The sequence below is a fragment of the Equus caballus genome, chromosome 24 (assembly GCF_041296265.1).
Source record: "Equus caballus isolate H_3958 breed thoroughbred chromosome 24, TB-T2T, whole genome shotgun sequence".
In the NCBI taxonomy this organism is placed as follows: domain Eukaryota; kingdom Metazoa; phylum Chordata; class Mammalia; order Perissodactyla; family Equidae; genus Equus; species Equus caballus.
Window position 1 is genome coordinate 42,482,260 of NC_091707.1, and position 72,089 is coordinate 42,554,348.

Sequence of the window (72,089 nt, forward strand, 5' to 3'; positions counted from 1 at the left end):
GCAGAATGGTGTCTAAGCAAAGCTTATACTGGGAGCAAGCTCACTTCTGGGGGGCTCGGAGGTCAGACTGACTGGTTTGAATCCTAGTTCGGTCTCTTACTCACTGTGTGACCTTTGGCAAACTACACCCTAACTTACGTGATTTCATCAGCAAAACTCAGTTTTGTCATCTGTAATATGAAGGGCTAACAGGACCTGCTTCAGCAACTTCTGCCAGGTAAAACACCTTGCAGAGAGACTGGACTAGAGTTAGCTCTCAATAAATATTAGTAAGCACTTAATAGATATTAGCTGCTGCTGTTATTGTAAATTTTATAATCTTTGTGATGAAAAGGGGTACATCTATGAAAATTCCTAAAAGCTTGTCATAATAAAAGGGAGTCACAGAATTGAATATTCTAAGTCCCAGAACTTATTGGATATGGCTCTTTAAATAGATATGGAAAATTATTCAGGGGCTATTAGAAGAAGAAGACAGCAAAAATATTAGTTTCAGTAAAATGAAGAGAATATTAAAAGAGAATAATTTCACATTGTAGTGGTAAAAGAAAAGCAAATGAAGTACTTAGTGATGATCAAGAGTCAAAGAAACAAAAAAAAAGGAAAAGCAGAGCTTCTGCAGAGGAGGAGAATGTGCACATTAGAGACATAAATTTGGGGGGAGTTTACAGAGGAAGGAAAGAAAAGAAATAAGAGAGAGAGCAAACTTATGCTAAATAAATAAGAGGAAGGCAGACCAAAAGAAAAGGTCCATAACAAATAAAACTCAAGTTCAAAATAAAAAATAAAACAAGGGAATTAAGGAGCAATATTGTGCTTCACGAATGTGAGGAAACTGTTGGTTATGAGGAATCATGGAAAAGGGAGCAGAAGTTTTGTGACAAATCTTGAAGGACAAGTAGGATAAATAGGAGCATATCAGAGCTAAAAAGATCATGAAAGCAGATAATTTAAACACAGAAGCCTGAGTCACAGCCTTTGGAGCTCAAAGTAAATAAACTTGTTTTATTGTGAGTCTTGGAATTGGGAAATAGATGTACCAAAAGCATCTATATCTGGAACCATCACACTAGCTGGACAGGGCATGTAGAAATTTGAGAGGTAAGAGAACTCTGAGTCAGATGATTATGGGAACAGAAAGATTCAACTTTATATCATATGATGTAGTCACTCCCTTGCCCCCTGCCCATGGCAGTGACAAATACAAATGAATAGATTATTCAAGGCATGTCTCCTTTCCTTAAAAACAAAAATGGTCACATTTGGAGGGGATATAAGATTCACTTAGGAAAAAAATTGATAGGACTAGAAATAACTAAAACTGAACAAAGGATGCAAATATATAGAATCAGTCTGAAATGGATACAGAATTTAAAATGTTTACATGTATACACATACATAAAGACTGGAAAATTACTTATGAAGGATAAGCTGCAGGATGATCAGGGTTTATGTGCAAGAGAAAATAAAACAGTTTACCTTTTCAAATCATTGCCCTAATGTTTCCCTAAAAGCTGGATAAATTAGAAAAGGTATTTGGAAGAGGAAGGCATTCCTACAGAACAGGCAGATGGTTCAAATGCCAGAGGAAATAGCAAAATGAGAGGAAATTTTCTCCTTTGTCAGGACATCAGAGTCGAGTGGAGTGTTAAAGAGAGTTCTGGAGGAAGCACTCTGAAAAGGAGTGGAGCTAGAGGAATTAATAACAGCCAAGGCCTTTCCAGTTTCAAATCCATTTAATGAGAGCAGCAGGGAGAAAACAAAGATGAGAGGCTGGAGCACAAATTGGAGAGCAAAACGAGGGTCGTTTGTGTTGATAAGTTCAAAGTGAAAGGAAGAGGAAAAGAAGGTCAAGTCAAAAATACAGAGACACTCTACAAATATCTTAGCGTTCATGAGGAGAGGAGAGTAAAGTGGGTGTAGAGCTGGAAGAGGATGGCAAAATCAGTGAAGGGGCTGGGAAATCAGTGAGTTGATAAAAAGAGTTGTGCCCAGGCTCAGTGGTCTGATCTTAAAAATGGACATCTTAGTTCAGTTAGAAGACCATTTGAGTAAAAATGAAATAGCTAACACAATAAAGGAAAGAGTCTTATGATGATATTTTTAAAGGATGTTTGAGAAGGTATCAAAAATCAGAAGTGGCGAGCATCACTCTGTGCTCATTAAAATGGTTTTGCTGGGGGGCTGGCCCCATGGCCGAGTGGTTAAGTTTGCGCGCTCCGCTGCAGGCGGCCCAGTGTTTCGTTGGTTCGAATCCTGGGCGCGGACATGGCACTGCTCATCAAACCACACTGAGGCAGCATCCCACATACCACAACTAGAAGGACCCACAAAGAAAGAAGATACAACTAACTATGTCCTGGGAGACTTTGGGGAGAAAAAGGAAAAAATAAAATCTTTAAAATGGTTTTGCTGGAATAGATGCTAGTGTAACGAAAGGTGTGATATGGCCCATGCAGTCCTGGGTCAGAAGGTATTTGGTGGATGGTATTCTGGTATCATGAAAATGAGAGCATTGCTAAGGATTTTTTTCACCGCTTAGGTCAACAAAACCTTGCAAGAAAGTGATTTGTCAGTTAAGTTGGGAATGCATAGGAAAATGTTATATGCGAGGTCTTTATCACCACAGGAAGGTGGAAAATAAGTTAAATGGATAAGAGGCTGAGATGGAACTTTTTTTTTATGTACTTCTATGTGAAATCTTAAGAATTTTTCCAAAGAAAAACCATGTTGTATTTGAAAGAAAGTAAATGTAAAGATGAAAAAGAGACAATGATAAGCTGGATAGGCCCCATCATATTTTATGCAGCTGAGATCACTCTGGAAAAAGTGAAAGCAAAAGGGACGTGACAAGTACACACACACACACAAATTGAGAAAAGTACACCACAATGAAAGGAAAGAAAAGAAAAGAATACTGAGGCTGCCTAGGGTGACAGATGATCTCTAGACCTCCTATTATTCAAATTTCACAACCAAATTATAGAAAATATCATCATCCTCATTCTACAAATTAGAAAATCAAAAATTTGGTAGGTTAAATAACTTGCCCAAGGTCACACAGCAAGCAAACGTAGAGCTGAAATTCAATTCACTGTCTATCTTACTCCTAAGCTTTTATCTACACACCATTGCCTTTCAAAACAAAGGCATAAAAGTGAGAAATAAAGGGAAATACAATTATATTGAGGCTGTATAGTTGAAGGATGGGTGTATTGTCTGTAGAGCATGAGGCTGCAACAAATAAAAAAAAGGAAAAGAAAGAAATGTTGGCATGATTTCTACTCACTTGTCAACTAAAAGAGAATGCTCTAGAATATTATGCAAAGGTGTTATCTAACCACCTGAGCGCTTGGGAGCTGAGCTGTGTGTTAAACACCATGCTAACAGCATGGAGCTGCAATTTTGAGCTACAGTTCTTGTTAGGGAAATAATTCTTTCTGAATAATACATAATTAAAGGAGATTAAGTGTTACTTGACTTCTCTTTTGCTGCTATTCAAATATATCATCGCCACTATGCATAATTAAAGGAGTGGTTATCTACCCTTAAAGTGTGCTATCAGGCAGCTCCAGGTAAGACTTACTCACTGTCCTCACTCGAAAACACTCTGGGAATGATATACCTGGAATGTTTTCATCCTTGAGAATCCCGGAATGTCACATTGGAAGATTTACTTTAGGGCACAATACTTTTTTTTCTCCTTGATGAAATGCTTCTCATACTTTCCTTGTAGAGGCATGCTTCCAGGAGGCACATAATTGAACTGATGAAATGAAAACTAAGATCAAATGAATTGTAAAATATATTTTATTAGGAAAAAACAAATAATACATAAGGTGTGATGCTGTTTTTGTACGGTTCCACTTTTGTAAAATTTTTATACATATGATCAAGTGAAATTTTGCATGGAACACATTAATGAATTACATGGTAATATTGTAGGCAATATTTTTTCTTTCTCCCTTTTCTGATTTTTCTACAGTTAAAATGCATGAAATATATATAAATATATTTATATATATGCATTTATGTATATGTATTAATTTAACAGCCTGAATTCAAAAGTAGATATCAATTTCCAGTCACTCAGAGATAGAAATGAGCCTAATTATCATACTGATTGATGTTGACTTTAAGAGATTTTTATAATATAGAATGTTTTTGTACCTAATTAACCCAGAATTTGTGAAAATGTAGACAGTAGTTTAATACCCCAAGCAAAACCTATTTTAAGCAATTAAGAAGGTGAATAGTCACATGAACAAAACTTTAAAAGTTATCTAAAGTATTATCTCTATTAATATTATATTAACTACAACCAAATTAATATTTAAAATTATATTAAAATTATATTAACAATAATAACTAATGTTTACTGAGGTTACAATATACCAGACACTTTTCTAGTGTTTTACACCATTTGTTTGAATAATCATGTGATGGAAATGCTGTAATTGTTCAGTTTTCACCAACAAAGAGGCTGAGGCAATGTTAAAAGTGTTTTAATAAAATCCATGTAAATTAACAATAAGTTCATAAAAACAATGCCTTGTGAACACATTGAAATAAATCAGGTAGAATTCATATTTCCTAAACCTTATTGTTCATTAATCACTAATCCTGACGATCTTGAAAATAATTTTTTATTGTGCATCTAGAGGAAATTAGTATTTCCCCTTTCCCTATTGAAATAAAATAGTTTAGAGAGCTCATTGCTCCCAGTCAACATTCTCCAAAATGCATTCACCTGAGTGGAGTGCTCTGTGGCTAAAGAATTATTCCAGAGGTGGAGTAAAGAACGTGCGTTGTTAAAATGCTGCCCAAGGATTTTTACAACCCCTACGATGTGATGACTGCGGTCTTAGTTCAGGTCACTATGACAAAACACCATAAACTAAGTGGCTTATCAGCACCAGAAATTTATTTCTCCCAGTTGTGGAGGCTCGAAGTCTGAGATCAGGGTGCCAGCATGGTACAGTTCTGATGAGGGCCCTCTTCCACGTTGCAGCAAGTTGACTTCAACTTGTATCTTCACATCTTGGAAAAGAGAGCTAGCTAGCTCTTCTGCCTCTTATAAGGGCACTAGTCCCATTCATGAGGGCTCTATCTTCATGACCTAATTATCTCCCAAAGGCTCCACCTCCTAATGCAGTCACATCGGGGGTTAGGATTTCAACATAAGGATGTCAGGAGGACACAAACATTCAGTCCATGGTAACTGCTGAGTTTGTATGGCAAATCATAAAGACAATGGATTCCTGCTCTTCACTTTCCAGTTTCATCCAATTACTTTTTATATGCCATTGGGAGTGGGATGCTCTTGCCTGATCTTTTGTTTTTTGACTCCATACATTAAAAGCATCTGACATTCCCCAGAATACCAATGTTTCAACATTGCTTTCCCTACTTTTTCCCTACTTCTCCCTTCCTGCATCCTTGCAATTCCCGAGGGAATTGTGACCAAGGCACTGGGTACATTCACCATGTTGAGCCTAGTATTGAGGTATTTAGATTTCATTTATGTTCTTTACTTGGTGTCCAGGGGCTAAATCCACAGTTGTGGAATCAAATATTCCCATGTGGGGGGATTAATTTGTTCTTTCAAAAAATCAAAAAGGGGCCACCTTGTGGCCAAGTGGTTAAGTTCGCATGTTCTGCTTTGGTGGCCCAGAGTTTCGCCGGTTCAGATCCTGGGCGCGGACATGGCACAGCTCATCAAGCCATGCTGAGGTGGCATCACACATGCCACAACTAGAAGGACACACAACTAAATTATGCAACTATGTACCAGGGGGCTTTGAGGAGAAAAAGGAAAAAGAAAATCTTAAAAAAAAAAATCTAAAATGATACAGTGAAGAAAAAGAGATTATTTCCCATCTTTTATGGAGCCAATGTTCTATTGGTAGGGGCGGAAAAAAAAAAAAAACCAATAAACAAACTAATGGAAAAATAAATATGATGAAAAATCAGATAGTGATAAGAACTATGTAGAAAAATTTTAGAAGGGCAAGATTATAGAATGACAGAATGGGGTAGTGGGGGGCTAGATTTGATAGAAAAGGCCTCCCAAGGGAATTGATATTTGAGCTGAAATTCAAAGTAGGAGAGTGAACCAACCAAAAGTCTTGGGAAGAGTGTTCCAGACAGGAGGAACAGAAACTTGTCTGCGGAGAATGGCTATGATGATTGAGACTGTTTGATAGGTGACATGAGCCAGACTCCTTACCTACCAACAGATCTGTGATGAAAGGCCTCTGCCACTCAGGGCACCCAGCTATTTCTCATCCCAGGACTCCCCTGCTAATCCAGTAGAAATCCCAAGATCCCTAGAGATCAAGCTTCCTCTGGGAAGAGTATTCCAGGCAGCAGTGTCTGGGGCCTGATGCCACCATCCTCTGAGCTGTTCCTGATGCTCAGTGCATCACAGTCCCATCTTCTCCCTGACCCTCCATCTGGATCCTCACTAACTTCCCCCCACCCACCTGAAGCCACAAAGCACACCCTGAGGCCTCCAACGGCACCCTGTTTGCCTTTCTGGGAAACCCCACCCTGCACTCCCCTGGTCCAAGGCAGGAATGGGCTTGGCTTACACCTGGAAAGCATGAAGGTCCGTGTGCAGAGGAACAAGTGAGGAGAATGGAAGGAGGTGAGCATGAGAAATAGACAGCTATTTGCTGGCATATAGCATTGTAGCACATAGTGCTTAGATTTCATTCTGAGTGTGATGGAGACCATTGACGAGTTTTGCATAAGGGTATGAAATTACCTAATTTACACTGTCAACCATCACTACAACTGGTGTTTGGAGAATTGACTGGAAGCAGGGAAGTCTTGTCAGTGGCATATTTCAGTCCAGGTGAGAGAAGATTGAGGCTTAGTCTGGGTGTTAGCACAGTAGATGTTGAGACATGGTCAGATTCTGTGTGTACATATTTATATTGTAAAGATAGAGCCAATTAGAGTTATTAATAAATTAGATGAGGAACATGAGAGATAAAAATGAGTCAAATATTTCTCCAAGGTTTTGGGTCTGAGTACTCACTGCTGGGGCTGTGAACTGAGATGCGGATGACAGGTTGTGGATGGACTCAGAGCTCCGCTTTGGACATGCTGGGTTTGAGGCATCAGTTCAAGGAGTGGAGGCAGCAGGCTACATGCGCCGGAACCCAGGGTAGAGATCCAAACGATGGAGTCATGGGTCTGTAGATGGAATGTAGGTTCATGACTCCAGATGAGGTCACCTAGGGTGGAGTATACGCACAAATAAGGGTAGGAAACTTGCTCAAGCCTGTTGTTCTAGGACAAAAGTGCGGTTCTTTAACTGCCTGAAAGTTACAGACAGGCGTGATCTGACAATGAGGCCATGATTTGCAGAATATAATAAATATGTTACTATAAAGAAATGAGAATGTTAATGTTACCTGTAGTTGTCACACAGCCTCCCTGAAAAGGCAATTATTTTCTTCTTTTTTTCCAATATAAATTTAAGTGTGAATATATGAATGCCCTACAGTATGTGATTCATTTTCAGCTGTGAGCTTCAGTTAATCCTGAGAGGCTGGCAGATTCACTTACAAAAACTGGTGGCACGATTGGGAAGAAAAACTGCCCTTTTGAGTAAGTGCTTTATAAAGGCAATTAAAGCAGAAAGATGTGTTTATGGGTTTTCACCCTTCAAAATAGCTATAGATCAAATTTATTAAAAATGTAATTTGGAAGAGAAGCTGGCAATACAGTAATAAAAATAAAAATGAAACTAATTTATCTTAGAAGTCTATGGTGCTTTTAGTCCTAACCAACCTAAAGATTTCGTTATCCAGATGCAAGTAGGAATTAAAACCTGCCTTTTAATTCCAAAGCATCTTGAACAAGAATGTGGCTGTTGTGTATATGGTCGTGTGATACGTTATTCTAATAGTTTAGGACAGAAAATATAGATATAATTTCTATACACCAGAAACTTAATAAGGGTAATGTTTAGGGGCTATTTTTTTAAAAAAATTCAACATAGGGGCTGGCCCTGTGGCCGAGTGGTTAAGTTTGTGTGCTCTGCTGCAGTCGGCCCAGTGTTTCGTTGGTTCGAATCCTGGGTGCTGACATGATATCAATCATCAGGCCATGCTGAGGTGGTGTCCCACATGCCACAACTAGAAGCACCCACAATTAAGAATATACAACTATGTACCAGGGGTTTTTGGGGAGAAAAAGGAAAAAAATAAAATCTTAAAAAAAATTCAACATGGATAGAATTTGATAAGAGAAACAAATACAGTATTAAAAGTTATATGCATCCAAATGGTTAAGAGAGACAGTATTTTTCATATACATTTAAGTCACCATTTTTCTCCTCTTTTGCACTCGCTCTTTTTCTAATCAATTGTTTTTAAAAGAAAATAAAGAAATACCCTTTAGGTTGAACAGGACATTAGAGATATCAAATGCTGTGAGAAATCAAATACTCCTCCTCTTAAAAACTTACTTTTTGTAAGAATGAATCCTACTTTTAAGAAAAAGATGATAACCTGTTTTCAGTTCAAGAATCGTGTCCAAGTGGATTGTTTCATATACCAGAAAGTATCATTTTCAATAGCATTCCAACTGATTCAATGGCTAAGGATGAAATAAATTGAGTGGGCCTATCTCACTTTGGACTATGTCCTTCACCAGTAAAGAAGTGGCAGCTTGCAGACAAGAGTCAGTTTCACTGTATTCAAATAAAGAATGTTCTGAAGTGCTTGTGGGTAGACAGGAAGAATATAGAGAGAGGAACTGGAAGGGTGATGAAAGACAGATAGCGCATTGGCCCCCAAATGGGATTAGTTGAACAGACTGTCTGGAAGGGAAAGACAATTCTACCTTCCGCCAGCAACTTGGTTCAAGGTGCCTTCCTTCCTCAGTCTTTGCTTTGGCATTTGTCTTGCCAGGATTGGGCAATGTTTTGAAATGTAAATTCCTCTATTTCCTTTCTTGCCTCCTCCCTACATTCCTAAAAGATTACCCTTAACTCGCATACCTAAAGAGTGGATTTTTATCTTCAATTTATTCAACACAGAAAAATTATTATTAATAGCACAGAGAGCAAATAATGATTTCAAAGAGTCCTTATGATCATATAAGCCTACCTACAAGGTGATCTCGGAATAAGAAATAGCAAGTAATTATTTTAGCACAATTTTAACATGTGCCTAATGTCATTGTATTTAAAATCATTAAATGATAGTTAAATGTCTTTGCTAACCAAATCATCTTGATATTAGCTTGAATTATCTGGTAAGACAATTATTTTTGAAAACTAACTAAGTTTGATTATTGATAATAGTTGGAAAGTACCATCCACTTACTTTAAGCATTTATAAGTACAGGTCTTTGGTGACATTGATTTAGGAAAAATAACAACCAAATTTTTTGTCTCTTCACAATTTAATATCAGTCCAAACTGCATATAAATTAAATTATGAAAGAATGTTTCTAATAGATTGTTCGCACAAAAGTACTTAGTAGGCACACAGAGCAAGAACCCAAAAGATCCATTCTCTGTGGTGTTCCTAGTTCAGGAAAGTGGTTACGGCCATGGAACAAACAATGGTGGTCCTCTATGTGTAAATATTTGCTATTCTGCCATTAGAATTAGCGGAAGGAGATTTTAAAAGAAATAAATACCAAGTTCACCAGACAGCTCCATATTTTCAGCTACAAAAATCAGAATGTTTTTATGTGATCGAATGATTTTCCATTTCTGGGCAAAGGGGAGGAATAACTGATTTGCTTTGTGAATATATGTCACTAATGTCTGTATAGAATGTGACAGTTACTGCACACACTGTGTTCTTTTAGAAATACAGCAAATTTAAAGCTTTTTGTGCGACCATGTGAGCTTGTATGATAACTGGAAAAATGCCATGTCAAAAGTTCATCTAAATTTCAGTCTCTGGCTGATGGTGCAAACCACATCTTTGCCTGGAGGCAGTGGATCTATCTAAATGAGGAGAGGCTGGTAATGGGTTCATGGGACAACAGGGAGAAGCCTCCTGTCTGCTAATTTGTATGTTACTTTTACATGAAGTGTAAATTAGGACAAGAATACCGATTGCTATAAATTTAGTTCTCCATATTAGTATAACACGTTCAAACATATTTGAGATTAAATGATAGTTACTAATTTTTTAATTAAATGGTCAACCTCTCTCTCTCTTCTCCTTCTCTCCTATAGATATATAGATACAGATATAAATAGATAAACATAGATATAGAGATATATATAAATAGATGGATCATGCATAGGTCATAGATGAATATACATAGATAGATCTATGATAGATCCTAGATATATAGATATAGATAGCTAGATCTGTGATAGCTGAACATAGATACATAGACATATAGATATATAGACATATAGACATAGATATATAGACAGATCATCAATAGATCAGAGATAGATATAGGTAAATCTAAGATAGATCATAGATATGTAGATATAGATAGATCTATGACAGATAGATCATAGATGGATATGTCATAGATAGATCTATGATAGATCATAGATAAGTATAGACAGATCTATGATCTATATATTTATATCTTTGTATGTACAGGAGAGTGAAAGAGAGAGATGAGGGTTGGCTACCTTTCTCTGTGAAGGGCCAGATAGTTGCTATTTTAGGCTTAATTGGTCATATGGTCTCTATTGAAACTACTCAACTTTTTTGTGTGGTACATACAAGTCATAAATGATTTGTAAATAAATGAACACAACTGTGTTTCAATAAAATATTATTTATGGACACTGAAAATTGAATTTCATGTAATTTGTATGTCATAAAATACTCTTCTTTTTTCAATCATTTAAAACTGTATGGTCTGGCCTGATGGTGCAGTGGTTAAGTTCACGCACTCTGTTTTGGTGGCCCAGGGTTCGCTGGTTTGGATCCTAGCAGCTGTCCTACACACCATTTATCAAGCCATGCTGTGGCAGGTGTCCCACATATAAAGTAGAGAAAGCTGGGTACAGATGTTAGCTCAGGGCTCTTTTTGTGAGGAAGATTGGCAGCAGATGTTACATCAGGGCTAATCTTCCTCAAAAAAAAAAAATTAAAAATGTAAAAACTATTCTTAGCTTGAGGTCCATACAGAAAGAGTCTTCAGGGCAGATTTGGCCTGTGGGGCCACGGTTTGTAACCCTCAACATATATATGTAATAACCAATTGTTATTTTTCATCTCGAAGAATCCCATAGCTCATTGTAGGACTGTCATCTTCTTAGTATCTCTGACCATCTCTCAAGTAAATACGAACTCTAGACAAGAAACTGAAAGGTAGGTTCAAAACAGAGGACTTTTTAAAAGAAAATGTAATGTTATTGCACAAATTGGAACACAGCCAAAATAGAAAAACTCACACCTCTACTTTAAAAGAAAGTGTAAAGCCAGAATATTTCTCAGCTAAATGTTTCACTATAGTATAAGTTAAGATGTATAATTAGTCACAATAAAATCCCGGTATTTTCACAGTATTGCAAACACAGTACAATATTAATTTTCACATTATAGTTTATATGCAAACAAATTTGGTTTGTCTAAAAAGAAAGCGTTGCTTTACTCACAAAAGCTGCCTTTGATAATAAATAAGAATTCCACTGAAAAATTGAAGTTTTCCGTATGTGACCAATTTCAGAAATACAAATAGACGAGAAATAAAATACCCTTTCTGAAATACATGATTTCACAGATGGGGCTTTTTAAATTAATGCTCAAAAATCTGAATGCCCAAGTCGATCAGTTTATGGAAAAGAACGAATGGACAAATGAACAAATGTTTCTGTTGAAGATTTCATTCGGCAGCCAGATCATGGATATAATATAGACAATGGAAGCACTGCTCTCTCCAATTCAGTTAAAATTCCTAATCAGAAAGCTGGATTTGTCGAGTGACTATTTCACAAGAGTGCTATAAATTTTGCTTCCTATCCAATCTTGATATTCAAAATGTTACCAATCTCTGTTTCTTTGCTTGCATGTTTGTTTCTGGTGGTAGTACAGGTGCTGGCATTTCTGTTAAAATCTTAAAAGAGTTGAGAACTGAGGACTGGTGCCCTCATTCAAGTCATTTCTCTTGTTTTGCTCCTTGCCACTAGGAGATGGAAGTGAACCCATTACATGCACAGCTCCCTACTTGATTCTTGTTGCCCTGTTACAATCAGAGGCATATATCAGATACTTCTATGTGTTTCATGAGCAAGGGCGACAGAGGAGCTTCAGAACAACAACAAAACAAAAAGAAAACAAAAGCTCAGGAGGGCCTGCTTTATATTTCCCTTTATCCTCCTGCTCCAAAAACAAACAAGCAAAGACAACAATATCTCATTGGATGATGAAGTTAACATTTTGTACCAAACCTACAAAAGAACAGAAAGTGAAAACTTACTCAAACATGAGTGTAAAGCAATATGGACAACCTGGGCTTTAAAAATAAATAGACCGTGTGTCTAGAACAATTGTTTTTGTTCACATTAAAAAGTGTGATCTGGGGACCCGCCCAGTGGCGTAGCGGTTAAGTGCGCATGCTCCCCTTCAGTGGCCTGGGGTTCGCTGGTTCAGATCCCAGGTGCGGACATGGCACCGATTGGCATGCCATGCTGTGGCAGGCATCCCACATATAAAATAGAGGAAGATGGGCATGGACGTTAGCTCAGGGCCAGTCTTCCTCAGCAAAAAGAGGAGGATTGGTGGCAGATGTTAGCTCAGGGGTAATCTTTTTCTTCTTCAAAAAGAAGTGTAATCTGATTATATGAATTCTTGGCAGACTACTAATCTAGTTTTAAAAGAGAAAAAATTGGAGATCACGGAAGACGAGACTTGTTTCTCCTGAGCATTTTTGAATTCCTAAATTGGTCATCATAAGCTCTCAGATCAATTAATAATTCTTTGTAAGAAATGATGTTGTATGGCTTATGAAAATGCATATAAAACAATATGAATGAGATGAAAAACAAAACCAAGGGAAACTGAAATTGGGTAATTGTTGAAGGTAAAAAGCATCTCACGTCAATTTTGTCTGTTACTGTTTAGATTAAAATTTTCTAGTAAAATCAGCAACTTCGTGGGGAAATTCCTGCTTATACTGATGAGCCAGGACCTCTCTCCTCATCCTGATTTTCACCAGATTTATTGGCTAATGCATTGTCTTCTTTTCTCTGTGACATTCACAAGAGTCTTAAATATTACCTCCTGACTGACTGCAATTTGACATATAAAATGGCCTTAGTAAAGGCTCTGGCCAGGAAATTTCATCACAGCATCATAGAAATTTAAAGAGGCTATTGTGATATAAGTGCTGCTTATAACACATCTCTAAATCTCCCTAACTCTATCACAGGCTTCAAATCCATACTTCCTAGTAGTCAGCAGGTAAATGCAGATGAAGAAATCCTTGCTTGGCCTAAGGAATGCATTCACAGTTTCTAGAATAAAAGTTGCATTATATGATTCTGCAAGAAGGGTCATAATAATAGGAAATACCAATAACAATAATTCATTGCACAAATATGTATTGAGCACCTATTATATATTCATCAACATGAATCATAGAGTCTGCAAAAATTGCATTGTAATTGATGAATTTCTAAGAGTGTCGCATGAATACCGTGTCTGCTTGTCGGGTGTCAGCCATGATTAAGGTGCCTTCCACAGTGTTTTGCACGGGCTTATGGGCTTGTTATTAGCACTCTTGAACCATCATGAATTGCTTAAGAGGCCATGCTAATGGCATTGCTATTAATGTTGCTGGGAAGCCTTGTTGGGAACATGCAGTGTGCCTTCTCCACAGGGAGATTTCACTCAATATTACAGTAGAAATTAGTATTTAAGAGACTCAAACCATTTCTGACTGAAAGAATGTTGTCAGCAGATGGAGCCAAAGGTGTCAAAGCCAGATCTACATACCCCTGGGTCTTACCATGTCAGTGCTTACCAGGCTGATTTCCAATTTCCAGTGTCTCTGCTCTTCTCTAGCCATAAGAGCCCACTCCGCCTGTAGAAGTACCAGGAAAGGAAAGTCCCCAGGAACAGCCATTGGCCAAGGACTGACAGGAGTTGGTATAAAATGCCACAGCTCCTTCATCCCCCAGGTAGGATGACCCCAAGCCTCGCATGATACTTTGGCTCCTAGAGAGCCCCATCAGGACTAAATTGCAATCTATCTCACTGAGAACCTCCTTTGTAACACACGTTTTCTTGGCTTTCCATGGCCTTCCCTTGCCTGTTCTACTTCCTCACTTCAATATTCAGCATTTCCAGGGACCACATCCCAAATAAACAACTTGCACTTGAATCCTTGTGTCTGGATCTGTTTTGCAACTTGGTGAAACCAAACTAAGACAGCAGATTTCCAAAAATATTTTTTGAGAGCAAAGAGTAGATGATGCGCCTCTTTTATCTACCAATAATGCTTGCTTGTTTGTTTTTTTAAAAAGACTCTTGAGGGGCTGGCCTGGTGGCGCAGCGCTTAAGTTTGCATGTTCCGCTTCGGCGGCCCAGGGTTCGCCGGTTCAGATCCGGGGTGCGGACATAACACCGTTTGGCAAAGCCATGCTGTGGTAGGCGTCCCACATATAAAGTAGAGGAAGATGGGCACAGATGTTAGCTCAGGGCCAGTCTTCCTCAGCAAAAAGAGGAGGATTGGCAGCAGTTAGCTCAGGGCTAATCTTCCTCAAAAAAAATATATATTTATATATATATTTTGTTGCTAAAATAATGTTCATCTGAGCCTTCAGCAAGTCATAATCTTTTTGTTGGTGGAGGATCTTGCCTCAAGGTTGATGGCTGCTCACTGATCAGGCTGGTGGTTGCTGAAGATTGTGGTGACTGTGGCAATTTCTTAGAATAAGATAGCAATGAAGTTTGCTGCATCGATTGACTCTTCCTTTGGCAAACAATTTCTCTGCAGCATGCGATGCTGTTTGATGGCATCTTACAGTAGGACTTCTTTCAAAATTGGAGTCAATCCTCTCAAACCCTGTCACTGCTTTATCTACTAAGTTTATGGAATATTCTAAATCTTTTGTTGTCATTTCAACAATCTGCATAGCATCTTTAGCAGGAGTAGCTTCCATCTCAAGGAACCACTTTCTTTGCTCATCCATAAGAAACAACTCCTCATCTGTTACAGTTTTATCACGAGATTGCAGCAAGTGAGTCGCCTCTGCCGGCTCCACTACCAATTCAAGTTCTCTTGCTATTTCCACCACTTCTGCAGTTACTTCCTCCACTGGAGTCTCGAACCCCTCAAAGTGACCCACGAGGACTGGAATTAATTAACTTCTTCCAAACTCCTGTAAATATTGATACTTTGACCTCTTCTCATGAATCACAAATGTCCTTAATAGCATCTAGAATGCTGAATCCTCTCCAGAAATTTTTCAACTTACTTTGCCCAGATCTATCAGAGGAACCACTATCTACGGCAGCCATAGTCTTATGTTTCTTAAATAATAAGATTTGAAAAGTTAAATCTTAATTCCCCCTTGATCCATGGGCTGCACAATGGATGTTGTGTTGGCAGGTGTGACAACAACATTCATCTCCTAGCAATCTCTGAGTTCTTGAGTGACCAGGTGCATTGTTGATGAGCAGTAATATTTTGAAAGGAATCTTTTATTCTAAGTAGTAGCTCTCAATGATGGGCTTAAAATATTCAGTAAATAATGTTGTAAACAGATGTGCTGTCATCCAGGCTCTGTTGTTCCTTTTATAGAGCACAGACCGAGTAGATTTAGCATAATTCTTAAGGGATCTAGGATTTTCAGAATGGTAAATGAGCATTGGCTTCCACTTAAAGTCACCAGCTGTGCTAGACCCTATTAAGAGAGTCATCCTGTCCTTTGAAGTTTTGAAGCCAGGAGTTAACTTCTCCTCTCAAGCTATGAAAGTCCTAGATGGCATCTTCCAACATAAAGTTGTTTCACCTACATTGAAAATCTGCTGTTTAGTGTAGGCACCTTCATGAGTTATCTTAGCTAGATCTTCTGGGTAACTTGCTGTGGCTTCTACATCAGCATGTGCTGCTTCCCCTTGCACTTTTATGTTATGAAGTTGGCTTCTTTCCTTAAACCTCATGAACGAAACTCTGCTGCTTCAAACTTTTCTTCTGCAGCTTCCTCCCCCTCTCAGTCTTCATAGAATTGAAGAAAGTTAGAGCCTTGCTCTGGATTATGATTTGTCTTAAGGGAATGTTGCGGCTGTTTTGATCTTCTATTGAAACCACTAAAACTTTCTCCATAACAGCAATAAGACTGTTTCAATTTCTTATCATTTGTCTGTTCACTGGAGTAGCACAGTTAATTTCCTTCAAGAACTTTTCCTTTGCATTCACAACTTGGCTAATTGTTTGATTCAAGAGACCCAGCTCTCAGCCTATCTCAGCTTTCAACATGCCTTCGTCACTGAGCTTAATCATTCTAGCTTTTAATTTAAAGTCAGAAACGTGCAACTATTCCTTTCGCTTGAACACTTAGAGGCCATTGTAGGGTTATTAATGGGCCTAATTTCAATATTGTTGTGTCTCAGGGAATAAGGATGCCTGAGGAGAAGAAGAGAGACAGGAAAACAGTTGATTGGTGGAGCAGTCAGAACACACACAACATTTATCAACGAAATTCGCTATCTTATATGGGAACAGTTTGTGGCACCCCCAGATAATTGCAATAGTAACATCAAAGGTCACTGATCATGATCACCAATAATAACAATGAAAAAGTTTGAAATATTGCAAGAATTGCCAAAATGTGATACAGAGATACAAGGTAAGCAAACACTGTTGGAAAAAATGGCACCAATAGATTTGCTGGATGCAGGATTGTCACAGACCTTCAATTTGTAAAAAACGCAATATCTGCAAAGCACAATAAAGTGAAGTGCAATAAAATGAGGTATGCCTGTATCTATAAAAATATATGGCCTATATTAAGTGCTTAAATTATTCTGGCACTAGGTTCACCAAATAATTATCATTGCTCTAGCAACATTCTGAGGGTTTCCATTACCCCTTTAATTTTCCAAGACTTTATAGAGTCCTCGATTTCTGGAATTCCACATGTGATGCTAGTCATTGGTGTGCTGATTCTGGCATTAATACAAGATGAGCTGAGAGAGTCAGAAAGTCCTAAAGCATGTGGATAGGAAAAGTGCTTGAGTGGAATGAGAAAAATGTGAAATATAAAAATATATAGATACTAACGTCGTCTACAGCATCCACATTTCTGGTCTTCACCTCATGCTGAGGAGGTTCTGCTCTGAATAATGCACCTGCTGAGCGCAGGACACCAGCTTCATGGGGACGCTCGGCATCAACCACGATCAGCTTGAGGCTCCGACCTGACTCAGCCACTCTATAAATACTGGAGAAACAAAGCAAAAATAGATGACAACAACAAAGAGAGGTTCAAAAGTTAGAAGAGGTTTTCTAGAATATCAAAAGATAGTCATTACCAAATCTGGAGTGAGGCATGCTTTCGGATAGATCGAAGACATTTTAATTACCACTGTTGCTTCGCTTGAACATATTTTATTTGTGCTTATACACAAAATCTGAAAGGTAGGATAGAGAGTTCTGGGGGACCTGTTGCTCACACACCATGGCTAATGTTCATGAACAATGAGAGAAATTATTGAGCACTGACACAGAAAATTATGGCTTGTTATCACAAGTCATGGCATTCCAAAACACCATCCTATCTGGGTCTTTTAAAAAAATATATTTATCTAGTATTGGTTTTTATTAATTCCAAGCCTATTTGGGCTTTTCTTTTCTTAGGAAAAGGATACATACTTAACTGAGAAACTCAGAAAGCAGGTCTACAGTCCTGAAGCCCTTTTGCCTGCATTCAAACACCGGGTTGTATATATCCATTTATTCCAAACATTCATAAAGTGAGTGCTAACTTTTGACTAGGCATGTTCATAGTTGCTGGGAGTATCCTACCACCCAGATCATGGCATATAAATTTTTTAAATACAGTAAAGATGTTAAACTCAAAGTAGAAGTAGAAGGTGAAGTGTGGCCAGAAGGAAGGAGTGATCACTTCTTTCTGAAGAAATGGTACCCTGCACAGAAGAGGTCTTATTGGTGCTCAGATTAGAGGCAAATGGAGATATTCACCAGATATGAGAGAGCCCAGTGAGCATCCCAGTCAGAGGAAAAAGTGTAAGCAAAGAACGAAATAGCCAAGTGCATTCAGGAATCAGCCATTCGTTAGGACTCAAATAAATAGTGCATGGAAATGTTTGGCAAGAAGCAAGAGTGGAGAGGTTGGAAGAAACCAGAAGGTGGAAGACTAAGTAGCTGAGATTTTTATCTGTAGGCAATGGGAGCCCGTGGAGATACTGTGGAGGAGGTGTGGACAGTGGAATAATAACAGTATCTGCTTTGGGGAAGGACTTCTTCAAGACCAAGGAGAAACTAAAAAAAAAAAAACTTTTTGATATGTAATATGTTGCTGGAATGGGAGGTGGAGAATGGAAAGAACACCTGCCGCATACATTCCATCCTCCTCAGACATGCAAGATGCAGTCATAAATATTTCTGTTATTACTTAAAAGTGAAGGCTGGAGGTGAGTGATGGTGACAATAGGGAACAGAAGGGCCACAGAAGAAGAGAAAGAAGAATCGCGTTCTTGTCATATATGCTCCAATCTGGCAAATATTTGTCTCCGTGGTCCCTTCTCCATCCCATTACCTACTACTCACTTCTCTGCAACTTCCCACCTCCATCCCTAACCCAGAAACACATTTTTAAAAAACCTTTTGATTGGGAATATTGATCCATAAGAAAGATAAGGACTTTTTAAAAGCTGAAATCCAGTTAGAGATATAAAGATGATGGTGTTATTTTCATACAATACTATCAGCATCAGGGGCTTCATGTAGGTGGGGCTTCATGTAGGTGTGTGTGTGTAATTACTAGATGTCAAACACTTCAGTAAATTGGTGTTTGTGATCGCTTGTATGCCCATTGTCTTCACTACAATTGGATCTTTAAATTCCCAAGCTCTGCCTCTGTTATTGATAATTTTAAACATAAATGGCATTAGAATGTTTATTATGCTTTCAAGCTGGTTTTACGTCTGAGATACTTCTTATAGAAACTGCGACGTAATCCAAAGATCAGCAATTATAGTAAATCAGATTCAGTGCCCAATAGTTCCCCTTTTCTTACCACAAAAGGAAATGTCTTCCCCATCCCAAGCATCAAATATGTCCACGATGACCTGCCTGAAATAATGTCATCAAAAGTATATAGATCTCATCAGGAAAAAACACAAAACGCATTTTAGCCCATGGCATTGCTTCAGGGTAAAACTATCAAGGAAATAAAAATAGTTTTCCAATGACAGTAAAAGAGAATACGGAAGAGATATTTACAGCCAGCCTCTGTTTGTCCTTATCCTTCATCAGCTCTCTTACTGCCAGTTTAATTGTCAAGCTGTCTCTTGAGTTTCATACCTTTCCCAAATGTGTTTTACCCCTCTGCCTTATCTCTTCAAAGCCATCAGTCGCACAGCAGATTTGTAATGAACTTGCTCTCTGCCAAGGCAAGGAAAAAAAAAAAGTGACATCATTTTCAAAAAGAGGGAGATCAGCACTTTAATCTCAGTGAGATAGAAAATAGAACAAAGGAAATGTCTGGCAGGACTAAAAGGGGGAAAGGACAGGGATGGAGCACACTCCTTCTCTCCGTCTCTATGCTTTGTACACTACGCTTTAGAAATTTGGAATCCATTTGTTTTCCATTCTCATCATATCCTGCTGGCCAGGCAGGGTCTTGTCTGGACATAATTACTGAAAAGAGGGCACAGCATTCTCTCTCTCCCTGCTTTTGTGAGTTGGGTGGGATGGGGTGAGGGTGGAATGTTTGAAGGTTTATACAGCATTTCAACATGTGTGGAGTATTTTAAAATTTTAATGTGAAGTAGCTAGCTCATGAAGCTGATCAGGCAGGTGTATTCTAGTCATATCTATGCTAAAACTAAATCAGAATGAGGAGAGATGACCATGGAGGGAAGAAAGAGCAAGGATTTTTTTTAAATCACTGAAGATCCCATCAGACTAAATTACAGACATATGAATCAAAGGTAATGTGGGACTCAGCATGGAAGGCTCAGAGGCTAAGAGATTAAAACAGCTGTTTACAATCACTTGTGATGTGTAATCAGAATTATTTTATCAAAAATATAATCCTCCAAAATAATCAAGCTGAAATGTGGATTCTCTCCAGTTACCATGCTTCTAGCTATTTTGGGGCCATGTGCAGGAGATTATCAAACATGTACCATTTGTCAGAGAATCGTGATGAATCACCTCTGATAAAATGATAGCAAACGATTTCCTTTAAAGTGAAGACGGTATAGAATTAGCCATGTGTGTTGGGCAGGAACCTCCCACGACACAAGCTCAGGTGTGCCAAGAATGTAACTTTACTTTTCTTTTAATTTCTGTCTGAAATCATCACTTCTCCTGGCATCAAAAATCCTAACCTAAGGCAGTTCTTGGTAAACTCAGTTAACTCCAGATTTTGCCCTTATTCCTGCTTCTCTGTGTTGATCCAAATTCCTTGGATTTGACTCAGCGCCCAGGTTCTGTCCCCAGATGTATCTATATCATCCAGTATCCACTAAGTTGTGTATCACCCCATCTGTTTTCCAGTCTGAACACTTCTCATTTCATACCAGTGAGGCATCCGATTTTCTGTGGTATCACTGGTTTTCATTTCAGTGCCTATGCTGTGTCCCCGGCATCACTACCATGAAGTATCTTCAACTTGTTTGGCCATTTCTCAGCCAGTTTCACATCCCTCAGAATGGTGGGAAACAAGAATCTTCTAGATGTTCTTCTGTTCCACTTAGCAGTATATGGAAACTTGGGGACCATTATAGAACTCTCTACCTAGATTGAACAGGCAACATTTTCTACTCTACTGTTGACACAACACTCTGGCATGACAGAATTTGAGGGGAAGTGGAGTCTAACAAACTTTTGTCTCCCACATCCCATTCAGGAAAGTAAGGCACTGGTTTTTAGATGATCCATTGGCTTTAGGTCCTCACCAGTTCTCTGGGATGTGGTCCAGAAGGGAGGATGTATCAGGGTTAAGAGCCCTTTCTCAGATATCCCCACAACCGTCTCACTTTACTGCTCTCCTCACTGACTCTCCTTTTCTCTGCCAACCCATATAGATTTTTGTCTCCTCTATGATCACAAAAACAGAGAGAGAATGTTTATCTCCAATCTAATTACATAAAACCCAAGTCAGTCATGCCCATGATTTTTGATATTCAAAAATTTCACACTTCCAAACAAAACCAAAAATTTTGTTCTCCATTATCTCTACAATAAGTTTTAAAAGTCTATTTTGAAAATCCAAAAAACTGATTTTTGGACTGTTGTTATTTCTCTTAAACATATATACCCTAAATTAAAGCATATCAGGAAATCTCAAGGAAATGTCATATACTAATATTTAAAAATATCATCATGTGCTGCACAATGATGTTTAGGTCACTGATGAACAGCATATACAATGGTGGCCTGGTAAGGTTAGTATCCTATAGCCTAGGTATGTAGTAGCTATACCGTCCAGGTTTGTGTAAGTACTGTAGGGGAGACAGAAGTTTTCCCCTACCCATATAGGTTCTCCTGGCTGGTCTAAGAATTAAATTGACATGAGACGTATTAACAGGAAAAAAACAACAAAAGTTTCATAATGTGTATACATGAGAGAAACCTGGGAAAACTAAATAACTCACCAAAATAGCTAAAACCTTCATCCTAAATACCATTCTCAGCTAAAGATAAAACAAGATGTTGCTGCTGGAGAGAATCAGTGACTTCAAAGACCGTGAAGGCAATTCACAGGTAGGTTAAAAGAGGCAAGGGTTTGTAAAACAAGTGTTTGTTTGGCCACACAGAAAGAGAAGAACACAGAGGGCAGCTCAACACACAGGCTTTTCTAGATTCCTCTCAGTCTACCACCCAGTTCATGTTACGCTAGTGTGATAGCTCACTTCCTGAGACAAGTTTTCTTCATCTGAATTGTTGTAGGCAGTTAAGGAGGAGGCAACAAGAAAAACTTTCTGAGTCTTTTGTTTCCTAAAAATAATCAGCCTAAAATAATTCTCACATTAAAGAGACACATTTTGGGGCGCAAATTTTGTTCCCCTTCAGTACACTCTATGATATTCACACAACAGTGAAATTGCCTAATGATGCTTTTCTCAGAACATAACCCCCTCATTAAGCAACGCATAACTGTACTATCCTTCTGTATTTCTTCCCTTTTATAAATCTTTGCCTATCAAAAATAACATGTGCTTCTTGCCTTCTTATCTTGCTCTCCTCCAAGAAAGGGGGAATAGCTTCCTTATCTTTAATCCACTTCTCCAAAACAATAAATTCCCCATAGAGCACAATAAAATATATATTCAAAGTAGCATATTTTAAATTGAGGTCCTGCAATGCTCAGTTTACAAATGATAGTTGATGAAGTGAAAATATGTAACCAAGAGAATCCATCCATAACAGCATCTTATGGTCAGAGGCTATTGTAGGAAGGGCTTTGTCTACTCAGTGTCCAATTGAAGCCCTCAGAGCATGTCAGAGATGTGTACTAAGAGACACTGAAGTTAAACTGCAGTCAGCAATAGGGATTTGAGTTAAAGGATCATGTGGAATTGGGCCAAGTAGACATAAGATGAGTACGTAAAAGAACACACGGACACAGCTGGAATTGAAGGAAGGGCACAGGAAGACAGAGACAAAGACATAGAACAGGGAAGAACAAATGCTGAGAGCCACAAAAAAACATGACTGAAAAATAGAGGCGACACACTGTAATCACTGGCCACTTTATTCACAACTGCATCTCCTGGCTTTCCAGCTCCCTTCTTTGTCTTAGTTCTCTCCATAGAATCTAGTAACTGTGGGGGATCAGAATTGGCCACCCAAAAATGTGTCTCTTTGGTGTGAGGATTATTTTGGGTTGGTTACTTTTAAGAAACTGCAGACAGGGGAGAAGCTCTAAAAACCAATCAGAAGTAGAAGTTACCCTTTGTAAGAGACATTTACATTTGTAAGAGCAATCTCCTCTTGTAAAGATATCTCCCTCTCTGTACCAGGAAGAGAGGGATGACTTTATCTCTAGAAACTCATATCAGTGGGGAAGACAAAGACTTAAATCTGCATGATAATATTACTCTTGTTCACTGTGGTTTTCTAGTAATCTCTCATAACTGACTCCCCCCTCCCCTCAACATCTTCCTTTGTCTGTAGCTGAAGATGATGTTTAAGGTGGCAGCCTTGGCAGTTCTCTTGAGTTACCGGTTTCTCTGGGTCTCTCCCATGTATACATTTTATAAAGCTTTGTTTGATTTTCTCCTGTTATTCTGTCTCATGTCAATTTAATTTATAGACCAGCCAGAAGGACCTAGCATGGGTAGAGGAAAGCTTCCCCTCCCCTACAGTTTGGTGACGAAGAAGGGATAAAATTTAACTGGCTGGACACTGCTCACTCAGGGACTACTGCAGCTGAGAGATCCTAGAACCTTGACAAGAGCCAGCAAGAAGTAAGAGTTCTTACCACAGCAGTCTCCCAGATCTCTGCCTTCAGGGTCCAGTGGAAGTGAGATTGGTGAGTTTTTTCCCTTTTTAAATTTAGAGCAGCAGGAGAAAATATTAGTGAAGCTACCTTCTTTGACTGAGCGACTCTAGGATTTGGTTTGCATACTCATTGGTTATTGATCCTTTTCCTCCAAGAGATTAGTCATTATTTTTCTTGACTCTGTCTTTTTTTGTCATTTGTCATAAGACACAGGCATCTTTATAAGTTTGATGTCTGGGAATATGTGCATGAGGTGAAAGCTGTTGCTAAGGGCATCTCGGAAGCCAAAATGGCTGCAAATCTGGTGAGCATGGTTTGAGCAGTTAAGAGCCATTAGGGTGCTTGCCACCTCAAGAAGTCTCCCTTGAAAGGATAAACTGAGTCACGGAACAGGATAGATGACGCAAGTCTCCCACCAACTTGAAGAAAATGTCTGTGCAATGACAAGGTACTCCATAAACCACAATATTCCCCAACCCTGCAGCACCTTCATCTTAGGTATTAATTTGGCTCCAAGAAATCCAAGGCTTATCTAAAACTATTAATGTGCATATTAGATAAGGTGTTTCTTTTGTCTTATTCTGTGTCTTGAGAGCCTGGCTTTGTGAACTTTCTGGTCTCCTCCAGCCAGAGGATGCACATACTGGCATGCATCTTGGTGGCCAGTTGAGTAGACTGGGGTTTCAGGACACACTGTCTTTGTCCATCTGTGTCAGCTCTCAGGGGAGTTTGCCATAAGGAGACCCAATCACTGTCATAAGGGGCCTTTGTCATCTCAACCTTCATTGCTTATTAGGCAATGATGGTCTTTGCTTTCTTTTACTATTTTTTGGAGTGAACTTTCTGGATCTCTTTTGGGGATACCTCTTGCACCCATGGTTAAGCTTAATGATATGAATCGCTGTTAAGATCCTACTCGTCAATGTGGCCAGATGATGGATCAATTAAATTGGAAAAACTTCTAAATTGGGGGATAAAATTGTGAGAGCTCTCATCATAATTGTTTTATTGGTGTCTCTAAAAAGGCTAAGTCAAAAAAAAAGGAAATGCAAAAAAGTATCATTATACTTTTTTCTAACCTTAAGACCCTGGCTCAGATTACAATTAAATTGAGAAAATGTAAAAGTATAAGTGTTGATAAGGTTATAAAGGTTAGAATGTTTGAGCTAATTTTATACAAAGATGTTATAACAACTTTGCCTGAGTATGTTTTAAAATGTCTGAATAGGACTCTTTTCCCTATCCAAAATTATAAGACCAAGTCCTATTGATAAAGTCCTAATCAAAGCTTTGATTAGAGGTATAAGAGTTGATAGAATTCAGATAAAGTTTTGTAGAAAAATTGACATATTTATGGCTTTATGTGACGTCATTTCATCTCTTTTTGCCTGATTGTATTATAGATTGTATTGTGGGGATAGACATTGTGTCTTACTGGGGAAAGGGAGCATTTCCCATGCCTGAGTGTAAGACAGCACATAAATCTGCCCTTCAGACAGTATTAATTAAACTTTAAAAAGGGAAGTCAATAGGGTTGCCTGAGCCCACACTGTAAGAGATAAAAAGTAGAGGCTAATATCAGGTGCTAATAAAATACAATGAAAGCTTCCCCTGGCCAAGGTAAATTGGTCTAGGGTTAAATTGTACACTTGGATAAAAAGGATCTTTGTTAAATGCTTTGTACAGACTTTTAAAGGTATGATACATTGTCCTGAAGTTTTAGAACATCCAAATCTTTTGATTTACCTCTTAAGTTAAAAATTTTCCCTGATATAAAAAAGCAAGTGGAAAAGTGTAGCTGGAATGGTGAATCAACCTTTTCCTTTGTCATTGAGGCTGTCATCCAGTTCTTTGGGGAACTGGAAGCAACTGTCTTTGTCTTGTACATCTCTGCAAAGCCAGAGGTATGGTTCTAGAAAGCAGTTCAAAACTCATTTGCCAACTCCAAGTCCTCCCCTACTCCTCTCAAAATTATCCTAGATATTGAGACAAGATTGAGACATTAGAAACTAAGGCAAGTATGCACCAGAAACTCCATCTTGAGGAAAATGACTGCTTTTCTCTGTGCCTTTATGATATACATTTTGTGCTCTCATTCTTTGAAATGTAAATATTTCTCAGAAATGAGTGAGTTTTGTATGACATGTGATTCAGAACAAAAATTTAAGAGAAGGTATAAGGTCTGTCTCTGTGCCTCCCTGCGTGTTCGTGTGTGTGTGTATGTATGTTAGGTATGTGTGATATTTTACCTCTGGATGGTATGGCCAAAATTAAGAGCTCTGTTTAATTGGCTTAAAGTAAGTACTTAGATTATTTCTAAATGCAATAGAAACTACCCAAATGTCTTTCATGTTAACGTGATATGAAATAATCTTTTGTGAAGGAAAGCTTATTTATGATTCTTGGTTTGATTAAAGTGGATATGCCCTCAGAACTATCAACATTGGATATGATGCAGCCTTTATTTTACATTACATTTATTGGTCAAATAAGCTGATGTTATCTTTATTACAAAACTGGGTAACAAAAATAGTAGCTTAAAATGATAGCTGATTTTTTCTGATGTCTCAAAGTCTTTAATAGGCAATCTAAGTAATTGGAAATAGGTAAACAAAGTAGATGTGGTAAAATATAAGAGTGTTGGGTGAATTTTTTAACAATAATTATGTTTATTTAAGATAACTTCCAAAATCGCTCTGGGAACTTAAAACTTGGAAGTTTTGCTAGGTTAATTTCAATGATGAAAATTCATAGAGTATCTAAAGAAAATACTAGACACTAATTATTAAAGATATGTTTACCTACTTTTGGCTTCTTATAACAAAGAAATTAATGGTAAACATGTCTTGTATTTTATCAAAAGATTATACTATGAAGTAACGTATTTCTAGAAATTATAAAAAGTACTTACAAACTTGCCAAGCCACAGAATGCTAATGTAAAAGACAGTTTGTACTTGTTTACTTTTTAGTTTTCACTAAAACTTAAGGTCTATAAGTGCTAAAAATTCTAATCAATATACGTAATTAAAGTTACCAAAAATTAAGGAAAACATTTTTGTATTCAAGGAAAGTAAGCATATGTCTTCAGAAAAGAACATACAAAGAATGGAAATATTTTTCTTTCGTTGGTTAGAAAAGATAAATTTGTCAAAAACTACTGGGAAGAAAAAAATAAAGGGTGGCATGGGACACATTCTGAATGTAAAAAAGAAACTTATACAAGGAACGTTGAGGAGGAACCCTGAGAAGATAGTTTTGCATGGTCAAGTTTGCTAAAATTACAATAAATTTAATTAAGTAAATGAGTTTTAATATCAAAAGTATGCTAGTGAGAAATTAAAATATGGTTTTTTTCCTTCTCTTCAAAGGATAATTTTCTTACACTTTTAGTCTGCTCTAGATAAAGAGATTATAAAAGTTGTTTTCTTTGAGTAGTCTACCAGAATGGTAGGAATGTTATGTTTTATCAAACAAATTTCCTGTATTGTGTTTATCAGGTCTTTAATCACAGGTACTAAGGTTTTTCTTACAGCTACTTAATCTTCTGCATTCGCCTTTAATTGTCACCATGGTTAAATGGATAAGTAAGCATTGTTTCACAGGAACCTATGATATTTTGTGGGTAAATGTATTGATATAAGTGTTTTAAAAATTACATAACATTCACAAAATTCTGATCTATCTCGGTTATCAGTCCTAATTCTAGTTATTATTTTAAAGTGTAGTATGTCACAGAAATAACCAAGTTTCTTCAATTGTCATTTTTAAGTTTTTTGTCATTTGCAGACAGTTATTGTTTTTCTCTGATACTTTTGCAAGTGTGTTTCATCTTCAGAGAGAATCGTGGAAAGCACTATGACACTCTAAAATACAGGTTTCTGATAAACTTTCAGATCATAAAACTGAACTAGGTTAGAAATTACAGGACTCTAACAGGGAAACTGATGGCTTCAGGAAACTGCTAACAAAAGATCAAGATCAAGAGTTGATTAGGGGCCAGTCTCATGGCACAACAGTTAAGTTCACACGTTCTGCTTTGGTGGCCTGGGGTTTGCTGGTTTAGCTCCCAGATGTAGACCTACACACTGCTTGGCAAGCCATGCTGTGGTAGGTGTCCCACATATAAAATAGAGGAAGATGGGCATGGATGTTAGCTCAGGTCGAGTCTTCCTCAGCAAAAAGAGGAGGTGTGGCAGCGGATGTTAGTTCACAGCTAATCTTCCTGGAAAAAAAAAGAGTTAATTATACAGGACTGAACGAACAAATAAGGATGATTATCATTTTTACAACTTTTCATCTGAAATATTGCTGAATTTTTAATGTTTTATTTTTTTCAGATTTAAGCAAAACTTTTTCTCTTTTCTGTCAAGCTAACTATGACTTACAGCAATTTCATAAAATATACTTTTGTTAGCAAAACTGAAACATTTATCTTTTTATCCCTACTTGGCCCCTCCAGAATTTTGAAACTTTTAGTGAGTAACTATTGTTATTTTCATGGCAATATAGTTATTTGCATAAGTTCAATAAGAATATGTTCTCCTTATAAAAGGACACAATCAGAAACATTGGTTATATTACCAAAGCTTTGAATGGAATGTCATGCTTGAGAGAAACATGCAGACTCAGATATGACCAGACAGTGTTTGAGGAACAAAGATTGAACTTTACAAAATAAAACCACTTGGAAATATTGGCCTGGTACCTTGTTTACAGCGTTCTCACCAACCTTACCAGGTGAGTAAGGAATGTCGCTTCCCTGGCAGGTGTCTGGAACCTCAATATTTTGGGGACAGTGAGAAGAGAAAAATCCACCCAAATCTATAGGTATTACTGATAAAGTCTGATGACAAAGTCCTTCGCTTGGAGTTCCTGGCCTCAAGGGGCCTTCACAATTCAATCTGAGATTCCTTATGAAAAGTTCCTGCAAAGCAAATTTAAAAGAGCCTATATGATTAATCGCTATTCTTGCTGTATGTATGTAAATAATTGGGCCCTATTTATTGAAACTAGACTTACATTACAAACCAATTAGTCTTAATTTGGCTATCTTTGGTAAAAATAAGGGTGATTCTACAGAGAAAAATTATGTTTAAGTAAAAAACTATAATACACATTTGTGAATATTAAGTTCTAGTTCTGTTAGTTTTCTTTGAGGTTTTCATTTTCTATCTGTAAACTGGACTGGATCTTGAATTATTCTAGTTTCCTGAAATATCTGGCAACAAACCTCCAAACTAACACTGTCAATTTGTTTCATCATTTTTATTTGAAATCATTGAGAACTGAAACTACCTTTCTTCCTGAAACCCTGCAAACTGAACCTGGATAACCTGATAGAAACTTTGTAAAGATCACTACGACAGCAGACCTGTTGCTATGTAAGTCAGTAAAAAGCATACCTGAATACCCAATGACATCATCAGAGACATTTCAAACTGCAGAAGATGCTTCTTCAACCCTGACACCTAGAAATCTTGACTGGCTGCCCCATGGGCTCAGAAACTTGTTTATAATTTGCTCCAACCATTAACTTTGTTTTTCTTTTTGTTTGCAGGGAATGTGTTTCTTATTAAATACCTAATTGCTTGCTTCTACAATATAGGCCTAGCTTGGGAAGCCCACCTGCATCACTGCCTCCTGAAATGAATTTAACTGGACTGATATATTATCAGGACTAAAAATGTATTCAGTGAGATGAAACAATCTATCAACTCAGCTTCCGAACTATGAAACTTCTTAAAGTTTCAAAGGACTGTGAAATTCCTTAAAATTTCAAAGGTGGGACTGTGGGGGTTCAGAATTGGCCACCCCAAACTGTGTCACTTTGGTATGAGGATCATATTGGGTTGGTTACTTTTAAGAAACTGCAGACAGGGGAGAAGCTCTAAAAACCAAGCAGAAGTAAACATTACCCTTCGTAAGAGACATTTACATTTGTAAGAGAAATTTCCATTTGTAAAGATTTCTCCCTTTCTGTACCAGGAAGAGGGGGGTGACCTTATCTCTATAAACTCTTATCAATGTGGAAAGCAAGGACTTAAATCTGTATAATAACCTTACTCTTGTTTACTGTGCTTTTCTGGTAATCTCCCATAACTGACTCCCCACTCTCCTCTACATCTTCCTTTGTCTGTAGCTGAAGACGATGTTTAAGGTGGAAGCCTTGGCAATTCTCGTGAGTTACCCCATTTTTCTGGTTCTCTTCCATGTATACATGTTATAAAGCTTTGTTTGATTTTCTCCTGTTATTCTGTCTCACGTCAATTTAATTTGTAGACCAGCCAGAAGGTCTACAATGGATAGTGAAATCCTTTTCCTCCCCTACATAACCAACATACTACATATTATACATGTTTTTTATTTACTGTCTGTTTCCATAAACACACACACACAAGCTTACAGCGTCCATAAGAGACATGATTTTTGTCTTTTGTTCACTGGTATATCCCCAGCTCCTAGAGCAGTGATAGAGATTTCAATAAATATTTGTTAGAGGGAAGAAAGACAGAGGTAGAGAATGAACGAGGAAGGGGAGGAGAGAATGAAGGAAGGAGAACAAGAGTATGATGAAAATTGCTTGATTCTTCGTTCTCCAGACTCAAGAGGCCTGGCAGTACTTCCTGCTCTTGGATTCTATGATATTCCTGATTTTCTTTCCACCATGCTCCCTTTTCTTGACTTAAGCTCATTTGAATGTTTCTTTTCCTTATAAGAAAATGAACCCTGACAACAACAAGTATAGAGAGTGATCCTAATCATTTTTCAGACTTTTTTCTTTATTTCAGGCAATTAGAGTAGCAAATTTTCTCACCTTTAAATTACCTGTAAGTCTCATATAAAAACTGACCACATGGTAGAGTGAGCTTGTTTGAAGATCATGACCAAGGGTGCTGATTTAGATCACAAGAGGAGACAGTGAAAGAAAAAGGAGAAAAATAAAAAGATTAGTGTCCGTATAAAAGAGGCTCCCGAGACAGTCCTTCCACCATATGAGGACACAGTGAGAAGAAGCCAGCTATGAACCAGGACGGGGGCCCTCACCAGAATATGACCAGACTGGCACCTTGATCTCAGACTTCTCAGCCTTCAGAACTGTAAGAAATAAATTTCTTTTGTTTATAAGCTACTCAGTCTGCTGTATTTTCTTAAAGGAGCCCAAATGGACTAAGACAGTAGCAATGCAAGTGGTTGTCTAAATGCACAGAGAGAATAACAATGGCTCTAATCTGGTTTGTAACGCTTTGAGTGCTGTGTTCCCCAAACTTTAACAATGAACCCCTCTTCTGATTTCCATCTGCTTCTGAATTTGGCATGATGCCCTTAGAAATATAGAAATGAAAAGACAGTGTAGAAAAGTGGATAAGATGGAAAAGGTGAGATTGATTTATTTATTTTTAATTAGCTAGGTGCTGTGTTGAATTTTCTGGTATAAAATGTTCTAACTTTAGAGCTGTGTGGGCAAGAACATAATCAATTAATTAACCTATTATCAACACCTGGGATATCAAACTAGAGAACAATGCCCAGAGTCGCACCCCAATCTACCAGCACCCCACAAATTGTGTCAGTTTACTGCCTTAACCTCTACCACCAATTAAAGCATTGGTACATTTTCTTGCAACTAACCAGCTTCATGTTCTTAGGTCTTAAATACTTTTCATGAGGTAAGTTAGAAGCTGGTGCATACTCCTGAGAACAGGCCAATGCAGTAATTAATTTATGCAAACTTTGGGCCTTAATGGCCATTTTGTTTCAGGGCCAGTAAGGCAAGCTATAATTTGAAAGCTGGAAACCCATTAGGACTAAGGTAAATCTTTGTGACCCTATCCAATAAGCAACCCTGAGTCTGGTGGGTGGATCTAAGAGTAACTTGTAAGGTGATATAGGTTGCTGGTTAGGTTACATCCTGGATCCCCATCCTTGGACATGCTCAGATCCCAAGTCTTCCCATCTCTCTCATTCCTGATTCACTTTCCTAAAATAAGACCTGCGGAGAGGAAAGAGTTAAATCTGTCTTCCGAAGGTTCTGTCTGACTCTGGAGAGGTCGTCACTCATCACTGCCTGCCTACTTGATGAAAAGTAGTATATTAAGCTTTTAGATAGAGTTATGGTGAGAGAGAGATCAAATTTAAAATATTACCTCCCACTCATAGGTTTACAACATATATAGCCTTTTGCAAAATGTACCAACAAGGATGCATAGACTTAGGGGCAGTTTGGTGTTCCCAAAATACTGAGTGTCTTGTGCAGCAACTTGAGAAGAATAGAAGACTCCATTAAAGTCAAGCCATAAAAACAGAAAACTAAGCGAATTCATTTTGTAATTTGTTTTATTATCTCAGGATTTACAGAAAGTGGTTCTACCTAATGCACAAATCTGTTTTAGTTTTGTTCCCTTCGTTTTGCTTTTCCCCCTCTGTTTGAAATTTTCAATGATAAGTGGTCTTGGAAAGTGCTAAATTAAGACTTGGCAAAGTCAAGTCCTGTGTATTTGGCTGGTCCCACAGTGCTAGCAGTCTCGTAAACTAGCACCTCACATTTGTCTGAGAGACTTAAGACCAAAATAGTAGCAATACACTCTCACAAACACACTCACACCACATGTGCCTACACATGGACAAACATTCACACACCACTGCCCTTTTGTATTTTAATGTGATTAAATTTGGGAAAGCACCGCTTCCGTACCTCAACAAATTCTTCCTTGTATCACACTGTTCATATATCCTAGGAGTATGGAAAACCAAGGTTATTTATTCTTTAAGAAAGGATAGGAATTATTTATACTTCAGTAGCGCTCAGTAACAGATTTGCCATCATAGTATATTAGTAGACAATAATATTTTCATAAATCTTCAGAGTTTGCAATGTAGTTTTATGAGCGTTATTCATTTATTTGATGATCATTTATCAGACACCTACTATGTGCCAGGCACTGTTCTAGGCTCTTGTGACAGAGTGATGGCGAAGATCTCTGCCTCATGGAGGCTATATTCTAGAGAATCATCCCATTTGAGACCCACAATGTGAGTCTGCTATGCACTTTCTTTTAGAGGAAACCTGACTTAAACTCATATTTTAATCCAAAAACTCTGTACTTTTACTGGAACATGCTGCTTCTCTAACAAAAATCTAATCAATAATAATAATAATAAAAAACATAGGATAATTACCCAAACCTCAGGGAATGTCCTAATCTATATTATGAAATACACAGATATAACAATAAGTTTAGCAAACGGGTAAATGATTTTAGGCTCTATACCATTAATTTAACTGGTAAAGTCAAACAATCCATGAATGTACTCTAGAAGGAGCCAAGTAATAGTAATTCTTTATATTATCTGTAGAAAGTATAGAATGTGACTTTGCATACCCTGCCAAGTAGTTGTAATTAATTTTGTTCAGCTCTACTCTGAATTAAAACTAGGATATCACATAAGAAAGAATTTCTGTTTCCCATTACAATTGTACTTTTAGTTAGTCCCCACTTGAGTGCAAATATGTTTTTTTAACCAAGGTAATTGATATTACATCTTTCGTTTCCCTTAATAAACATAAGTATTTTCCACTAGATTTAGTTTTAAATATTTTTTAAGTATTTGTCACATTAGACTCACATCTCAAACTGATCAAGTTAAGTGGAAATCTCCATACTATCCCTAATTTATTTCTACCCATGACACATGAAGACTCCATTTCTACCTTATCGTTAGCTCAGCTTAAGACATTTATTTGGGTTTTTTCTTTTTTACTAATTCTGTACATAAGCTATGTAAGTATGAACTAACTAGTGCAGTGCATAGGGAAGTCAAACTCTTCTAGTATAGGGTTTTATTCGAATTTTATAAGAGAAGCCTATTTTATTATGTTGAGACCAGTCATTCTCAACATGGGAAGCTTTTGGCTCATTTTCCCTTCCCTAATGTTTTCCAATATTTGCTATGCTTTTATTTGTAATCCTGAAAGCATTACTTTGTTTCAGTTGCCAGATTCGCATTAAGTCCTTAGTTTCCTATAACACAGCACCCATAGCAGTACAATGTTTAAAAAGAAAAACATCTGTGACTATAGATTAAAAGGGGGTGGGTGAGGGGCTGGCCCCGTGGCCGAGTGGTTAAGTTCGCGCGCTCCACCGCAGGCGGCCCAGTGTTTCGTTGGTTTGAATCCTGGGCGCGGACATGGCACTGCTCATCAAACCACGCTGAGGCAGTGTCCCACGTGCCACAACTAGAAGGACCCACAACGAAGAATATACAACTATGTACCAGGGGGCTTTGGGAAGAAAAAGGAAAAAAATAAAATCTTAAAAAAAAAAAAAAAAAAGAGGGTGGGTGGCAGTGGGCTAAGAGACAAAGAGCTCAAGATCCAAACAACGTGCAAGAGAAAGCAAGAAACATAACAGACAGGACCTCAAGTCACTAACAATCCCATGTCCATTGAGAAAATACATATTAAACTTTAAGTGAAATCTTTTCTAGAAAAAAAAATCCCTTCACTTTTATTTTCTTGACAAATTTTAAGTTAAAAGGTATAGCTTTCTCCCACCCCAAGAGTATTGTTGGGCACCATAAACCGGAGAGAAGTTTCTTTTACATTGCAAGAGTCTAAGTGGTAGATAATTGATCAGATCTTAAGATGAGAACTTCATAATTATTAGAAAAACAGATCTAATGTTTAAATACTCTGACATCCTGCAGTCTTATTGGGCACCATTTAGAACTGACTTGCACATAATAAAAGACTTTACTAGTTTCTGTAATGTTTGCAATCAGGGCATCATGCCCCAGGCAGGACATGGGATAGTTTATCAGTCAGGCTCCTGGCAAGAGAAAGAAACCTCACTAGGTATTTTAACAGAGGAATTTGATACAAACAATTGGCAACTTGGTATTACAAAAATGAAAGATGAAAGGGGGACACTGTGGATTCATAAAAGCAATTACTGGGGGAAAGCAACTATCACTGGCAGAGTTCAGGAAGCAAATGGAAGAGAATGGTATTACTAAAATTTAGAATTTTAGAGGAAGGTCCTGCAGAGTTTGGACCCAGAGCTCTGTGGAGGGGAACCTGCTTGGCTGGTGCTGGTGCATCAGGAGCTTGGCGGAGGGACTGCATGAAGTAGGGACCTAGATTAGCTAGTTCTGATATAGCTAAGGAGGCTTTAAGAGATTGTTTCTAGGATGTGGAAAAACTGTGAGCTGGAACCAACTGCAGCTATTGGAAGCTACTGTGCATGCCAGTGGAAAGAACTATATCAAAAAGACTCCTCTGATCAGAACAACAGGTAACAGGATGTCTCTTCTTCCCCCTCTTGCCTTTAAATATCCCCCTCCTATCATCAGAGCCTAACAGAAGTCAGCTGGGAAAGAAGTATAGTTCTCCACTGAACCACAAAGCAAAATATAGCTGAATGGGTTTGAACCTGAGAGACATAATAGCTTAATAACTGGTACCAAAGGAAAACAACCTGTATTAGTTTGCTTGTTGTGTATTAGTACTGTTTACAAAGCTATACCTGTAGTTCTATAAGAAAGAAACAATATTAGTCATTGCTAGCATTTAGTAGCATTTACTGTACGCTAGGTTCTAAGCTAAATGCTACATACGTGTTGTTTTGTTTAATCGCCAAGACATTTAAAGAGATGGAGAGTATCATGAGCCTTAAACAGTTATCCAAATTGATTAAAATCATGGATTTCAAGATAGAAGTCCCCTTAAGCTATCATTTGGTCCAGCTCTTTCTCTGTAAGCACATCATCTTAAAACTAAACCTATCTAACCAGTGTTTCTCTAGGTCATCTGTACAAGGCAGGAAAACCAGAAATATTTAAAGAATTCCTTTACTGGGGCTAGATGATGTTTACGTAAGCTTTACATAAAACATCATAGACTTTTCTCTCAGCTAAAATTTGAAAAAAGGTGATAATATTTACGGGGAAATAGTAGCATGCTGGAGACATGAATTGGTTGACCTTAGAAGCACTTCAAGTAACATATATTTATTTTTCAATTCAAACAATGATGGTATAGTTTCTCAGCTGAAAATGAAGGAAGAAAAATCATTGAACTTGTAGAGGGGTCATTAAGAGTCAGACCACACAGGTGGAATTGGAAAGTCAAAACGAGCCCATAAACTAGTAATTAGGGGGATAATAGTGACTACAAATATCTAATAGAAAATTATTGTATTATTATAACATATATATTAGCTATAACTTTTATTTATTGTCTCCTTTCTGTGCCAAGCATTTTGCTTGATAAATAAATACACAAATGCAAACGTATATAACTCCCCTCAATGGCACCATGAAGTAGGCATTATTGTCATAGTTTTTATTGATAAGGACCAAGACTTAGCTAGAAAATAGTAGAATGGAATTTAAACTCAGTTTTATCTGATTCTGAACACTTCCTTTGTTCTACCTTCCCCACAACCAAATATTCATGGATGACAAGGAGAAAGACCAACTTGGTTTCTCTTCTTAGTTCCTTTCCCCATTAACTTGAGCTTGCATATGTGTTCGTGATAGCATATGAAGAAGAGACCAAAGCAAAAATTCACCTCTTCCAGTCAATGCCCCTACCTCTAATTCCAGCCCGTCTCCCATCTTAGTCATGATCAAGATGATCTTTATCTTCTTTCAGTTATCAGATACCTCAGGTCTTCAAGTTCCGACAACACTACACGAAAATATGCCACAACCAATCATCAGAGAAACTATCCATTTGGAGTACAAGTAATATAAAAATGCTTATAAGCAGTACAATAGTTGTAACTGACAGTAGATCACAGAGGGTAAGTCACCCTGGCCATGCTCAAATCCTGGCTGAATTCTACTCACCAGTTCAATGATGTTAGGCCAGTTGTTGGACTGGTTCTTCATACATAAAAGGGGATACTGAGTCCTATCTCCCAAGGGTGTGAGATTGTACCAGAGTAATACATGAAAAGCATTAGCACAGTGCTTGGAAAATAGTAAGTGCTTAAAGTTCAGCTCTCATTAGTGGCAATAGATTGCTTTACACACAGTGTCACATCTTATTTTACATTCTATTCTAACTCTTTTCCTTTCTTTTGAGGAAGATTGGCCCTGAGCTAACACCTGTTGCCAGTCTTCTTTTTCGCTTGAGGAAGATTGTCATTGAGCTAACATCTGTGTCAGTCTTCCTCTATTTTATGTGGGTGCAGCCACAGTGTGGCCTGACAAGTGGTACTAGGTCCGCACCCAGGCTCTGAACCTGTGAACCCTTGGCCGCCAAAGCCGAGTGCGTGAACTTAACCACTATGCCACTGGGCTTGCGCTATTCTAACTCTTTATGGGATCAAATTTAACATTTACGAGTTAATGCTGGTATTCTTGGAAACAGATATATACAAATTGTTCCTGAAACAGAAAATGCAATGGGATTTAGTCTTGCACCACCTCTTTCATGGTGGAAAATTAGAAACTCAAGCCAGTCATATCCTGTGACACCCTCCTAGACACAGCCTGAGTTAGACATTCTCATTGAAAGAGTCTGCAGTCCATAACACCTCCACCATGGACCCTCTAAAACAATGTTTGACAGTGCCAACACTTGACATTGTGTTACAGAGTGAACAATTTTATAATGAGTCCCCTTGCATTTCTGGTAGTAAAGCACGTTTTAAAAATTTGAAACAGAGCCTCCTCACACCTGGATCTTACTGACTGGAATATGTTCAGCATGGGTTTACTTTTAGAAGGCTTTTTGTAAACTTTTATTTGCCTTTCTCCTATCATTGCGCTATCTTTATTGTCTTAGGCTGGCAGTTAGGAACTTTTTATTACAAATAAGAGAATGCCAAAGCCAGCCCTGGTGGGCAGGTGGTTAAGATTTGATGTTCTCACCGCCTCTGCCTGGATTCGTTTCCTGGTCAGGGAACCACACCACCCATCTGTCAGCTGCCATGGTGCTGGGAGGCTGAAAGCTATGCTACCAGAATTTCAAATACCAACACGGTCTCCCATAGGCAGGGTCACCCATGGTGGACAAGCTTCGGTGGAGCTTCCAGACTGGGAAGAAGCACCTGGCCACCACTTCCTAAAAAATTCATAGGCCGTGAAAACCTTGTGAATAGCAGCAGAACACTGTCTGATAATGTGCAGGAAGGTAAGAGGATGGCACAAAGGACCAGGTAAGGTTCTGCTCAGCAGGATGGGGTCACTAAGAGTCAGGATAACTCAACAACACAAACAATAAGAGAATACCAAAGTATTGTTTTAAATAGTTAATAAAGACTTATCATTGTCATACATAACAGGAGACTCGGGGTCGTGTTCCCAAGACAGGATCAAGGGTCAGTGATGTTATCAAAGGCCCAGTCGGCCTCCATTCCTCTTCCCTGTTATTCTCAGCATGGGTTATTCTCAATCTCAGACACTGGAACTCTAAGAACGTACCTAGTGCAAGCAAAGCAGCCAATGTTCTTGGAGACTACAGTAATACATATAATAATAATATAAAATCAAAATTTAGAAAAAAAAGGCCAAGCAAGAATTTCATGGGAGATGTACAAACATATTAAGTATCTTGTCTAGCATAAAATAGCAGTTTGACTTGGAAAAACCCATTTAATCTTTCTAGGACTTGGTTTGCTCATCTGCAAAGTGCATATTCATAAATGATCCTAAATCATCATTAAATGCTACGTTTGGTACCTGTCACATTGCAGGCATTTAATAAAAGAATAAAATAAACAGGCAATGAATGTGAGAAGAAATATGTAGTTAAAAGAAATGCATTTTAGTCATTGAGTCTTACACGCTTGAATGTAACTGGGTAGTATTAGCTTTTCATAGGAAGTTTAAATTAATGGCATTTCAAAAGGGAAAAAGCAGGATTTGCCTGATGCAGTCAGAGATATTTGCCTTCCTGTGTACCGACGGGATTTGGCCGATCCAGACATGCCTAGGTGTGAATAAGCCTTAGTGCTGATCCATCTCCAGTGCTCCTAAATCTGTCTGAAACGTAAAAGCAGACAGCTGAGTCATTCACTAACAATTGCCAACTGGTGATGTCTTTCCAAAGCCAGAAAATCCCCATGCTCGGTCATCCCTCTTTTTTACTTTTTTTTCCCCACAAGATCATCACAAAGCGTATACATTATTTTCCATCAATTGTGTCATAAAACAATGATTCCAAAGGCTGGGAAGGTGAATGATTTTTTGGAAAAGGAAAGTTGAAGGTAGAAGCTGGAACAAAGACGCAATTACGAGTAGAGGTGCCGAAAATCACAGGAGACCAGACAGCATAGCACCAACAACCAAAGAAGTTCACAGCTACTGCTGGGTCTGTTGTCATTTAAAGATGAGTGAAAGAGACCAACCGACTACGCAGTGAGAGACCAAACTGCTCAGGGCCAGAATCACGCTAGCGTTTGCTTGAATTTTCTCACACACAATTATGTCCCCCATGGCCCTACTCATCTTTTCTTGGAGGCCAATGTAAGTTCAGTTTCCCTAGGGCTCAGCCAGAAAACCCAGCTGCCAGAAATGTGCTGGCTGACGGTCTTTCTGGCACTATTTGTCTGCTACTTATTTGGGTCTGTCAGATTTGGAAAAGGAAGAAAAAACAGAAAACCCGGGTTGTGAAAAGCCAGGCTATAAGCACTGTTAAAAACCAGTGCCCAATAATAATGCTCGAGCACTATATTAGCATCAATTAGATTTCTACGAAGTAATATTTGTCTGTTATTAACTATAGCCCCACCTTGCATGCCTTTGCTTTTATAATGTTGACCAAAAAAGTATTATTTTAATAGAGCTCTTTTTCAATATTTACAAAAATGTGGCCAGTCAGGGACTTCTTATGGATAACAAATAATTAATCCTTTGTCTAATTTACCTGCAGAACTAGTGTCTATAAGATACCCTTAAGGCCAATAGATTATTAGTTTATCCAGACCATAACAGTACTAGAAATAAAAATAGAATCTCTAGCCATATTAAAGAAAATGAAACGATAGTTTCATCTGAGGTTTTACACAAACACATGGAGATGATGGAAATTATTTTGAATACTGGCAAACTTGAGAAGGGAAATGGAAGTTTTCTAAAGTGAATTAGTATAAGGCCTTAACCATAATTTGGTATTTACTTGCAGACTTTCAGAAAATTACCTCACTGCTCTGTTTAAGTGATGGGTTGTTAATATTACATGAAATAACAAATTGGCATCTAGCTAAACAGACACTCTGGGCAGTTATGATAAAAAGAATGATGGGAATCTAAGCATGGGAGTTAGGTTTTCACTGACAAATGGCTTATTCTGCACAATGTGAAATTAGTCATTACTGCTTTCTGATCAGAGAGACTTCAGCTTCAATTTCAAATGTCGTTATTACACAAATCTTATTTGTTATAATTGTGAGTGAGATTCAATTTGTTCGAATGAGAGCATATTATATCACTCTGTTATTTTTAAAACCTTAGGCATTTCACACTTACCCAAATGAAGGACTGATGCGTGGCCCTACGACCATTCCAGTGATGGCAAAGCCATTCCAACCACATTCTTGACATGCTTGAAGCTGACGGCGTGCCCAGACACATGTTCCACTGTTCCCTATTTCCTTCAGTTTTTGAATCCTTTACTTTCTGGTATTAACGAGTAATCGAGCTCCCTACCACCCCACAAAAAATAAATAAAATCCATAGAAAATACCATGGAGGTTTCTGCTGACGCCCTGCTGCAGGCAGGAAGGCACCTTAATGAGTGGAGCTGAAGTCATTTATTTAAAATGGAACTCAGATGACCTCTTAAAACCCTCCAGTGGGGTGATCAGGGTGTAATTTGACCCAGGCCTCAAAAAAAGGGCTTCAAATTTAGATTCTTATTATTATCCCCAAATGATGTTCTACCTTTTGGGTTCAACTGCATCCCTCCACAATCCGTGTGTTGAAGTCCTAACCCATCATGTGATTATATTTGGAGATGGGGTCTTTAAGGAGGAAATTAAAGTTAAATGAGGCCATAGGGTGGGGCCTTAATACAAGGAACTGGTGTCTTTGTAAGAGAAGGAACACCAGGAGTGTGCACACACAGAGGAAAAGCCAGGAGAGGACACAGCAAGGAGATGTCCATCTGCAAGCCAGGAAAAGAGGTCTCACCAGGAACCAACCCTGCTGGCACCTTGATCTTGGACTTGCAGCCTCCTGAACTGTCAGAAAATGAATTTCTGTTGTTCAGTCACCCCGTGGTTCTCTGTGATGGCAGCCCAGGGGGACTAATACATACCTGCGGTCATAGAAGATAGCCTGCCATAGTCAAGAAAGACATTTATCATTCCTCAAATGCTTGTCCTTTATGAAAGCACTTTGCCTGAAGCCAATCATAACAATAACAACAATTTAGTCAGCTCTTTCTCTTGATGGGCTCTGTTCTAAATATTTTAATTTCATAAAGTAAGTTATAGTACTACCTCTGTTTTACTGATAAGAAAAGGAGTCAAAGAGTATAAGTAACTGACCCAAAGTCAAATAACATACTCCAAATACTATAAGTATAAAGTGAGCTACAGAATAATATGTTTATAAATCTAGTTATTTCTTGGGGAAAAGCACGTGTGTTACTGGATATTTGTATGTTTAAAAGTATTTCTTCAACAAATGTGAAAATGTTAAACTTTCCTCAATTTGGTTATTAATTGATTTTATGATATATTGGAAGTCTCAAAAGAGGAGATAAAAGGGCATTGCTAGGAAGATCATTATAGAAATGTACTGAGTTGTATCCATTAAGTACATTTATCTAAATACAGGGAAATTTCTTGTTTGGAGAACAATTGTAGGACTACATAGTTTAAAGGATTATTTTTGTAAATCTTAAAGGAGATAATCATTTTTCCATTTATTTGCTGATTTTTATATATCTCTGCTTTAAACTGGAGTGCCAAATTTTTCTCTTGAATCTCATGATAGGCTTAGAGGCCAACATACTTCCAGGAGATAGGAAAGGTACTATAAGCTTATTTTTAACTTGTCAGCAAGCAAAAATGTAACTAATGTTGATCTTTCTCTGACAGCACTTGCTTGGAAGCTTCCATAGCTTTGATTAATATTTAAACAGTAGGGCTTTCAAAGCAAATTTACAAGCTGAAATTACTAAAGCTACAATAAATACGGAAACATGTTACTCCTTTATTTTCTACATAAGCTAAAAGGAACAGCATTAGGAATAAGAAAGTACAGGAAGGAGGAATTTAGTTTTCAGTTTGCTTTTTCATTGACTGCTAGAAATTTATACTATGAGAAGTAACAGCATGGAGGTTTGTTTACTGGCTCTGGAGCTAGGCTGGATTTGAATGCTGGCTCCACCACTTACTGGCTGTGTGACATTGGGCAAGTTACTTCTTCTTTCAGTCCCTCGCTTTCCTCATCTGTGAAATGGGGTAATAACTGTATCTGTTTCATAGGAATTTTATGCATCTTAAATGGGTTACAATTCATATAATGCATAGAACAGTGCCAAGCACGCAAGTGTTCCATGTGTGCTAGCAATTAATATTTTCTGTACATACAATATTTAAATAATGTCATGGTTCTATGATATTCAGGCATTCATTCAACAAATATTCATTCATTCAACAAATATTTATTAAGTCCACGCCATCACCAGGAACTGGCTGTAAAGAATGAAATAATTCAAAGGACTTCTTGTCTAGGATCTATCATCATAATGGAGCAAACAGATGCATCAATTGTTGATAGGTGCTGTTTACTGAGCTATCTATTAGCACATGAAACTGGGAAATAGAAACGAGTTCTGGGAAGGGCTTTTTGGAAGGGGTATTGCTGGAATTGAGTTTTGCAACTTTGATGACTCAGAGTTAGAAGAAGATATGGAGACATCCATTCCTAGCAGAAGAAACAGCACGGCAAAGACGTAATGGCCTGAGGGGTTTGGGAAACTAAATATAGTTGTGAATACCTTATGAAGTGTACATAAGGGGGCCATGAGGAAACCAAGCTGAGAATTAAAGACTGATCCCACAGCTTCTCACAATTCCTAGTTTTCTACGGCACCGTGCTGGTCCCCTTCTTCTGGGATCAATAATTGAATTCTGACTATGAGGGGGAACAATGGCATAATAGCACTTTTGCCTAGTTGTCCAAATTGGGCCAACACCCCAATAAATAACCAGGTCAAAATCATCTTGGTCTCCGGTATATGATTAATTGAACATGACCCAAAATATACTAATATTGGAGGGGACTAATGTTATCTGCAGGTGAGAATATTTTAATATGCCCCTCAAAGATGGCTTGATAAGTGTTAGTGCAGAGAATATTATAATATATTTAAAATTAAAGCCCAAAATTAAATAGTTCCATGAAGTGCAATAGAATTTCACATCTGGTTAAAGAACACACATTGTCTAAATTATAGAGACAAGAAATTGCAAACTAAGTGTGAAAGCAGCTTCAATTAATGATGACTATTTATGACCCAGTCTGTTCTTTTGATGCACACAAAATTATTGAGCTTGTGGCACACAAAAGCCTGAATGGCTGCAGGAAGATTCAGGAGGGAAGAAATATTTAATCATGGCTGTTTTATTGTAGGTCAGCAAGGCCATCTCTTCAGGTGGGCCTAAATCAACAATACTAAAATGAATAATTTACCCTGCTTGGACTTGAAGCCAACTGTCGGTTTTATGCCCAAGGAAGAATAACACGGGGCTTTGTAACTCTTTACCCTGATTGCTTGTAATGCTCATTGATCTGACAACAAACAGTGCATAAATCTTTCCTTTAGCAACAGGCAGAACTAAGGTGTCGATTAAAAATGTCCAAGCAGAAATTGGAACATGATTACCGAATCCATAGTACCCAATACCATTCATTGACTCATGCATAGCTATTTCATTGAGAAGAACGAACTAAGTGAAATACTCTTTCAAAAAATTGGGTTGTAAAGGACATTTTATGAGATGTTTGTGAGACGCCATTTTCTGAGACATAAAGATGAGTTTCTAACTGACAGCTCTGAGGATTCAAGTCATGCCCCATCTAATTCTTCTTTCTTCCTTTAATGAATGAAAATCAGAGTCAAATTTCATTTGCCCATTCTGTAGACAACTTGGACACTAGACTAATTTCTGTCTAATGCTCCTTTAATGTTGCAGGAGCCTAATTCAACAGGGGAAGCTTATGTTCTTAAGAGGAAAACAAGATACACTCACGTTACCATGTAGGACTAAAAGGTAACAATAAATGGAATCTGTGAGATGAGTTCTATAGTCAATGATTGGTTACCAGAAGGCACTGGAGAATAAAGGATTCTCCCTTTCTACAAAAGAGGAAACTGAGGCACAGAACACTAAGCAGTTAAGCCACTTGTTCAGAATCAGATATATCCTTAGTAAACCAAAGGCGCCTATCAAGCCCCAGTCTGAAGGGCTCTGTGGTTGTCACAAGTGTAGTTCAACAAATATTTATGGCTCTCCACCTTCCAGGCACATGGTAGGGTTGTGCTTCCTTGCTCCCTTGTGGTTGGAAGGGACCATGGGTCTAGCACTAGCCAATCAGTTGCAAGCACAGTGACATACATCCCTTCCTGAATAAAACATTTAAGTGCTAGTGCAAGACTGTCCAGAGCTCTGCTTCCCTCTGCCCAGGCAACTGGCAAGGTCTCAGCTAGTGGCTTCACTGTTAGCCAGAGTTCCAGAATGAGGTGAAGCAGAGCAGAGTCCCCAGCCAACCTGCAATACAATGCTACAACAAAACAAGCTTTTCTTGTTTATGGCCTCTGGGATTGGGGTCTGTTGGTCTCCACAGCCCAACTTCACCTACCCTGATGGATAAAACCACAAAGGCTTTTCTGCCCCCATAGTGGAGCCCATCAACTAGGGGAATCATCACGAAGCCAAGAAGCAAGGGACACAGATCAAGGTTCGTGAGAGAGTGAGGATGAGACTTGGGCCTTAAAGAACGGGAAAACTTGGGCTAGAGAAGAGCAGTTTGGAACTTCAGACATAAACCAAGTTAGAGACTAAAGGCCCTTGGCATTTTTGAAGACCCACAAAGAAACTGCCTGAAGAGTTCAAGGAAGTAACTGGAACTTATGAAATAATGAACTACAGGGTGGAATAGTGAAATGGGAACTTACTCAAAATCTCTCTTCTCAACATAAAAGGGCCCACTTGTAGGTAAGCATGTACTTTTATGACCGTAACATCGCTGTTGGAAATACTATACAATGCTAGTACCTCAAAAACCCTCAGGATGAGAAGATATTATTACAATCTCTTTTCTAATTCTTTGCATGTGTTTCAAAAATAGCGTTTTTGATAATAAACCAAACACATGTGCTCTTAGGAGCCCTCTGAAGGAACGTTTGGATGGGAAAACACTAGCTTTAAAAAAAAAAACCATCTCACTCCAATATATGTCCAGAATTGGTTTTCAAAGGATGATTTTGGGAAATGCTGACAGAATTTGTGTTGCACTTTTCACATCCATTCAGTGTCCTGAATGTCTTTGCGATGGCTGCTGGGAACAAATGAAGAGCTGTGTCCCTGGGATGAATGATCAAAGGTAGGGTAACTTTGTTGAAGGTGTACAGGCCCTTCTGCAATTCTGGATTGAACTTGATCAAGCTTTTAGATGTTATGGGGATGGATCTGGAAAGTATGGCCAGAGGGAGAAAAAAATAAGAAATAGAGATGGCTTTACCAACTTGCCTGGTTAATGGAATGTATTCGCAGGGAGGAAGGATCTGAATCTTGCTTTTCTAGTAACCAATTCTACCCTTCTTTAACCAAAGTTTTCATAATAAGCTAAAATAATAAGCTGAAAATTATTCTGGCAAAATCGGGAGGCATCCCCTTTACTGAATTCTTTCCTTGATCTCTAGGTTAGGTTAGGTCCCCTTAATTGAAGCTTCCATTAAACCCTATACATGGCACTAGCGGCATGGTTGGCATATGGCATTATAATTTCTGTTTATGTCCATGTCTGACTCTTCAACAAGACTGAAAGACCTCTGAGAAGATGGACATTTTAGTGTTCACCATTGTGTCCCCAGTACCCAGGATGGAGACAGACACAAAGTAGCTCAAAGCAAGTTTATTAAATAAAAAGAATCAATGAAAGAATGAATAAATAAACTTGAGGCTAAATGATACACCCGTTGAGAAGGTAACATATTCTTCATTATTTTACAAATAAATCTCCATAGACGTCCCATCGTCTTACATTGTGAGATTGTTGCAGATGCTTTACTTTGCCGCATTAGATTCAGTTTCACATATCACATTCTAAGCTATGTACATGTCACTGGCCCTGAAATCATCTCATTTAACAAGATATTATCATCTTTAGTTTTTAGATGAAAAACCAAAGCTCATAGTTGTCATGTGCTATAGGAGAAACAATCTTTTCAGGAGGCAAGAACATATGCTTTCTTTTTGGATGACTTTCATATAATAATACTAAGCCTGATGACTCTGAAGGATGAGTGATATTTCTCTAGTGCTGATAATTCCAAATAATTCAAATAACATTATTCACGTGAATGCATAGAGAAAACATATTCTCATAATGGAGATATCTTAAGTGGAATTTTGTAACTAGGGTATAGTTTTTGTCTCTAAGAGCAAAGATTTAGAAAGTGGAGTACATGGGTTCAAATTCAAGCTCCACAAAACTTATGGCAAAATTTCTATGTCTCACTTTTCTCGTTTGCAATATGAGGATAATAATATTTACTTCTTATCATTGTTGGGAGGATTAAATTATTGGATAGCTATAAAGTACTTAGGACAGTGGTTGCAACATAGCCAACGTTCAATAGGTATTAGCTATTATTTCTATCCTCATTGGAACTCTTAAGTCAACTTGTAGACCATTATCACCTCTGTTACTGAAAATAGAACAGAAAAATTCAGGTTTTATCTATGTTATTATAGGGTTAGAGATGATGGCTTTAGCATGGAAGACCCTTTATGATCTAGAAGGCCCTGCATGACCAAGCACTTCTTTGCCTAGTCTCTGGGCTCTACCCACCTTGAACCTACTCTTCAGTTGTTTTGAAGTGTCTCACACACGAAAAGGAGGGAGGCCTCTAGGATCTTCAGGCTTGCGAATGGCTGCTCATTCTGCGTGAGAATACAGTCTCCTCTTCACTTGTCCCTTTGCCTGGAAAATTCCTTCCACTGCTTTAGGGTTCAACTAAAAATCATCTACTCTGAGAAGACTCCCAAACACCCTTTGCAATGGAACCAGTCTAAGAGCCCCTTCTAAGTACCCTTACAGCTCCTGTACCTGCCCCTATGAGTGAGCATCCTTATATGATCTGAATTTGCTCTTGTCTTTGCCTGCCTCCTCCAGTGGACAACAAATGACTTAGGGGCACAAGCTGAGTCTTTTAACCTTTTTGTTTGTCACATCTGGTACCACATGTGGAACATCAGAGCCCTTAATAAATAAGTGTTGAATGAATAAATGGGTCAGAAATATCTTTCAAGTGGATCGATCTGTACTAGATTGCTTAGAGCAGAGCTTCCTGAGCATTTTCAAATCAGGGCACATGGCTCAATAGGGAAAAGTATGGGCAGCTTATGCACCTGCAGCTGTTGCCATGGGCCCAACCAGCCTGGAGAACTGAAGGAGTACCCATTCACACCCAAGCATAGAGGGACACTACCCAAGCTAAGAATCTCTGGCTTAGAGAACAGAATATGACAGTTGACATCTCATCCTCCTGCTTTTTCATCCGTCTTCACTCTGTCTTCTTCAAGCAACTCTAATAAATTAAAAGCGAGATGCCACTTTAATTACTGTGAAGGGGGCACGTTTGATACATTGTTGGAGATATTAGAAGGTGCAGGGTCTAGTGCCCTCTCTACCACTCAGAGAGTGGCATTGACATACGCTTGTCCAGTAAGTTTGCTTACTTGTAAAAAGAAGCTGATAATGCCTGCCCTGGATATCCCATGGAACTGTTATCAGAACAATATCATGCACTGTAGAAGAACTTAATTTGAGATAAACAAAATTCTATATAAATAGAGTAATGAATTGCAAATATCTACTACTAGTATGTGAAATGATGTCATCCATTGTAAGTAGGTTGACTTTATAATTTATCTTACAAACAAGGACAGAAATGAGAGTGAAGTAAGGTGCTGTTAAGAAATACAACAAGACAACAGGCAATCATCAGGACAGTTTTAGGAGCATCTCCCCCCAAATTATAATGAATATTCTAGAATTTGAAATGTTTCTTTTAGTGGCGTATTTTTGGCTGTGCAGTACTGGAACTCTCTTTTTATATTTGGGATATTTCTCACCTTCTGGATGGAGCAAAAGAGATCTTGTATTGTTCTCCCCTCCCAACCCCACCCCCATCCTGCAGCTGAGACATAGGTATGGCACCTTGACCCTGTCAATCAGACATGCCTGGGCCAGACCAGGGATGTAGGTGGCAGAGGCTGCTCCGCATCCTTGTGGACAAGTGGTGACACCTATAATTTAAGTTACACTCAGTTTCCAGACGCAGCAAGGATAGTGGTTTTAGCAGTGAGCTCTGATTGGTTTAGTGGAGCAAGGTGGTAGAGTCCATGCCCAAAGATGGCAGAATGCTGTCTTGCTGTCTACAAGGGGCCCGCTCCCCAGCCTGATTATCCAGGTAGCTTCTGCTTCGTTGACTTCTAGGTCTGTGGTCATCCCCAAGGGTTTGTGAGCTACCTTTGATCTGTACCCTTTAATGCATTTCTTTCCTGCTTAAATGAGCTGGAGATGGTTTCTGCCGCTTACAACCTAAATGCAGATGCACACTAATAAAATAAATTTAATTTTGCATAGAACTGATGTATACCTTATATATAACTAGCTTACAGTCACACGGAGAACTAGAGGGCAGATCTACTGCTCCATGACCCAGCACCCTGATGATCCTCAATAAACATTAATTGAATTTACTATTTTGTGTGTTCTTGTTATATATATATATATTTTTTTAAGATTTTATTTTTTCCTTTTTTCTCCCCAAAGCACCCCAGTACATAGTTGTATATTCTTTGCTGTGGGTCCCTCCAGTTGTGGCATGTGGGACGCTGCCCCAGCGTGGCTCAATGAGCAGCGCCATGTCTGTGCCCAGGACTCGAACCAACAAAACACTGGGCCGCCTGCAGCGGAGCGCGCGAACCCAACCGCTCGGCCACGGGGCCAGCCCCTGTTATATATATTTTTTTAAAGCATGCTTTCTACAGGACCACAAATAAACCGATGATTGATGAAAGCATTCTTACAAGATATGGTGCAGTTATTCAAACAACAGTTAGACAATTTGTAACTGTGGTTAAAAAGCTAAGAAAAAACAAAAACCTGGGAAACTCCTTCTATGGCCTTTGTTTTTCAGAAAAGACATATTTTATCTTAGAAAATAAGAGCTAAAATTAAGCCATGTGCTGAAGAGAGAATTGTATGCACATTAAATGAAGAAGAATCAAATTTTTTCTATATGGAAATTTAGTGGTCTCAGAAACACAATGACATTTTACAATGCTGTAGTTTGATTGACAAAAGTTAATAAGAACTGGGTACTTGTTTCTTTGGAAAGAAACACCACTGGAATGGATATTCTTTTCCATCTGTTCCCAAAAAACACACCTTAGTTAGGATGTTTTTAGATAATTTACAATGGCTGAATCCATTTCCCTGAACTAGATCTTCCAAGCTTGCATATCATTCCAACAGAATAGTTTTAACCTCCATTTGTTGTGTCTCTACCACTACATCTTCTTTCTGTTTTTTTCTCTTTTTACTTACAAGCTATCAAATATGCTGCCACTTCACAAACTATTGCCAGAATAATCCTAACAGCCCAGGGCAGTGAGTATATGGAAATGCATTTATTGGTGCTGCTCCCATTGCTTCACCTGGCTTAGCTTTGCAGAGGCCCTTAAATGATCTGAATCTCTCAGCTTTTAAAACCAAGAAGGCAGCTCTAAGTCCAGAACATCTGCACCAGCTGCGTTTCCCATTTGGCCCTGGGCTCCAGGAAGTGCTTGAGTTCGCAAGGCTGCCAGGCCATATATTCACAAACTTGGAACTCCAGTTACCACGGAACCGCTTCCATAGAAGTCTCTTTAGACTTCTAAAATCCTCCAGAATCAGCAAAAAAGAGAACACATAACCATTAAACAAATTAGCCTGAAATCTGTTTAGAGACCAAGAAGTGGTTGTCACACATCTGGAAAAAGAGAATAGGGTGGGCTGGGTAGGGAGGGGGAGCTTAAGAAAAGGAAAATATTAATTGAGCAGATCAAGGAAGGGGAATAGAAAAATGTCAACCTAATATGGATGCAGAGTCATTAGTGGATAGCGCTTAGTTTGCAGAAATGGAGATCCCGGCTTCCTGCCAGACACAGCCTGTTTCGGTGTGATTGCCTAGTGCCTCTTCATTTACTCCTTGCATCTCACTTTCACCAAAACTTTTAACTTTACGCCAACACCTCTGCTCGTGTTGCTGGTAGTGCCGCCCAGTGGAAATAGCCTTAGCACTGCACAGAGGTGCCTCGTTCCTGGTCTGCTTATTTTGAATCCCAGAATCCTAACCATTGTTAATCACTTGGCACCAACTTATACAATATCTACCTCTTATTTACTCAGGTTTTGTAACCCAGAGGACAGGGAGGAGAAGTGTATGTGTGGATTTCTGAGTTAGACCTCCTGGATTTGAATCCACGTTCCATCCCTTATGTGCTTATTTATTTTGTCTGGGCCTCCGTTTCCTCATCTGTGAAAGGGGAATGCCCGTGGTACCATCTCATAGGGTTCCTGTGTGTATTACATAAGTAAGCTTGCGTTAAAGTGGTTAGAACGGTACTGGGTATAGCATTAGCACTCTAAATATTTGCCCTCATTTTATCGTCTGTGTGTCCCATGAAATGTCAGCTCCTCCTATCTTCCCCTGCATAGGTACTTATTTTGAACTAGAAATAATTCTCCAACACAATTTCTTCAATTCCTCCAAGTTCATTTTCAGTTCACTGTTCGCACATTCATTCTGCCCATCACACATCCCTCAAAGTGGCACTGACTGACTTACTGGGAATATCTTTTTCCTCTTCACCTTATGCTACATGGGGGAGTTGACTACAAATGAGCCCCGGGGAATTTTGTAAGATGATGGAAATGTTCTAAAGGTGGATTGTGGTGATGCTGGCACACGCTCTAAATTTATTAAAAATCATTGAATTGTACTCTTACAATGTGTAAATTTTATAGTATGTAAATTATATCTCAATAAAGATGCAAAAAATAAAGATAGCGATTGTTAAAAAAATATTCTTATTATATCCTTCAGGGAAAAAGAGGCATAGATTTATTAAGAGTCTCTATGGAAGTAAGTACTACATTACTACATTGTTCCATTTCTCCCAGAGTTTTCTTCTTTGTCTCTGGCTCAATGATTTACTTTAGAAATAGTAACAACATTCCTTGGCTACCAAACATTTAAGGCTTAAGATCAGGCAGTGCTTCTAAAATCCACACTAGGATGTTTTCCAGATTGAAAAGCAGGCTGAGTGGGAAAGTTGTTTGGGAGTAGATTTAAGAAATCTGGAACTCGCCACCACTTAGCTGAATAGAAGTGCCAAGAAAAAATTGTAGGTGTATCAATAGAAGTAGAAGGTCTTTTGCTTTGGGGCCGGCCGCATGGCCGAGTGGTTAAGTTCGCGAGCTCCACTTCGGCGGCCCAGGGTTTCGCCGGTTCGGATCCTGGGTGCGGACATGGCACTGCTCATCAAGCCATGCTGAGGTGGCATCCCACATGCCACAACTAGAAAGACCCACAACTAAAAAAAAATATACAACTATGTACCAGAGGGCTTTGGGGAGAAAAAGGAAAAATAAAATCTTTAAAAAAAAGAGAAGGTCTTTTGCTTTTTAATGACAAGATAGAATTGGGTCTTACATAATCTTTTAACCGCTTTGAGTTTCATTCAATAAAATGAGCCTCATGAAAGGAAACTGGTATTACTAGAAGTAAAGTTGATTTTAGCAAAACCTTTGCTTCTTTGAATAGCAGAATTTACTTTAAGCCAAATGAGGATGATCCATACACTCTGAAAAAAAAGGAGGAGGAAATAGAAATTGCATCACCCAGCAAATGACTAATCAGAGCCATAATAACCTTCCAGTTTCAATTGTGCCAAGAGGTTTACTTAAAACAGCAATCTCGAGAAAATAACACAGCAAATCCCCTTTGTAGTTGGTATTTCTATTTGCATGTTGGCAAATTCTGTGTAAGTTCAAAAGCTAATTCTCTCTACTGAAACTTGCACTAGCAGCATAGGAGGCTGCCTGTTCACATGAGTGGTAGATACTGGCAGAAGCTACAAGATCTGAAGTCCGAGACACTGAACAGCAGCAGTGTACCTGACTCTGCTTATGCAGGAACCACAGAAAACCTTTGCAGATGTCATTTTGTTTTTAGAACGATCAAAAGAGAGATTTAGGGTGTGTTTTAAGGAACCAATGGGTTCTTTCATGTTTTCACTCTCATTTTTTTTTTTTTTTTAAAGATTTTATTCTTTCCTCTTTCTCCCCCAAGCCCCGGTACATAGTTGTATATTCTTCGTTGTGGGTCCCTCCAGCTGTGGCAAGCGGGACGCCACCTCCAGCGTGGCCCGATGAGCAGTGCCATGTCCGCGCCCAGGACTCGAACCAACGAAACACTAGGCCGCCCGCAGCGGAGCGCGCGAACCCAACCACTCGGCCACGGGGCCAGCCCCATTTTACTCTCATTTTTAAGGCCTTATTTAAAAATAAAATGTCAATCCATTTAACTCCCTATAAATTGACTTACTAATGTCATCTAATCAAGAAAAATGGTAGAAGACATTCTCCAGGATTGAAAATTTGTGACTCAAAAGAGTTGAAAATTGACCCCAAGTACCTGTGGGACTCATAGCTTCCAGGGAAAGGGCATCGTCAATCCGGTGGTCTGGTCAGGACAGGAGGGGGCATGGATGACTATCCGCTGGGAGTGTGCCCTGCTGTTCAGGTGGCTGCTGTTACTTTATTAAGGGCACTGATAAAAACAGACCTTGTCTTCCCTAGAAAAAGATTGGCCTCATCAGACCTGCAGAAGTGAAGGTACCAAGATACTGGATTTACTCCGAGTTAATGTTTACCTGAATTATTGATTGCCACGTGAGATACAAAACAGCTGGCGACTCAGTCTGTGATGCTTTTTCTTTGAGTTACAAAAGCTGGGTTATAAATCTAAACCTGAGAGGATTTCTTTCATCTTTTCTGCTTGTGAAATGTACCTCTTCAACAGAAATGACCCGGGGTCATTTTAAATCAATTACTAATAAATCTATGGCGCTTTTTCTTTCTCTTATTGAAAGAGAAAGTATGATGTTAGGAACTAATTTTGTCTCAGGCTTACCATCGTCTAAGCTGCTCACCTATGACTTTCCTTATTTATTTCACAAAGTGATTGGACATCAAAAGTTTACTAGATGTTAAGATGCCTTGAGGTATAAGAACGTTAAACCACACAGTGGGTTAAAATAGTTCCAAAGCTCATGCAGATGTTAATAACCAACATAAAAACTACTGACTGGCAAAATGAAGTGCCTGGGACATTGTGCCTTTATTTCATTTATTTCCTTTTAACTCTTCTCACTACAAAATAGTTTAGAGATGATATGCAATTATAGGCGTATTCAATAAGACAATTCTCATTAGAATAAGAACAGGAAATTAAAGCCATAAATTAAAGAGTGATGCAAATATTTCAACCACTGAGGATGACAGAAGTAATATCATCCAAATGACTTTTGAATTGGAGCTTCCTGGCAGCTGGAAGAAAAAAGGAAATATAAGGAATTATACAATTTTTATCCCATAGAAATTAATATGGTATTTATTTAGAAGAAATATATTCTACTGTCAGCTTCTAAAACAGAAGCTCCATCTGAGGTATGCATCTTGATCACAAAGTATAAACAAATTAATGTATTTTCCAAATATACATGTAAAAATCCCACCAACTACTGATTCCAACTTGCCAGGAATATATACCCTGATTTAAAAACATTGTTGGAAAGGATTTCACTAGATAAAATCATATACAGAAGGCACCATTAGCAAAATAGTTTTATAGGAAATACGAGAGAGCTTCATTTGGCTGTTTCTGGGATCAGTTGTTGATAATAGCCAATGCCATTACATTGAAGCACAAATAAGTGAATCGGGGCCTAAGCTAACAAAGTCTATATGTATCATTTTCTATTTATTTAATTCCATGAAAGGAGACAATTAAGAATATGTAGAAGTTTAAGTATGTCCAATGATCTCGATTATCTGTAATAGGTATAATTTCTAACGTTAGAGTGTTTTGTAACATGCAGTTCAAGGATATATATTTCAATTGTCACTTAAAGAATCATCCATAAGCCTTAGATAACAAGTGAGCAGGGGGAATAGACCATTTGTTTTGAAATGTGAGATTCAAGACCAATATTCTCTGTAAATTGGGCAGCCACTATGGAAAACAGTACGGACGTTCCTCAAAAAATTGAAAATAAAACTGCCTGATGATCCAGCAACCCCAAGGAAATTTCCCAAGGAAATGAAATCAGTATCTCAAAGAGATATCTGCATCCCTATGTTCACAGCAGCACTATTCGCAATAGCCGAGATGTGGAAACTGCCGAAGTGTCTACTGGTGGATGAATGGATAAGGAAATCGTCATATAAAAGTGCAGTTGAATATTGTTGAGACATAAAAAGAAGGAAATCCTGGGGCTGGCCAAGTGGCACAGCAGTTAAGTTCACAGGCTCCGCTTTGGCAGTCTGGCGGTCGTTCACTGGTTCGCATCCCAGGTGCAGAACTGTGCACCACTTGTCAAGCTATGCTGTGGCAGGCGTCCCACATAAAATGGAGGAAGACGAGCAAGGACGTTAGCTCAGGGCCAGTCTTCCTCAGCAAAAAGAGGAGGATTGGCGGCAGATGTTAGCTCAGGGCTAATCTTCCTCAAAAAAAAAGAAGAAGGAAACCCTGCCATTTGTGACAACATTGATGAACCCTGAGGACACTATGCTAAGTGAAATAAGTCAGAGAAAGACAAATACTGTGTGATCTCACTTATATGTGAAATCAAAAAAACCAAACTCACAGAAACAGAGATCAGACTGGTGGTTGTCAGGAGCAGGAAGCAGGGAGTGGGGTAAATGGATGAAAGTGGTCAAAAGGTAGAAATGTCCAGTTATAAGACGAGTACATTCTGGGAATGTAATGTACTGCATGGTAACTACAGTTAACAATACTGTATTGTATATTTGCAAGTTGCTAAGAGAGTAGATTTGAAAAGATCTCACCTTACCACACACACAAAAAAATTCTAACGATGAGAGGTGATGGGTATATTAACTAACCTTGTTATGGTAATCATAAAATCACCTTGTGGTCAACCTTAAACTTACACCATCTTATATGTCAATTATATCTCAATAAAGCTGGGAAAAAAGGATCAGTAACCTCATCTGCATAGAGACTTTCCTATAGCCACTTGCGGGGGAAACTCAAAACCTTATAACACACAAAATATAGTCCTTTCCACATTTGTTACACCTTTAATGAAATGCTTAATGTCCAATTTCTCTTATAAGCTATAATATCTCTGAAGGCAAAAATCTTCTCTATTTTTTTTTTTTTTTTTGAATCCTTGGTGCCTGGCAAAGGATATAGTCCACAGTAGGCATTTTTTAAAGGTATTTGTTGAATTGAATTTAACTATATTTTCTTTTAAAAGTAAGTTTCAATTTCTTTCATCATCAGCAATATCACAGAATGGAAAAAACCATCTTGGAAAGAATTTTTAAAAGAAAAGCTCAATTGTTTCCCAGTTCTAAACGAGACGACTTCTTAACGTGCCTACCAATTCAGTTAAGATGAAAATTGTACCTTGAAATAACTGATTACATTAATCTTCTGAATAGAATTTTCAAATTTTTTATCTTTTTCAAATGTGGTGTGTATCTCCAGAGCATAATGATTTTAACTATGATTTGAATGGTATTAAGCTTTTATTTCAAACAGTAGTCAAGTGTTTACGAAGCCACCCATGGTTCACAATAGCCCACTACTTTCTGAGCATTTTATCCAGATACTAGCTCCAGTCATCTGATTTACAACGTCTCAAGAGAGTGTCATTTTATGAAAGGAAAGTACCATGTCATTGTGTTCAATGATAAAACGCATAAAAAGTATTTGTAGGCCTTAAACACATCTACAATCTTTACAGAAATGCAAAACTGTTTTGAATTTTCATTAACTTTGATCAATGTACAATGCAATTCCAGAAACTACAAAGGAACTAAAGTACCTCATGTAGTAATATCTTCTATCTGAGTAGTTCTTCACTCATTTGGTCTTAGTGACGAACCTATATGATAAGAAGGTCTTAATGCATTCATTTTATAGACAAGAAACTAGAGGCTTAAATGTTTATCAGAATTTTAGTAGTAGATTGTGGGATAGAAGGCTGGTTTCTTCCATTGGCATAGGCTAGGTAATGCTGTGATAAAACAATTTCAGGGGCAGGTCTGATGGCATAGTGGTTAAGTTCATGCTTAAGTTCGTGCACTCCACTTCAGTGGGCCAGAGTACATGGGTTCAGATCCTGGGTGCGGACCTACATACCATTCACGAAGCCATGCTGTGGTGGCATCCCACATACAAAATGGAGGAAAATTGGCAGGGATGTTAGCTCAGTGACAATCTTCCTCACCACAAAAAAAAAATTTTCAAATCCCAGTGGCTTGAATGAATAAGGTTTATTTCTTCCACATGTGGGTTGACTGGGGCTCTGTCCAACGTCATTGTCATTTTCATATTGGGACCAAGACAGGCAGAACAGCCACAATCTGGAAAATTGCAGTTTGCTGTAGCACGACAGAGCAGGATCTCATGTAGCAATAAAATGTTCTAGTCGAGAGGAGAAGTGCATCACGTTCACTCTCAATTCATGGGACAGAACTAGGCACAGAGCTCTACCAACCACAAAGGGCCCAGCAAACCTAGTCCTCCCATGTGCCTGAGAGATAACACACTGGTGTCCCATTTCCTAGTCCTCTGCTCCTCCCAGTACCTCCTGTTATACTGACTTCAATTCTACTGGAAGTGGTATCTAACCAGAGCCATACAGATGAACTCTTGGATCAATGTAGCTGTGAGCATTCTTGGAAAGGTAGTTTGATTGTAGAGGTTAAGGCTGTGACCATAGAGTCAGACCATGGCTTCCACGTACATGTGTGTAATTTGTGCACTGCACAAGAGTTCCAAATCTGGATCAGAGACCCTACCTCCCTAGTGCCCTAGCTGTGTTAATTTAAACTTGGTCTTTTAACCCTCCTAGCTCTCCTTTTCCCCACTGTTAAAATGAGTATAGAAATAATACTTATTACAGAGGCTTGAGGGGAGGAGTCAACGAGATAAGGCATGCCAGGGACTTTTCACATTGCAGTGCATAGTAAGCACTTAATTAAAATTTGTTCCTAGTATTATTAAAGACATTATTATTCTTTTCTTAATTTCATCATGACCAAATAAATAATTCTGTGAACTTTTGATCGTTTCCTGAAGATAGACTGATGGAAGTGGAATAACTGGACCGAAGTGAATGAACCTTTCAAGGGCTCTTGGCTTACCTTTACCTTGGAGAGTGATGTATCAATGTGCCTTCCTACCAACATCTAATGAGGCAGCCCATCTCACTACATCTCAACCACCATGGGGATTTCAAGCGACCACCCCAGGTTTCTTCTCTGCTAGCCTCCTTGGCTGTTCCAAATTCCACCTTAGAGTCAACAGCACCTCTATTTCCTGAGGACAAATATGTCATATGAGGGAATAGGATGTCAGCCTTCATGCATTCCCTAGCGCATTGGATAGTGAACGTATGAAATCAGCTAACTTACGGCTAAGCGCTGTGAATACAACATAACCCCACTATTTGTGGTGGCATAGAGGACTATAGAAATTTCTAGGCAGAGGAAAGAGCACTAACAAGCGCTAACAAGACCCACAGAAGACAGCTGGCTTGCTCACTGTCAGTGTGTGTAGGTAACAACAAATACAAAAATGGAAGCCTCAGTACAGAGCTGTCTCCTTCCCTTTACGTTTTGCTATATTTGTTGGGCTATCCATTCTGAAGGTTTTGACCCAAACAACTCTGTAGTTAAAGCAAATTATCTGTACAAAAGCACAGATTTAAACTAACTCAGGGACCCCAAGAAAAGTGCCAATGTTTTTTTTAGAGGTAAAAATCTAAGGGTTTCAGTGGTAGCATGAGAGAGAGATGATTTTCACAGGAATTTGATGAAATATTTTCCACCTTTGCAAGCAGAGCAGCTGCTGGATCAGGTGGACATGTTAGAGGATAGATGCAGAGAAGAAATGCATACATGTCTTTTGGAAGCCTGTGCTCAAATCTGTTCAATATTATAATTTTTTTATCCTCAATGCCTTCTGCAGAGGAAATAGTCCTGGTACCCTTTTCCACCATTTTAAAAGCAAAACTTTTATTTTAACCTTTGAGGAAGCAATCTCAAGTGCAAATGTTCCTTCCGGTTACTCGTCTAAGCCTACTCTATTTAAACAGCTGTATATCAGACGATAGAAGCACCAAGACTCTTCTCTTGTTAGCAATGAGCCTTCCGAAGAGCAAGTCCACAAATGTCATAACATTTCATGCTTAATCTACACAACAGCAAAAACACTTGGGAAGTTATCTGTCTTACAGCCTTTAAAAATGTTTCCCTGTTTGTGTTAAACAACCATAATCACTCAGATAAGTACCTGAGCTCCTCACACTTTTTCTACTGTGAATGTTTTGTTCTAGAATATTCTATTACTGGTAATGCCCCCTCCCAACTCACACATACACTGAAATATGTCAAGGACTAAAATTGTGAAGAGCCTTTCACTGAGTCATGCTTTAAAATTCTATATTTTTGTGGAGAGTTGGTTCTAAACTTAAGCCTGCTTCTCTGTTTGGATTCTGAGATATTGTGTATATTTATTAGCCCATCTGCTTCTGAGAATGGCATCCTGGGAGCCCCAAAACATTAAGTCTCTGCTTTGAATCATGCACAGAAGGGGAGTGGAGATGTCAGACCCAGAGAAATTGTAGATTATACAAGTGTGTTGATATTCCAGAAAAATTAGTTCATGTTGGCCAAGCACTGTTGGGTTTTAAAATCTGCTCTGGTTGTTCACAAATCTGGAAAGTCAAGATATGGAGAGCTAGAACACTGAAGGCAAAAGAGTCCCAAAAAAAGCCTTCCAAAGCCTTCATAAATTCAACTGCAAGTGTCTCTGAGGTAGCAGAGGAAAGCAAATCCAGAAAGGCAGAAGAAACGGAAAGATGTTCGATAAGCTTGCAACACTTTTCTACATCAAAGAGCTGATTAAATATGAAATAATCCTGGCCAAGATCTGCCAGGATGGCATAATTGCAAGCTCCTGACAGGGAAACTGAGATCAATAGTTAGAAATTTTACACTGAAGATCAATATTTAAAAGTTTTGATTCCTCCTTGTGGAAACGTCTAGGAGGCCCAAAGCCCAAAATTTTGGATGTCTTTTCTGTTTTCATCTTCTTCTACTACTGAGAAATGGAATATGCTATTGAGAACAAAATGTTACTGCTTGGAAACCACCATTCTGGCTTCCAGTAAAGTTCACAACACGAGGCAAATAATGGTGAACTTGTTCATGAACCTTCTCCCCACTGACTTCACCTCTGGGAATTTGCCAAACACTAAACATGTGGCTACTGAGTAGACAGTAAAAAATATACTAAACATCCATCTGTAAGAGTCTAAACCCATTGAAAAGTAAACATTTCCATCAAGAAAGATATTTGGGTTTTCCATGAAATGTGGACACACCTGTGCACCCACACGCACGCAGACAATACATATGGAACAAACCTTTTTGTTTTCTTCTAAGTAGATTTTGCTGCTTTGTTAAGATAAATATAGCTTTAAATGTGTTTCTTGCTGGCTCATATTCTGGTCACCATAACTATAAAAGCTGTCTGAATCTATTGAAGTAAAAAGAAGAGTTTTCTTTTTTTTTTTTTCCTATCTCCCAGCAATAAGTCTATTTCAAGTGTCCTGGAAGGAATATGGTAATTTGTAAAGCAGTAAAGCTTAGCTTAGCTATTCAGAAATGACTGTACTCACATGTTTTACTCAATAACTTTTCCAGTGTGAAATGGCCACAGAAAGTTCTTCACCTAATTTCCAAGCAAGGAATGATGGTATTTGCCCTAAAAACCTTTGGGCTCCATTATCCTCTCTATATTAATCCTTTACATGTCAACCTAGCTGTCAGTGGTCCTTTATTTCTGAGACCTAAAAGCCTCTCATGACACTTATCATGTATTACTTATACCATTTATGTCCACATTTTATTTTCTTAAGTATATTATTTTCCCAAAAGTAATGAATACATGTATTTACATTTTTTATCTAGCCCCCAGTAGGTTCTCAATTTTAAAAAACTTAAAATTACAAATGAATAGGCCAAGGCAGTGAATTCTCAAGAAGCACATCTTCAGCTGCCATTCATTTTAATTTTAGCATTAGTATATTTTTGATTAGATGGCTCAGTGAATGTTTTAAAATTGGGGGCCAAAGTTAGTATAAATAGTCATCTAAATCTAATGTAAAAATGATCTGATGTAATTAAAAGTGATTGTATAGTGTCCCCCAAAAAAATTTGTTGAAGAAGAAAAACGTCTTACTTGTCTAAAGGAACGAAGCCAAGATTTATAGGATTCTGGTGTGCTCTTTTGTGTAAAAGCCATGGCTCTGAGAAAATCGGACTTTCCTATATGAGGCAACAAAAAAAATCCTATACTTTTTACTTAAGGAGAGTGTTTATGTTGTCAGGACTTTCTCATGACATGTTACTCAAACCAGGAGCAAAAAATCTGAAAGAGATGAAAAAGCCTTATCTAAGCAGGCTTGGTTAAGTGTGTTGCTGCTCCATCTCTGTATATCTGTAAAAAAAAGTGATGACCGTGGCCTTATCCTTGTTATTTCTTTTAAAGCCAGAAACTCATGTTACTACAGTGTGGATACTGGAGGGTCAGGATGCACAAGGTACAGCTCAGGCCTAAACTAAGAATCTAAATATCAGATGGAAGTAACCTAGAATCAGCAGCAAGTTGAAAACACTAACAAGGTAACAGGGGAACTTTGAGAACAGTTGTGTTCAGACAGTACTTGAAGGCTCCATTTTGAAGCCCCTGACCCATGGCTACCAGGTAACAGCCTGCCTGCCGCTCTTCCTTCCTTCCTTCCTTCCTTCTTCCTTACTTTCCTTCCTTCTTTCTTCCTTACTTTCCTTCCTTCTTTCTTCCTTACTTTCCTTCCATACATATTGTCATGTATTCTGAAACCACCAGGACTATGAAGACAAATAATCCACGGGCCCTAGCCTACAGAATTTCTTACTCCAGCTAGACCCACATTTTTCAAACTTTAGTGTGCATAGGCATCATCTGGCAATCCTTCTAAAGTGCAGAGACAATAGCCCTGGGGTGGCGTCTGAGAATCTGCATTCCTAATCATCTCCTAGTCTGCAGGTCCACAGACCACACTCTTAGACATAAGCCTCCAGTATGGATCTTTTGAACCTGTGGTTGGTGATATCTGAAAATTTCAGAATATGGATTGTAGCCCTAATTCCATTTTTGCACTTGATCTCCAAGTATTCCAAAGAAAAAAATGTTAACAGATGTATCCCCAATACAGAGAAAATATCACAAAACAGTGACTACCAAGGGAAGTGAATTAGGATTATCATCCAGATAAGCAATAAAGAAATAATTAGTAAAAGAAGCAGAAGAATTATGAAGTCATAACAAAAGGTTAGGGATTTTTAAATAAGCAGGAATACCTTGTGCTCTATTTAGGCCCTAGTAAAGTTTCAATAATGAGCAATATTTTCCCAGATGTCTTGACCATTCTCTTTATGCACAACATAAAGTGCAGAGGATCATAGGACAATAATATGTGGTGATAAACTTATTTGATTACACTTCTCAGGTGCTGCTGGATCCAATTATCTTGGTGCTAAAATACCCTCTAATTGGGTGTGAAATACACATCAGAGTTAATTACACTGTACACCACTATATGGGCTTGAAATAATTAAAATGTTTTCATTTCTCAACTGGCCTAGAAAAAAAAGTACATGCATTACAAGTTTCAATCCTTAGAGATTTCTTTGAAACTCATGAGATCAGCTAGATATGAATTTATGTAAATTTCTAACCCTAGAATCTTATTGAGACCATAAGCCTCTTATCATAACCTAGATACTTTGATCTACAAAAGTGTAGCTATCTGTGTCTTATGAGGAGCATGTGCCCTTTGAAACTTGAGAAATCAAAACACGATGTGAAAGTCTATTATATTAAAAAATTGTATTACACTATATTAGTCACCTAAAAGTACTAGTCACATAAAAGTACTGGTTTTGGAAACTCATCTTCACAACAAATATTGGGTTATCAAGGCTGACTGCATTACAGAATATTGGTTATATAATACATGAACAATATTGAGAGAGTTGGAAGATTAAAACTAAAATGGTACTCAAATCTGAAAAGAAAATCACAGAAATACATTAGAATTGGAATTATCCATCACAAGGAGATCTAGCAACCCATCCTTAAAGCAACAATGAAAGATATGCTCTTAACTAAACTCCTCTGTTATTTGACACCTTAAATACAAACGGACATATATTTAGCAATTCGCAAATTTGAAGTTAAAACAAGTTGTTAGTCTTCTGAAAGGGCAACTAGATGCCAAAAGGTGGTAATGAGTTAGAACAGCAGTAACTTGTTTCCCAAGGCCTCTTGATCCTTTGTCCTGGAAGACTGTGGCCACGTGGATCCTTCCTTCCTCTGTTGGATTATCTCCTGGACATGGTGGACAGGTTTTTCCTGATTCAACTGTCTCTCTGGTTGCTAGCTGACTCATCCCTGCTGTTATCGATTTTTTCCATTACATTCTACCTCTCCAGGCTTCATCCTCCACCTCTCCTATCTTACTGGACCAATAGTTCATGCTCCTTTGAGCCAATATTTTCTGCTATTACTCATCCCATGAATGGCAATGCTTGTGACTTAAATGTTAAATCATGATAACTCATCTCAAAATATGGTACACTCAACACCTGCTATAAAATGAAGATCCCAAGGTATCTTAGATTCTTCTGTCTGTTAAGTCATTTCAGAGGTCAGGATATTTTTTATCAGGCTGTCTTAAACTTATCTTCTTTCCCCAGAAGAATTTAATTAATCCTAAATCTTTGAATGACACATTTTTCACCACCAGCATTGGAATCATATTTTCAGCAGTTTTTCCATATTATTTCAATGAACCAGTTCGTTCACCTGAGCCAAAAAATCTGAAAGTAACCAATGGTTATGATATTTCAAATTTGTATTTGTCTCTCTTTTTTGCATCACTGTCACTAGAGGAATAGAAAGTATTTGCAGAAAGCATAGCATGTTTGATGGGTTCTTGACTCAATAGCTGTACAACATAATATTAGCACGAAATTAATCTGCCTGTATTTTGCCCAGTTTGCAGGCAAAGTTTAAAATATTTAGAATAATTGCTGACTTTTTACTTGTTATTCCTGATAATTCAGTCCGAATTCAAGTGAAATTGGGTTTCACTCAGCTTCTTTAAGAAGATGAGTAGAAAGCAACAGGAGAACCTGCTCTGATGCCCTTATTAATCTTAAAAGTCACATAATTAAACTTTTATGATTAAAAGAGTAAGTGCCACTGCTTAAATTGATTTTCACCTTATTAATTTACCAAAACTGGAATATAGTTTTGTAATCACAAGTAAAGTAAATTTCCATGGTAAAATTTATTCATTTTCATTTCATTTTGTACTGTATCCAAAGCTCTTGAAATTTTTAAGGACTGGTTAAATCACGTAACATTTTATACACCTAGGAAAGTCAATATAATTATTTAATGACTTTTGTTTCCTTTTTTTGTTAAGGCTGATAGACATATAACCTTTAATTCATTCAACAAGCATTTATTAAACAGCTCCAACACACGAGATATGAATGACACAAAGCCAAGGAGACTCAAGACCTGAGCCATGAGAACTTCTAGTCTTATGGATGAAACAAGAATTCATTGAACAATCACATTGCTACAGTATTGTAAACTGTGGAACAACAGAGGAACCACCAGATCTAGTCTGAAGAGCAGGAGTCTTCCCTAATTAACTGGTATTTGAATGAGAACTTAAAAGGAGAACCATTTAACGAGGTTAAGGGGAAGGCTTATTTGCAGACAGAAAGGAGCACGTTTAAGACCCCATGGTAAAGGGAAGCATGTCACACTGAGGAACGTTGAAATAGCCAGAGGGGCTGGAGCAAAGAAGGTAAGGGAGGCTGTGCTCTCATTGTGTTGTCCAATCCTCTGTTCTAGTTCCCTCCTACTCCACTCCCCAAAAGGCAGGTGGTTCTGAAAAGACGGGCACCAGATCTGTCGATGTAAGTCTTGCACCGGATGTCTGGCTGTTTGATCTGGCTTATTCAGATCCAGACATGAAAACTGCTGTCCATCCGTGCAGGTGCCCTGTCCTCACCCAGACTCACTTCCTCTATGTCTCCAGGGTCCTTATTATACTCAGAGTGGAGCTGACGGCACAGGATTTCACAATGGGGCCTGTTTTGGAAAGATAACTCTGAATGAAAATCTGAGGGCCAAAACAGATCTAATTATCTGAAATTCTGTGCTAAAGCAGATTGCGTTGTAGCTGGCCTTTGATGTGTTCTCAGAATCTAATAATAATAACTTAAAAATGAAGATAAGCATCTGTCTAGAAGACCTTTTAAAGGGTCTTATTTAAAATGCATTGCAATGGTAAATTATCAGAGTTGTGATTTAAACTCTCTTCTTCCATTTTTACTGTAGAGATGAATAGGGAGGTTCAAAAAACACATTCCTCTATATTTTGGCAGAAACCCACAGGCTATAATCCTTGTAAGTGTGTAATTATAGGACATGGGCCTGGTAAAAATGGGCTCCACATGGGTGGTAGAATAACACGTCTTTTATAAAAATAAATTAAATATACAGATTTTAGATAAAACTGATAAACACTAGATTATAAGCCCCTTATAGGGCTAGCTCATATCTTATTTGCACAATAAATGTCACAGCTTAGGGAGAAGTAAATTTGCTAAATAGGAACAATAATGAATAATTGAAAGAATGACTAGATACCACTGAGAATATACTCAACACCCTAGAAATTTAATCTGGAGTGAACTCTAACGTAAAGTATGGACTTCAGGTGATAACGTGGTGTCGATGTAGGTTCATCAATTGTAACACATGTACCACTCTGGTGGGGGCTATTGCTAATGGGGGAGGCTACGGATGTGAGGGGACGGGAGATACATAGGAAATCTATCTACCTGCCACTCAATTTTTCTGTGAACCTAAAACTATGCTAAAAATAATGTCTATTGTTTTAAAAAAGTTTAAGAAGTTTAATTTGGTGGAATAATTGTTATGGAAGCCATGATTTTTCTGTTGTAATGTAAGTGTGGGTTGAGACTAGCAGCAGCATAGGGTAATTCACCTACCTCTAGCTCAATGTATGTGCTAAACAGGTACTAAGTGATGACTGTAGCTGGGCCATTTATGCAGTACTTCTTGTATTCTAGGCATAGCATGAGGTCCCTCTGCACACATCTTCATTGATTCCATACAACAACCCTACGAAATAGGCCCTACTTTTATCCGCAAATTATAGATAGGAAAAAAAAGTGAGGTTCAGAGAAGTTAAATAAATTCCCTGAGGTTGCACAGATAGCTTCTGTTAGGGGATAAAATTGGTTCTTGCACACATCTGGCTAGCTAACTCTTAGGCTTGTCTTTTTGTCAGGGGTGGATAAATGAGAAGATGGGGAGAAAGAATTTCTTCCTATCCAAATATGTTTTGCTCACCTGGAAAAATGGAATGTGGGCACAGCTTATGAAACTAGATTTGAAGATAAACAGAAATTTTAATGTCAGATGGGATCCTTAGATCATGAAATAAGCTCAAATTAAGTTAGGAAAGATGCACAAGAATGCACCCATCAATTTTCTTGCTGCTTTTGAAGCCCTAGGCACACCCCTCATTTGAATATGCTTTAGGGCCGTGTATCCAGTTTCATGCCAGCATGCGTAGAACTAGAAGAATCTTCTAGGCACAGGAAAACATATGAACAAAGGAACCGAGGTGTGACCATGCATATTCAGGGCACAGCAAATTGTTGTTCAGGATAAATCTGCTACTACCATCCTGAAAACTTCCAATTCTGAGTTTCAGTAAAAATCATAGTAATGATTAAAATTAGTCACAGATAGTTCTTAGGAAAAATCTCCTTCCTAAGTTTCTTTCTCTTGTGTCACTTGGTATGATAGCATCAGGACAAAAGAAAAGCTTTGCCAATATCCTCTAGGAGTTAGCAATCAGAAGAAAAGAAAGAAATATTAAATCAGGCCAACGTGAACCAAGAAAGACAAATGTTTTGCATGTCTAGGTCAGTTTACGGACTACAGTAAAATGTGGTATTTACAGGAAAATCTTGGGGAAAAAAGAAAGACCACAATAATCTAAATTATCTTCCCCACTTCCTAGGGCATCTGGGCCAAGTTCCATATTTGATCAAAAGAAGTTCATTTCTGTAATTCCCGCTCTTGGAAGCATCCACTAAGAAGTAGGTGAAAAAAACAAGCAAAGAAATTCTTCTTCTTCCTCTTCTTCTTAACCAACAGAATAAAGATTGTTTAATCCCATCGGGGAGCTGTCGTCATTTTTCAAAATCCGTTTTAAAGACACTGTTGCCTGATGTTTACCTTCCAGGTGTCTACTTTCTCAAGGTAACAAAAAGGTCCACAAGCCTTCTTATCTCAAACTGATAAACAGATGCAAACAGAGCCAGGCCTATCTAGGCTACCACAAGGCCTGTTTGACTAATTGCCCTGATAGATCATTCTCCCCATGCCTGATGTTGTTATTGCACCCAGCATAGCTGAGATAGCACATGTTTAACCCCTGACCCTCCAGCTGCCTGGACCACGTTGCTCTGGAACTGACCGTTCTCCATCATCACTTCCTCCCCATGGCAGCCAGGGAAAGATCTGTTTCTAAGCAAATAGCAAAGGCTCTGACCCCATCATGAGTCACCAGTCTGTCTCCCCACTTCCAAGATTCCCCCTTTATATATTTATTCAGCTTGTCAGAGTTCCTGGCAAAGAGGATAATGATATTTGAGGTAAATAGGATTCATGCTAACTCTGGGAACAATCATTTCATAAATCTGAGATATCTTTAATGGCTTCTATAGGCTCTATATGGACCAATCCATTCTGTTCTACTCCCTTTTAAGGTAACTTTTTCTTTAGCAAAAATGATACAATAGCAAAAGCTGCAGAACGAACAAAAGAAAAAATATTCCCGGACCATTTTTATAATGTAAGGAAATACTTAATTATTCTGTGGCTTAGGGCACTGATTTACATTACTATAAGACAGGCTAAATACTATTGCTAACAGCAGAAGTGAGAAGCAAATGTATTTCATGTAGACAGGTCATCTTGCTTTTATTGCATGCTGCACACATCGTATCTACAGAACTTACACTGATCAAGCTTTAACAGATACTGCCAACACATGGTAATTCAGCTGCTGACAGTCCTGGCTGAGGACTGCTGTGCAAAAATTTCACATTATACAACATTATACAAACATTAAATGGGAATAACACAATGGCAAGTGGTGGTGTTTATGACCATTTGTGTTAATTGATGAAAGTATGTTGTCTTTACAGAGAGGCAGAAAATAGATGGAAAAAGAAAAACATAATCCCTATGGAGTATATTTGCCTTTCTGTTCATTTTCTTTCAATATCTCAAACTTAAATACACGTGAAATATTATAGGCTATCGCATAGGGAAAAATGATCCATTTTGGTACATATTGCATTTCAGTTTTCACTAAACCATTTAACATAAAATCAAAGCACCACGGCTTAGTTGTATAATAGCTTCTCGCTTTCCTATGCTTTGTTCAGCCAACTTTTTAAACCTTCAATAACTTTTCAACTGAAAACAAAAAGCATATTTGTTTGCAAGATCAATTCCTAAACACTAATGTTATCAATCATTATTATCTTTCCACGTAATAAATTCCTGATATTTTCTTCTGCCCAATCAGAGAGCAAGATTGCAATGTTTGAAACATTGAGTTGATTGAGAAGATATTGAAAATACCTGAGAACAAAAAGATAAGTAATCAAAGTTATGTGTATCTTTGGGCTTGCTTTGAAGGAGAACAGAATATAGGAGGGGCCCGCATTGTCAGATGCTCTAGGTTTAGCTGCATCAAGGCGGCTTCAAGCCTATTTTTCTGAATCTCAGTTTTTTCTTAAATGGGGTTAGTGAAGCCTTTCTAACTAGCTTCTTCTGAAGTTTAAATGATGTAAAGTGCCCCAGCACAGTGACTGGAATTGAAGAAGAGCGAATACTTGATTGATCCAAAGTCCCTTCCTGCCCTGTCTTGTAAAACTGACCAGAAATTCCACTTTACTCCAATTTATCTTCAACCTACTTTGAGAATAATTTAACTGAACTCACGCAAGTTTTGGAAAGCTTGATCCATAGTGAGATAGCTTATCTTCCAAAAAGAAAGAAAACTAATGTTAAACATTAACAAGTATTGTTCCATTGAAAGATATAAGGGAACTTAGGTGAGTTTCTAGAAGCAATGACAAAAGTTAAATTCCTTTTGTTTATTAGGGAATTTTTGAAGAACTGTCAAACAGCAGGATAGCGTGAGGATGAGGCTCAGAGGTCAAGGATGTTATGGGTAGGAATTAACAACTCAGGCTCTGATGAGGAGCAATTCTGGGCTTTTCCACTCAGCAGCCAGCCTACCAGGAGAAATTTACAGAAGCTTGAAACTTGGTTCCCTCATCTGTAAAATGGGATAATAATATTTGTTTCATAGAATTATTTGCTAGAATTAAATGATATAACGCAAGTAAAGCACTTAGCCTAGCAGAAAAGATAGACAAGTGCAATTTTAATGTATGTAGTATTAATGTTAACTAATAATGAAGAATGATTATGAAGCAATTGAGTATGCCTTGATTCTGTTTAGAGTGTTAGGATTCTCACACGTTCACAGATTTAAGTCTCTTCACAATCACCTCTTACGTATTAATTCACGATGATGAAAACGTCTTTGTCAATTTCTGCTTTCTCGTTTCTTATCTAACTTTCCAACTGGTGGCACCCATTCAAGTTAATGTCAATATAGCATCCCATGTTAGGATGAGATCCAGAATGTGGGATTAACAAGAAAATACTCTTTTCATGTTTCTTATGATTTATATATGCAAAGCCTAAAATTATTCACCTCTCCAAACATTTGGATCCAATAATGCAGAGCATTGGGCAAATAATTTACCAGATTTTTCAATGAATCCAAGTCAAGTCTGACAAATATGGGAAAAACTGGACCAAGAATTTTTCTTCTACACCTGGTATCTGTCTGTCTATCTATCTATCTATCTATCTATCTATCTACTTAACCTAGTGTACCATTTTAAAATAATAGATTCACAAGTGAAAAGTTTGTTGTTTATACTGTCCAGTTTTCTTTGCAATAAAATGAAATTAATTATTTAGCTCTGTGATGAATTTAACTAAATGATACTCATTACCTTGCCAATTTCTATACAAATATATTGTGGAAAAACCATTTTTTAATGTACTAACAGTCCATTAGACACCACATTGCTTAAGGACAACTATAGGGTTGGATTCAAGGGTTTAACTTCCCAGTAATGATATTTTTAAACCACATTCTCTTTTAAATAAATGTAAGTAACTGGATTTTCTTCTGTATAAAAATCGCTGTCAGATAAATGCTATAAATCTGAAAGCCGAAAAGTAGGGAAGAAATGGTAATTTATAAGCCACAATGGAGTGTTTCACGATTTTTGTTTAACAAAACATATTTTACCCTGCTTACACCTTGATCTATAGGACCCCACTGATTACAAGGCTGTAAATTGTGTGAAGAGCTCTGCAGAAAATCATAAAAGGGCAGTGAGGGGGCATTATATCACAGAGTCACTTAGTCCCTAAGACTCAACCAGGACTTTGATATTTAGTTTAAATGTAACCGTATATTTCTATTAATAATGAATAGAGCCACTTGTTTCCATTTCATAAGCCCAATGCACCAAAGCTGGTGAGATTTCTATTGCCCATGTCCTGGATATTACTCCTGTGATTAAAAAAAAAAGTCTCCATTTTGCAAATGTTGACTTAATGTTGAAACAATGAAAAACAACTTTCCCAGGAATTTTGGCACATTGAACTTGGAAATAAGAGTGACCATCCTTTGTTCTCTAGAAGAGCTATTAAAAATGCTTTTGGTACAGGAAATGCTTTTTTTCCCCAGATATTAGAGGATATCTTCAGGAAACTCAGCAGATTAATTACATGAGCCCTGGATCAACTTTATTTAGAAGTAAAGCATAAGCTTTAACACTCATCCTAAAATATCAAATCCCTCTTTCAGTATTTCATGATGCTGTTATTCTTTGTTTGAATATTTTTCTGTTGGCTGAGAAACTGATAGCAAGGAATTTTTCCTTTTTCTTTCAAATTTTTATTTTTTTAGTAGTAGGCCACCAGAGAGATAAGAGGAGAAGGTTGATTAAAATTGCTTAGATTTTTAACATGAAAAAACAAGATTAAAACTAGTAATATAGTTTCTAAATTCACAAAGTAATAGGCCTAAGCATAGAAGTTTCTAAAACTTTCAACTTGTGTTGACTTACTGACTTTATACAAGTTGGTTTTCAACAGATTTTTGAATAAGAAAACTTTATTCAAAGAAAGAGATACCTCTTCATTCTTTGTTGGGAGGAGAATATTCTGCCTTTTGGCAGAAAGCATAAAAGCACCGAACACTGCCTGCCTTTTCTAAAAGATCTTCTAAGACATATATTTCCTAATACTTCCAATGTAGAAATTAGATTACAGCTTACCTCCGTTTTGCCAAAACTCAAGCCCATTCCCTTTGGCTGAGATGGAATAAACACATGGACAAAAGTACATGTTTCACTTTTACTGCTCTAAGCCCAGGGCTAAGGATTGGAGAAATGGTTAGGATTGAGGGGAAGGAGATGGAAATGGAAGACCTCCACTCTGCTCTTAAGGAGCATACTTTCGGACTAGGAAACTCTAAGTGACATAAACTAAGTGCGAACTCCTTTTGAAAGCCACATTCCAAGTGCAGATTAAGGCTATGGTGCAAATGAGGAGGGTACCCAGTAGAGAGAAAGTTGAGTTTATGAGAAGGGAAGTGTCCTGGAAGATGTTAGACTGAGATAAGTCTAAAAGAAGGCGTGGAAAATGAGTTGGATAGCTGGGAGGGGCTGGAGGGGAGGCAGAGACATCTGGGCAGTGGGTGTAGTACTGAGAGAAGTATGGCCAGAACACTCCCTGCCTGCCCCAGCTTTCTGTCTTTTCTCACCCATTCCTCATGTCCCTAGTTGCATTCAAAGAACACACGGAAGTGGGGGCCAGGCCAGGGGCTCAGCGTTTAAGTTCTCACGTTCTGCTTCAGTGGCCTGAGGTTCCCCAGTTCGGATCCCAGGTGCAGACCTACACACTGCTTGTCAAGCCATGCTGCAGCAGGCATTCCACATATAAAGTAGAGGAAGATGGGTACAGATTTTAGCTCAGGGTCAGTCTTCCTCAGCAAAAAAGAGGAGGATTGGCAGCAGATATTAGCTCAGGGCCAATCTTCCTCAAAACAAAAAAAGAAAAAATAAAAACCACATGAAGGGGCCTGCCTGGTGGCATAGTGGTTAAGTTCTCACACTCAGCTTTGGTGGCCTGGCACTCATGGATTCAGATTTGGGCATGGACCTACACATTGCTCATCAAGCCATGCTATGGCGGTGTCCTGCCTACAAAACAGAGGAAGACTGACACAGGTGTTAGCTCAGGAACAATCTTCCTCAAGCAATAAGAGGAAGACTGTCAACAGATGTTAGCTCAGGGCCAATCTTCCTAACCAAATAAGTAAATAAATACATGGAAAAAAAGCAGTATAAGTATAGATTTGTGCTTATACATGCTGCTTCTTCAGACCCTCAACTTGAATACAAAAGTCAAAAATATACAATATTTCAAAATTGCTTCTGGTCTACCTCCTAGGTGGGGAATGCTCCCATGATACTAACCTACCTGAAGCTCAGTTTTCTCATCTATAAAAAATGAGATATTGATAATGGAATTGTGAGGA

General features: G+C 38.2%; 1 long non-coding RNA gene across 2 annotated transcripts; it reads right to left on the reverse strand.

Annotated features, from left to right (window-relative positions):
• Positions 1-3,813: 3,813 nt before the first annotated feature.
• Positions 3,814-52,729, reverse strand: LOC138920637 (uncharacterized). Of its 2 annotated transcripts, XR_011432130.1 has the most exons (7): positions 52,589-52,729; positions 30,467-30,545; positions 23,630-27,874; positions 19,501-19,581; positions 17,236-17,395; positions 13,972-16,578; positions 3,814-7,244 (listed from the first exon to the last, which is right to left on the reverse strand). It is a non-coding gene; the product is annotated as an uncharacterized lncRNA (long non-coding RNA). The 2 variants fall into 2 exon arrangements; XR_011432129.1 differs by having other exon boundaries at positions 19,501-27,874.
• Positions 52,730-72,089: the final 19,360 nt, after the last annotated feature.